At 45.1% G+C, this 72,089-nt stretch overlaps 1 protein-coding gene across 3 annotated transcripts; it reads right to left on the minus strand.

Annotated features, from left to right (window-relative positions):
• Positions 1-10,785: 10,785 nt before the first annotated feature.
• Positions 10,786-38,379, minus strand: LOC149310545 (homeobox protein SIX3-like). Of its 3 annotated transcripts, none has more exons than XM_089529157.1 (2): positions 37,282-38,379; positions 10,786-11,268 (listed from the first exon to the last, which is right to left on the minus strand). In XM_089529157.1, exons 1-2 carry the CDS (start codon positions 38,118-38,120, stop codon positions 11,220-11,222), a joined length of 888 nt encoding a protein of 295 aa, XP_089385283.1. In that variant the 5' UTR covers positions 38,121-38,379; the 3' UTR covers positions 10,786-11,219. The 3 variants fall into 3 exon arrangements, with proteins under 3 accessions (XP_089385283.1, XP_089385282.1, XP_089385281.1); XM_089529156.1 differs by lacking the exon at positions 10,786-11,268 and adding an exon at positions 29,753-30,427; XM_089529155.1 differs by lacking the exon at positions 10,786-11,268 and adding an exon at positions 30,335-31,955.
• Between the last annotated feature and the right edge of the window lie 33,710 nt (positions 38,380-72,089).

A 72,089-nucleotide genomic window follows, 5' to 3' on the forward strand; every position in this document is an offset into this window, starting at 1 on the left:
CTCAGCCTCAGAGGATGGCAATGACAAACCCCCTTCTGAAGAAACTGGGCAAGAAATCCCAAGAATAGGGTCAACTTAGGGTCGGGAGCGACTTGAGAAAGGCACCCTACAACAATAACAGAGGTAAAAGAGGCGAGCTGACCATTGGCTGGGGACTGGAAGGGGAACTGCGCTCTGCACGCGCTCAGAGGCACTGTCGTCTTCCTCCTTCCGGACCCTGATGGTGGTGGGGTCCTAGGTTGGAAAGATTCCTGCCCTCCATCCCCCCACCCTCTTCCTCCTCCTGCCCTCTCAGTGTCCCCCTCCCGATCTTGGAGGCAGAAACTCTCCTCTGGGAGGCATACAATGGAAAAGAGTGGGCTGGTTTTTCCTGCGCTCCCAGAAGACAATGAGCAATCCATTGAGAGAGGTGGAGGAGGAGGAGGTGTCGCCCAAGTGTCACAGGGAAGCCAAGCTGGCCTCTCCTTTGATGCCTCCTAGCGAACCTCAGCTCCCCTTGGAAGGGGCTGGAGGGGGGGGATGGGGATTGGAGCCCTCCAGAAGTTCTGGAGAAGGAGGCCAAGCCTGGATGCTTGGCTGATGGCCCCAGAGGCGGAGGGAAGGGGGTCATTTCCTCCCAGGAGTATGGGGCCAGCCTAGAGGGAAGGGGAGATGCATTGGTTGGGGCACAGGAGAGATGAATTATAGAATCCTAGAGATGGAAGGGACCACAAGGGCCATCCAGTCCAACCCCCTGCTATGCAGGAATTCACAATCAAAGCACCTCAATAGATGGCCATCCAGCCTCTGTTCAAAGACCTCCAAAGAAGGATACTCCATCACTCTCTGAGGTCTTGTGTTTTACTGTCCAACAGCCCTTACTGTCAGGAAGGTCTTCCTAATGTTGAGGTGGAATCTCTTTTCCTGTAGTTTGCATCCATTTCTTCACATTCTCTTCTCTGGAACAGCAGAAAACAAGCTTGGTCCTTCACTATAGTCACCCCTTGAAATATTTAAACAGGGCTATCATATCATGTCTTAATCTTCTTTTCTTCAGACTAAACATACCCAGCTCCTTAAGTTTCTCTTCATAAGGCATGATTTCCAGACCCTTCACCATTTTGATCACCCTCTTCTAGACATAATCCAGCTTGTCAACCTTTCTGAATGGTGATGCCCAGAACTGGACACAGTATTCAAGGTGAGGCCTGACCAAAGCAGAATAGAGTGGCACTATTACTTCGCTTGATCTAGACACTATACTTCTTCTGATACAGACTAGAATCACATTGGCTTTTTTAAGCTGCTGCATCACACTGTTAACTCACATTCAGACTGTGGCCCACTCAGAGTCCTGGATCCCTTTCACATGAACTGTTAAACTATTATCACCAATGCCAGATTTACACACCAGCTAAGAGACTTAGTTTTTGGACAGAGCTGGCCAACAGTTGGATCCTTCCAGGTTTTTTTGGACAGCACAACAGGCTATGGGTGCATCTATACTGTAAAAATATTGCAGTTTGACACCACTTTAAGTGTGGTAGCTCCATCTTAAGGGATCTAGGGATTTGTAGTTTTGCTGTTATTGTTGGGATTTTCTTGGCCAAATTTGTTCAGAGAAGGTTTGCCATTGCTTTCCCCTGAGGTTGAGAGCATGTGACTTGCCCAAGGTCATTCAGTGGGTTTCATGGCAGAGCTGGGAATCAAACTCTGGTCTCTGGAGTCATAGGCCAACACTCCAAACCACAACTATGTTGTCTAGGTTTGCAAGGTATTTAACCTTTTCTGCCAAAGAGTGCTCACCAAACAACAAATCCCAGGATTCTGTAGGATGGAGCCATGGCAGTTAAAGTGGTGTCAAACTCCATTTTTCTACAATGTAGATGCCTTCTATGTTGTCTGTTCTGGTTTCCCAGCTTTGGTTTGGGGCTTCAGATTAAAAAGGGATGGTATTTTGTAAACTCTGAATTGTTATTTGTAATTGTCTTTTTCTTCTGGAATAATACTAATTTTTGATGCCATGGCACAGATCCTGACACATCTTAAGACCTTGATATGGCTTAATCTTGACAGTAATACAAAGTAGATATGTTCCTGAGCCCCTCTTCTTTAACAGAAAATTTGGTAGTAGAGGGAGAAATAACATGGAAAAAATAGGAATAGGTTTCTGCACCGCAAAACAGAGAAGAGCAGATCAATCTCTGTCAGCAAATCTTTTATTCAAATCTAAACAACTTGGATGTGTGAAACAAACTTCCCAGCAGTCCTTTCACATCACACAGTTATAGCACTATGATTCCACTTTAAATGCTCTCACACCATCTTACAGTATCCTGTGGTTTTTAGTTTGATGGAGGGGAGTTATCTGGCCAAAAATTCTTAATGCCTCTCCCTAAACTTCAAATCCCAGGATTCCATAAGACAAAGCCATGGCAGTCAGTAGGATCATAGTACTATACTTATACAGTTCAAAAGGGCTCAAGGTCAGGTAACCCTTGCTTAAGTAAACAAAAACTTTTTTACACTTCTAGAGAGCACTAGAAGGCTTCTTCCAGAATGCAACAAGAGATGACTTTTTCTTTCATCAGCCTCTATTTTCCCATATTCCTATTTTGCCAAACTTATAGATCTATGGGTTTGTTTGTTTTTAACATGATGGCAGCTCTTTGCTATTCACACATGCTCAGTGAGGGATGCTTGAGTTTGCTGCAGTTTATCTTGCCTGTGGTAGGCTGGCACGCACAGCTGTAATATGAACTATTGGGATAGAATTTCATCGTTTCCCAACCCAATTTTCGCAATTTTTCCCCAGTCTCATACTTTCTCAACTTCTATTCCAGATTACAATAGAAACCATTCTTTCCCAACCAGCATAGACTTGTTTGCTGCAGTGCCATGGTTGCACTAAATAGGCCCCTTCTCCAGCTCTCCTTCACCATTCCCTGAGTGTTGATGCTGTTAAAAAAATTCCAGCTAGACAAGAGAAAAGAAAGGGATCAAGACAGGCATAAAACAGCTTTATAAAAAGGAGCCTCGTTGTCAGAGGCTTTGTTAACAGAGGTATTCCTGTATTTATACTATTGGGTAATTAGATGGGGGGGGGGCATTTACATTGAATTTATTGTTCATACATGAACATACATTTATTGTTCATACATACTGAGTATTCTTGGGCCTTTGCAACCTCTCAGCCTAACCTGCCTTGTAGGCTTGTTGTGAGAATCAAATGGTGAAGGCAGCACAAAACTCTCTGAACTCCTTGAAGGAAGCATGAGTAATGTTTTTTTAAAAATGTAATGGATATTAAATATAGCCTGCTTTGGAGTCACACACTGTCTTCTTCCTATCTAGAAACCCCTCTCGGGTCCACCAGAGGGGCTAGGAAAAGGTGCTGCTTATCAGGGGAAGTCAGGATAATGAACTCCATATATACACACAAATTATTCTATTTTGATTTTGCTTTGCTAATTATGCTCCAGGGCTGAGATATCGGTAGGGCTAATTAGGACTGATGGGGAGTCTAGTCCAACACATGACAGAAGCTAGGTTGGGAGTGATGGATAGTATAGCAAGACACATTGAAGTATCTGTTCTGCTTCAAGGCTGGGGAAGTGTATTCTCTGTTGTCTACCATCTACAGACTAGAGTTGGTGGAGCTTCCCAAATGAACAGGAATATTCTAAATGGAAACAATGCTGAATTTAAGACAGCCCAGGTGTCAAGAAATTTCTTTTTCAAGATGGGCATCCAGAGACATAACAAGAATACTGGCAGTGCATACATGCAGGGCTATTCAGATTTATGGGGCCCAGTATTATGTGATGTTGGGGCTCCCAGCTATGTATGTATGTATGTATGGAAGGAGGCTTGTGTGACCAGTATGACAGGAACTGGTGATAGATAAAGGCGCTGAGAAATAGGCCCCTTTATTTGTGGGAGCTCAATGCAAATTCCTTTCTCTGGGCAGCCCTGCACCTGTGTCATTGCACACTTTGCTCTGAGAGGAAGGCTTCTGGACTGAGTGGAGATGGGCAGAGAGACAGGCAGGAGGAAAAGCTTCACAAGGAAGGTTCCCAGAACAATGTCAGAGAAGTCAAGAAGTTTTTCTACAGACCTTATTCACTGGATGGTCAGTTATGCTGAAGAGATAATACTGACAGTCACAGACCAGACCAGAATTGCAGAACATGTGAGGTTGTGTTATGGGAGCAAAGGGGCTACCTCCAAACAGATATATGATAAGATTTTATTTCTGTCTCCTTACTCTCCCCAACTTGATTCCCACAATTCACTTCTGGGAAGGAGTTTTCATATCCATGACACTCCAAACCTTGAAAGAGGATTGACCTGATAATAAGGGTGTTGTGAATGCTGTTGCTACTGTTTCATAGTTAGTAGAATTAGAGATTGAAATGGGGGTGTTGTTTTTCTGGGATATCTCCAGAAGTGTACAGTTGATTTGTGCAGATTACCATTGCAGAAAGGAAAATGATGTACTGGTGCCCTTCACAATAGGAAATACATTTGAGGCTGACTAATCGCAGCATACTTTGGGGTGTTGCCTAAGTGTTCTCCTCCAAGGGTTGAGGTTTTTATTCTTAGCATCTTCTAAGAAGAGTGATTTACTGAATTATTGGAAGTGAGAGGTCCTGATACTTGGTGGGGAAGAAGATCTGATGAACCTTTTGGGGAGAACAAGGTTCAGCACCCTGGACTGCTCCTTTTTAAGAGTCTGGAATAACCCCCAGAATAGACAGGCCCCACTGCTGTCATAGAAACTACAGACCACTATTGGATAGAAGGGGGTGAGAGAAAGAGATTTCCTTAGGGAATGTGGCTCTAGACCAGTGGTCCCCAAACTGTGCCCTTTAAGAGATTTTGGACTTCAGCTCCCAGAAGCTTCAGTCGTGTTGGCCAATAGTCTAGGATTCTGGGAGCTGAAGTCCAAAATGCCTTAAAGAGCACAGTTTTAAGACCACTGCTCTAGACAATAGGAAGGAAGGAAGGAAGGAAGGAAGGAAGGAAGGAAGGAAGGAAAATGAGTTCATATCTTAAGCCTATTTTAGGGGGAGATGGGACGGGCTACATCAAAAACCATCTATATCAAAGATGGACAACTTCCAGCCAACCTGCAAAGGGTTCCTTGTCCCATTTTCTACTATCACCTCTTTAGGGGAAGGAAGAAGTTATTTCAATACCTTTCAGACACCCTTCATAGAACAGAAGTTTACGAGAAAGCTATTGCATTGAACTGTGGGTAGCAAGAAACAAAGCTCATCAACAGAATTGTGCTGTGCCTTGGAGGCAGAACACCCAGTGCATGCAACAAAACAGTGCTTTTCAAGAAAAAAGGGGGGCTATCCCATGGGAGTGAGGAGGAAGGAAAGCAGTTGCACTGGGAATTCCTCCTCAGTAAACATGTCTAGAACTGAGCCTTGTGGGTATGGCTGGAAAACTGCTAAGAGTTGCATCAGGTCCAGTCTGCTATGTTTTGGTTCCACCCCATCCCCTTGGAATGCACCCACAGATGGAATGCAACCCCAACAGTCTTCCCAACTTGGAATTCAGCCCTGGGCTGAACAAAATGTTTCCACCCTTGCTCTGTATCCAAATTAGGGATTCCTTAGGGCTGAGTTAATGCCCCTCCCATGATACATTAGCCCTGCCAAAACCTCATGCACTGCTGAAGTTGGTTCCTGCTTCTTAGCTCCTTGTTTGTGTGAGAATTCAAGACATAACTAAATAAGGATCTTAAATACAGCTTCTGTATTCCAAAATAAACTTTGGACTACCTCATATCATATATCTCAGTGCTTCTCTCCAATTAAAATGATTTTTGCCTAATCCACATAATGAGTGATGGCTGACATCACCATCACAGTTCGCCTTCTCTATATTGTTCTCCCTTGTTCATGTTGAAGGCTGCTGCAGTTAAGATCTTTAGATGTCAGCTGCTGCGCTTCTTTACCTCTTGGACCTAGATCTTCCAGAGCTTGAAAAAGTAACTTTTGGGGAGATTACAGCTCCCAGAATCCCTCAACCAGCATGGCCATTGGCAGTGCTGCCTAGTGTATTTTGGAAGTTGCAGTTCAAAAGAGTAAACTTTCCAGGCTTTGGCAATTTCTCAACCAGGTTCTTATTTTCTTTCTTTGCCGTTTTTTAAATACCCAGAGCTCATCTTTCCCTTTGGAAGATGGTATATATCTTCTGAATCAAAGTGCCATCTCAAGTGTACCCACTGATACCTTAAAGAGAAAAAAAATGGAGTGGGGAGTCTCAGACAAAACCATCTAAAATTTATTTTGAAATGTTTTTCTTAATACAATGCACAATCCATTAATATAATGTACCTTTGCTTTCTGCTGGGGTTTAGTTCCAGGAGCTCTATAGATGCCAAAATCTATGGATACTCAAGTCCTAATATATACAATGGCATAGTCAAATGGTGCCCTTCATATAAAATGGCAAAATTAAGGTTTGCTTTTTTTTGGGGGGGGGGGGGGATGTGGAATATTTTTCAAGCCATGAATGATTCAGAATTCATGGATACAGTGAACTGACTGTATTTTCTTAAAGTGGTTTGTCAAAAAATTCAACTCCTATGCAATAAACCAAGGAAGAGGAATATGTCATTTACCAGATGTTTCTGACTGTAACTCCCACAGTCCTCAGCAATGGCTACACTGACTAGGGATGGTGGGATCTTTGGGCAAAAACATAATATCTAAGGCTACTCAGGCCCCTCCTTGATGGAACCACCCAATTCTGTTGAATTAAATAGTTAATGTCAATTAGACATGAATTTTAATACTCTTCTTTGGGGAAGTTTATTTTGGTACCCTTGTTTTCTGCTAATGTGTAGCTTGAATAATGATCGGTTATTTGCCTCAGTCTCCCACCAGTACATCCATCAGAAAAAATTGTGCCCCAAAGAGCTTCTTCTCTGAGCTTTTATAAAATCCATTTATTTCTATGAATCAAAAGTAATACCTTTATCACAGCACCTTTACTGAGACAACCTAAAAGGTCAATAAACCAAAAAGGATTTGTTGGTCATAATGAAGTTGTTACTGTCCCCTTCTTTATAACTTAGCTATCTGGAATTGTAAGAAATGCTCTATTTAAACTGGGAAACCAAATAACAGGATCTTGGATTAATTAGAAATGCAACACTTATCTCCCCCCTTCCCCACACACACACTTTTAAAGGAATGAAATTGAAATTCAGTGTGTCATTTGTTTCAAGTGCAAGGTATGTTCATTCAGAGTGGCTTTTGGTAGCCCCGAAAAAGGAGAGATATTGTTATCTGAACCAGAGACCTTGGAACAGAGCTGAATATAATTTCAACACATTAATGAAAGTGTTCGTAGTATATATCTGCTAAAGCAATTGGTATTTTAAATTAAATTAACTTTTAAAGCCCTGGTTGTCAGTTTAAAAGAATGGCATGAAGAGGTTGATTTCTATGAACCTGCATCACAAAACAAGGTGTAGACATGTCTGTTCAAATTCTTACCCCATTTGTAAATTCTGGGTATGTCTTTCTTTGCTGCTTAAAATGCTGGGGTTACTGATAGTGAAATATCTTGCTGGGAGAGACAGATTTCATTAGCTTTTCTTTCCTTGTTGACAAAATCTGTGATTCTTGGAACTGAGTAGAGAGTTGTGCCCAAAATAGGCCTTGATCTCATCACACTTACAGATGTATTATGAGCATTACTAGAGAAGATCAGCAGTTGCATGAAATCTCTTGAGAAGTAAAGTGGTCATGCAGGACTAGGCAACCCAGTGCCTTCTGGATGAGTTGGGCTATAGTTTCCATAAGACTTAGATAGCATATTCAATGAGGTATTTCTAAGAACATCTGGAGAATGTCAAGCTTCCTCCCCTTTTTGGATGCAACTCTCACCTTAAGCATGAACTGGCTGGCCGGGTGGCCTTTGCCAGTCTACAGCTTATTAACCTCAATTTTTCATCTGTAAAATCTGAGGATGATATTGTTGCTATAGCTTTGTCGGGATGTGTGATAATTTCTTGCATGCTTACAGCAGGAATGGGAAGCATGTGGCCCTCCATATGTTGTTGAACTGCATGTCACAGCAGCCCTACGTAGTGGTGAGGAATGCTGGGAACTGCAGTTCAGTAACATCCGTAGGGCCTGAAATAGAGGAAGTTTACTATGAATGCATTGTAATTTGTTTGACTCTATCAGGGCTACTCGAATTGGTGCTCAATGGACTAATGCCAGTCCCTGAGCTATTGGCTGTTGGTCCATGGAGAGTTTCCAGAAAAGAAACAATACCCACTGGCACAAATATGATGCCAGTCTCTGGCATGTTATGAGGATCAGTGTCATATAGTGATCTAAGTGATGGACTAAGACTTTAGGAGTCTAGGGTTCCAATCTCCACTTAGCCACGGAAGCCAATGAATGACCTTGGGCAAGTCACACACTCTCTCAGCCTCAAAGGAAGACAATAGCAAGGAAGATGGATGTGGGTCTTTTCTGAACTGTTTTCTGGTTGCAGCAATTACACCAATCAAAACCCAAAAATTCTCAACCAAAATGCAGCCTCAGTTTTTATTACAATTGCAGGACAAGAAGAGACATTCTGACCACAGCTCTGAAATTTTACCTTTTTAGACTACAATTCCCAGAATCCCTCAAGCAGACTGGTATTAGCCATTCTAAATCAATAGTTCAGTGCCTTGTATTTTAAATAAGTATGTTTCTTAAACTTTGTGTGGTAGTAGAAGTAGAGTAGTTGTGGTGTGACTTCAAGTCCGATGTATGGTGACCCTAAGGTGACCCTATCATGAGGTTTTCTGTAGCTGAGTGTGTGACTTTCCCAAGATCAGCCAGTGGGTTTCCATGAGAGGGGGATTGAACCCTGATCTCCAGAGTTGTAGTCCAGTGTTGAAACCATTATACCATGCTGGCTATTAGAAACAAAGTAGGTATATAGGCTGTGGGTACAGGTTTCTATACTGCATTTAATATACTTGGAAGCAAATTATATTTATTTAAGTGGTATTTACCTCCAGGCAGTGTCTTTAGGGCAGGTATCTCTTCCTTCTACCAACATATTCTTCATTTTCTCCTGGAAAACCCATGGTTATTGAATTTAATAAATCATAGTGGAATTCTCTCCTTTTTCATCCCAGATTTATTCTCTTCTGATTTCCTCTTCTTTTCAGTAGGCCAGAGTAACAGAGATATAACTGTACAGAATCTTAAAATACTAGAACCAGATAGCCATCTAGTAGTCCAACCCATTGCCATAAGAGAATATACAACTCAAGCACTCCATTCTCTGCTTAAAAACCTCCAAAGAAGGGGAACCCACCACCCTGAGGCTATATTCCACTGCTGAACAGCTTTTACAACTTTTTGAAAAAGTTCTTCCTATGTTTAGGAGAAAGAGACAATGTGCTGAAGTGGTCTGACTGTTGAACTGGGGCAGGTGAAATGTGCAGTCAGCCCCACAGGGTACTTTCCTTGCTGGTTGAAAACCACATCCTTGAATGGTATGGATACACCAATATGAAGCTGCAGATGATCTCCCAAAAGCTCAGTGTGATATACTCCACTGTGAAGAAAGACTCTGAAGTGCTCCTAAGCATGTGCAGAGTGCTTTCCCTCAGGAACCCAATTGTCCCTCAACCAGTGCCTTTCTAAACTGAAGACAAAGGAGCAAAGCTTCCCTGTAGTACTGAGACCCAGCATTTTCCATTCTCATTTTGAAAATTAAGTAATTGATTAAAAACCAGTTTATATGATCAGGGTGAGGCAGAGGTTTAGCACCTGTTGTCTGGAAGCAGCATTGATCCAAAAGAAGGGGAACGGACAAACCTTTAATGGATGTGTCTGTTTCATCCCATTCCTTGTTAACACTTGGGAGGTTTGGAAAACCAAAGGCCCCTGATGAAAAGCAAAGCAAAACATACAGTGTTGTCCTAATGCACAAGTGCACACGCTATGCTAATAAGGAGTGAGCTCTCTCCCTCTGTTCACACTGCAAACAGATTGGAAGGAGAACACAATAGGCAAAGGTGAGGCACTTGCATGGCAGTTAAAGAGTGTGTGTGTGTGTGTGTGTGTGTGTGTGTGTGTGTGTGTGTGAAGGCTGTAGAAAAAAATAGGCCAGATTTCTTCCCTATGGCATTCTGTATTATTTAACAAAACAGCCCTGATGCAACACAGAAGTAGATACAAGGAATAGAATCCATAACTCAGCTGGGCCTTCTCAGGTCAAGAATATGCTCAGCTTGTTGTTGAGTTCACACTGGAAATTCCCAGAGGATCTTGCTTAGAGCAGTTGTATTTAGGTTTTGGAAAGGTTCTTTTTGGACTACAAATCACACAGTCCCCTAATTAGCATCATGCTAGTTTGGAGGATTCTGGAAGCTAATTCTTGTTGTGCCTTCAAGTCATTTTCTGACTTATGGTAACCCTAAAAGTGACCCTGTCACAAGGTGTTCATGGCAAGATGTCTTCAGAGGGAGTTTGCCTTTGCCTTCCTCTGAGGCTAGGAGAATGTGATTTGCCCAAGGTTACTCAGGGGGTTTCCAAGGCTGCACAGAGATTCAAACCCTGGTCTCCCAGTGTCCTAGTCTAATGCTTAAACTAAACCATGTAGTCTATAGACCCCAAAATAAAGTAACCTTTTCTATTTCTGGCTGTGTTTTGGAGGGCACTTCTACATGTCAAATTGTTGTGTTTTTTTTAAAAAAAAAAACATTGGTTCATCTCCTTTGCCAAGGGAGAGTGATATGGCATAACCTGATTTGCACTTCCCCAATTTGCCTTCACAACAACCCTGTGAGGTAAGATGAATGAATGTGGCTGAACCAAGGTGACCCAGCGAGCTTCACACAGCCTGTCCTATGACCTTAAAGACATCTGATGTCCTCTTATTTGGTGGAGGGCCTCACTCTATTGCCTCTGTTTCTTCTCACATTTTTAAAATAACTTTTATTTAGAATATAGAATAAACAAAGTGTACAGAAAAACACCAAATGTATGCACTACATAGGATAATTTCCATTCATTTCAAAAGCGATAAGCATTTTTGCTGTGTCCAAAAAGGAAGAGGAGGTGTCCTTCTTAAAATTCATCTGTCTGAATCAGTGGTTTCCACAAGGCATGTTCATTTCCAAAATTAGAAATAAAGGAATATCACATATTACAGCAATGTCTATCACATCTGAATTTGGTACTCTTCTTCAGCCAGGGCTATGATCCAAACTCTGGCCATCCAGTTTCTGAAGGTGATGGTTGTTGCCTTTTTAAAAAAAGTAAATCCAGTCAATTGTCAGTCCAGACAGCTATTGTACATGGGATGGAGGTGAAACCCACTTGCCTTTTGCCCTGGGTGCAAATTCACTTGGATTGACTCTGCCTCCAGATGTAAGCTCCCACAAACCTCAACCAGAAGGGCCAGTGGTAACAGATGGGAGTTGTAGTACAAAATAGCTGGAAGGCCAAGGTTTCCCATACCTGTTGCAAGACAGGGACACAGGCAAGTGCCCAGTGTGAGATCAAGACCATCCAGCTCCTAGGTGGTCAGTGGAAAGAACTGGTGGTTTTATTACCTGGAAAAGGTCTCTTAGGTTTCTGTCGCATGCAGGTTCATATGTATCCAAAACATACTGCAGAAATAATCCCTTGAACTGCCCTGGCTCAATGCTAGGGATTTCTGGCAACTGTAGTTTTGTGAGACATTGAGTCTTCTCTGTCAGAGAGTTCTGGGGACACAATAAACTACAACTCCCAGGATTCCCTAGCACTGAGCCAAGACATTTCAGGTGGTCTCAAACTGGATTGTTTCTGCAGTGTGTTTTGGAGCATGGACTTACACGTCCCTTGATTTCTCATCCCTTAGATGTTCAGAGAATATGGTGCATCCTTACCCGACTGTACAACTTCCAAAGGGGAGAATATCAGTTATGAATGGTTTCCCACTTGGACAAAGGATGTCATAAACATTGAGGAAGGAAAAGACCTATCCCAGACAGTGCTGTTTTGACTGTCTTTTGGCAGGGAGCTTTCAACCCAATAAAACATTTCCATGGTTCTTCTCTCCCCACACTTGACTCTGAAATGGTCCAGTCTGTGGTATGGCTTCATTCATGGATGCTTGCAAGAAATCCTCCCCTCTGTTGCATTTGGAAGGGCCCATCCGTTCTCTCATGGGAGGGTGAAATAAGATGGAAGGATGGACCAATTAAGATCCAGGAGGAGTATCCATATATCCTTTTGAAAATGCTCTTTCAACACTCCCCACACTGAGAAACTGAACATACCAAGGAGAAAGCTTTTGCACTGAGATTTGCTTCCTCCCTGAGGAACTAGATTTCAGCTTATAGGGAGTTGCTGCTTTGTTTTGTTTTATAACATAGGTGTTTTAGGTTGTTTGTTGTTTTTATTTACTCCTGGTCTCTGTTCTGATGTGCTTGCCTCCATTCCACATTCTGGGGCAGCCAGGGTGACCAGATGTCATAAACACAAGGAAAAAATGGAGGAGATTACCAAATAAAAGCTCATATAACCCTCATATAGATGTAACTTCGTGCTTCTTAGACCGGCTAAAAGTGGAGGACACTTCCGCTCTGGGCCCACAACAAACTCCAACCCCCAGAATTCCGTATCCTTGAGCTAGGGCAGTTAAAGTGGTGCCAAACCGAATTATCTCTCCAGTGTGGATGCAGCCTCTGAGCCTTGGCTGCACTGCCTTCCCTGGTAATCCGGTGTTTGCATGCAGAACGCAGCCCTTCCCTCGCTAATTAGCACGCGTTCCATCATTAAGGAGCCCTGCTGAGAATTCCTATTTAATAATGGCCTTAAATTAGTTATGACGGTAAATACTCATTGGAAAATCCAACATCGCAAACCGTCTCCGAGCTGGAAAGTCTCCAGGCCGCCTCTCAGCGCTCGCAAGCCACCAAAGCGGGGTGTGTGTGTGTATGTACACACACACACACACACACCCCGCTTTGGGGGTGGCTTGGTGGCTTGCGAGCGCTGAGAGTCCCTCTGTGTGTTTGTGTATGTGTGTGTACCCCCAAAGCGGAGCGTGTGTGTGTGTTAGTGTGTGTATATAGACACCACCAAACTCTCTCTCTCTCTCTCTGTGTGTGTGTGTGTGTGTGTGTGTGTGCGTGTGTACCCCCCAAAGCAGAGTCTCTCTCTCTCTCTGTGTATGTGTACGCCCCCCCCCCAGTGGAGTGTATGTATATATGTGTGTCTGTGTATACACACACACACACATCACCAAATTGAGTCTCTGTGTGTTCTCTCTCTCTCTCTCTCTATATATATATATATATATATACACACACACACACACACACACACATCGCTTTGGGGGTGGCTTGGTGGCTTGCGAGCGCTGAGAGTCCCTCTGTGTGTTTGTGTATGTGTGTGTACCCCCAAAGCGGAGCGTGTGTGTGTGTTAGTGTGTGTATATAGACACCACCAAACTCTCTCTCTCTCTCTCTCTCTCTCTCTCTGTGCGTGTGTACCCCCCCAAAGCAGAGTCTCTCTCTCTCTCTGTGTATGTGTACGCCCCCCCCAGTGGAGTGTATGTATATATGTGTGTCTGTGTATACACACACACACACATCACCAAATTGAGTCTCTGTGTGTTCTCTCTCTCTCTCTCTCTCTATATATATATATATATACACACACACACACACACACACACACACATCGCAAAATGTAGGACATGTCAGAAAAATGGAGCACATGAACCCCCCCCCTCAAAACACTCATAGAAATGTAAATGCCTGCTTCTTAGCCCTGCTCAAAATGGAGGACATTTTGGAATTCTACCTGGACAGAAGGTTGAAATGGAGGACATGTCCTGGGAAATGAGCACATCTGGTCATCCTGGCCTGTTCAGCCATGCCCTCTTCATGGATGCACCATTACACACACACACACACACACACACACACACACAACTGTGTGGCCACTGAACACACTCAGAAGTCAATGGAGTAGGAATTGTACTTTATCAGAATTGTATTTTGCAAAGGAGGGATTTAGGGCCCCTTGAAGAAGTTAGTTACTGCTGCCAACCTCAGGATATAGTTATTTACTTCGTTTGTATGCCACCTTTCTCCCAGAAGGGACCCAAGGAGGCTCACAGACCAAAGGACTCTCCTCCTGAGTCCTTTTCTTGCAGGGTGCTGTTCTGGCTGCCTAAGGAATTGGAACTCAGAGCCTTAAGACTGGAGACAGAAAGCATAGAAGATGGGAAACCAATGACATCTTACGAAGGGATATCGTCCTGCAAATCTTTGCCTGCATTTTGAAGTGGACATCCGCTGGTCACCTCAGTGGTCAACGATGCTATACATCTCCCCTTACAACGGTATCAACTTCCTTTAAGGAAACTTAAACAGATATTGGATGGCTAGTGCTTCAGTTGTATGTTTTCTGTATGGCAAAGAGTTGGATTAGATGACCCTTGTAAGTATTTTCCAGCTTTATGATCCCATGATTTACAAATGCCACAAAGGAAACTTAGGTCCAAAACACTGCAGAAATAACCCAGTCTCCAGACTGCTTTAACTGCCGTTGCTCAATGCTAAGGAATCCTAGGAAGTGCAGTTTTGTGAGACATTTAGCCTTCTCTGTCAGAGAGCTCTGGTGCCACAATCAACCACAATTCCTAGGATTCCCTAGCACTGAGCCAGGGCAATTAAAATGGTCTCAAACTGGATTATTTCTGCAATGTGTTTCATACTTTAGCCACCAGGCATAGGTTTCATTAAGAGGATAAAATACAAAGCAGACTCCTTATTGTTAGTAGTACTCAGGGTGCATTTGTCCTGTCGAAATAATGCAGTTTGGCACTACTTTAAGTGCTGTAGCTCCATCCTATGGAGTCCTGGGGTTTGTAATTGTACAAGATCTTTGGCCTTCTCTGCCAAAATGTGATGTGCCACGTTGTTGTTGTATGCCTTCAAATCATTTCTGATTTATGGCAAATTTAAGGTGAACCTATCCTGGGGTTTTCTTGGCAGTGTTTAGTCAGAGTTGATTTACTATTGCCTTCCTCTGAGGCTGAGAGCATGTGACTTGCCCAAGGTCCCCCAGTGGGTTTCATGACTGAGCTGGGACTCGAACCCTGGTCTCCAGAGATGTAGGCCAACACTCAAACCACTACACCATGCCAGGTCAAAACCACAAATCCCAGGATTCTCTAGGATGGAACCATGGTCAATAATGATGATGATATTTATTAATATCCTGCTTCCCCCTTGGGACTTAGAGCAGCTTACAATTCCAAAGAATAGCATAATTAAAACAAGTTAGAGCGGTGACAAACTGCATTACTGTATTTCTACAGTGTAGATGCACCCTATGTCTTCAATGTTCTGGATGACAACTCCCACAGTCCCTTACCACATGCTGACTAGGGCTTGTAGGAACTGTAGTCCAAAACATCTGGAGGGCCTAAGCTTTCCAAACTCTGCTGTAAGGAAGTCTGTCTTCAGACATAGGACTTCTCCTTCTCTGTCAGAGTCAGAGAGCTCTGGTGCCATAATCAAGTACAAATTAAAGGATTCCATAGCATGGAGCCACAGCAGTTAAACCGGTGTCGAGCTTAATTATTTCTGCAGTGCAGAAGATGTGCTTTGGGTGCTTCAGGTACTCCCACCATCTGAACGGAGAGGTGCCCCAACAAACTACCAATCCCAGAATTCCATAGCATTGAGCCGTGGCAGTTCAAGAGGGGTCCAACCAGTTTATTTTTGTAGTGTGGATGCAGCCTAAGAAAAAGTCGGGTCGATCGGAACCTGCGACTCGTGGTACTACTTTGGCCAAGAGATTAATACATGAGAAATTCAGGCTGTTTTTTTTTTTTTTTTTTAAAGAAGACTGGTCTCCTTGGAGGCCTCCACTGAGGTTTATTTAGAATAACAGCTACGAAGCAACGAGGGAGCCAGTTGGGAGGGAGGTGTCTGGTTCGAGGTTGTGGATGGGAAGAGAGACATCCCGACTTTTACCTAAACGTCTAAACGTTTCTCCTCTCCTGCGCTAACCTTTCATGTTTAATGAATGACTCTGCATTGCAGTCTCTCTTCCCTTCGCCCTCCTCCTAGTTTTAAATCTGCAAAAGCATCACATAAAGAGGCCGTGATCTCATCTGCCTATGATTCCAAATTAAAGTTCAAACGGCCGGCTTACAAGCTGCTGATCCGGTATCATAGCCTCTCGTGACCCTTCAATTACTGTTTAATAGAATTACAGTTTTAAATCCCTATAGTCTTAAAGAATTTTTCTTTTTCTTTTTCTTTTCTCTTTTTATCACACAGTCTGAAGAGGAAGAATATATATAGCCCGGCACCTCTTTCAGTGTTGTCTGAACGATTGCATTTGACCCAGTTTCGGCTTTGGTGTTCCTACAAGAGGTCAGGAGAGGTACGTTTAATCTTTGTAGGAGACAATGCGGAGAGCTGGCTAAGCCTCCCTGTGAAGAATTCAAAAACAGAGCCCTCTTAGTCTGGAGAATCATAGAATCATAAAGTTGGAAGAAACCTCAAGGACCATCCAATCTAACCATGCAGGAACTCACAATCAAAGCACTCCCAGCAGAAGGCCATCCAGCCTCTGTTTAAAAACCTCCAAAGGAGGAGATTCCACCACTCTCCAAAGCAGCTTAGCCCACTGTCCATCAGCCCTTACTGTCAGGAAGTTCTTCTTAATGTTGAGGTGGACTCTCTTTTCGAGTAGTTTGCATCCATTGCTTCGCGCTCTGTTCTCTGGAGTAGCAGAAAACAAGCTTGGTCCATCTTCTATACTTCAATTGAAGTATAGTGTCTAGACCAAGGGAAGTAATAGTGTCACTCTATTCTGCTTTGGTCAGGCCCCACCTGGAATACTGTGTCCAGTTCTGGGCACCACAATTTAAAAAGGATGTTGAGAAAATTGAGCATGTTCAAAGGAGAGTGACTAAAATATTGATGGATCTGGAAACCATGTCCTATGAGGAACAACTTAGGGAGCTGGGGATCTTTAGCCTGGAGAAGAGAAGGTTAAGGGGTAATATGATAGCCTTGCTTAAATATTTGAAGGGATGTCATAATGAGGAGGGAACAAGCTTGTTTTCTGCTGCTCCAGAGACTAGGACCCAGAGCAATGGATGCAACAGGAAAAGAGATTCCATCTCAACATTAGGAGGAACTTCCTGACAGTAAGGGCTGTTCGACAGTGGAACACACTTCCTTGGAGTGTAGTGGAGTTTCCTTCTCTGGAGGTCTTTAAACAGAGGCTGGATGGCCATCTGTCGGAGATGCTTTGACTGAGAGTTCCTGCATGGCAGAATGGGGTTGGACTGGATGTCCCTTGCAGTCTCTTCTAACTCTATTATTCCATGATTCTATGATTCTATGATTTTCAGTATGACATTGTTTCAAATATTTAAGCAAGGCTATCATATCATCTCTTAACCTTCTCTTCTCCAGGCTGAACATACCCAACTCCCTAAATCCCTCCTCATAAGGCAGGATTTCCAGACTCTTCACCATTTTGGTTGTCCTCCTCTGGACACACTCCAGCTTCTCAACATCCTTCTTGAATTGTGGTGCCCAGAACTGGACACAATATTCCAGATGAGGTTTGACCAAAGTAGGATAGAGTGGTACTATTACTTTCCCTTGATCTACTTCTATGCTTCTGTGCGCTTCCTTCAGATCTCACATCATCTGCAAGCTACAGCTTCCACTGCCTTTGTCCACCAACGACCATCCTTAAAACTGGACTTGCCACTTCATTTCCATACCCAAAGGGTTTTGAATTTGAATTGACATTCTCACACACTAATGGTAAATATGGATAGGTTTGTCCCTGGCTTTCCACTCCACCAAACGCATCTGAGAAACCAGACTGAAGTCTACCAAAGCTCTTGCTGCCAGCTGTTGGAAGATTTCAGCATTTTCTCTTTCCCTCCTCAGAAAGATAGGATCTTCCTGCATGCAAGCTCTGCTGTCTCCCCTCATTCAAACCATTTGCTCCTACTGAACCACAGGGCAATAAATACTTTTGTAAATTGGTCAACAAACCATTTGATTTAGACCACTTCCTTTAGGAAGTGTTCTCTCCCAGAGAGAGAGATCCTCCTGCTTTTATCCCATTCCCTCATCTTCCTCCTCTCTCAATTTTCTTCGGAAAGATGGTGAGAGAAAGATTTCTTCTTTTTCCTGAACTATTAGTTATCTAGGTTAGGATATCGCCTCTATGCATATGTAGATTCAAGCCATTAGTAAACTTTTCTTTAAACTGCAAGCCAATTCTGTTGTTTCTGAGAAAGTTCTTTGAGAAGCATCAACAGTTTTGCTACTCTGGCCCAAAACACACTGCAGAAATAATCCAGTTTGAGACTGCTTTAACTGCCCTGGTGGCTCAGTGCTAGTGAATCTTAGGAATTGCAATTTATTGAGACACCAGAGCTCTCTGACAGAGAAGGCTAAATGTCTCCCAAAACTACAGTTCCCAGAATTCCCTAGCACTGAGCCCAGGGCAGTTAAAAAGGTCTCAAACTGAATTGTCTCTGCAGGATGTTTTTGAACCTCTGCTGACTTAAAGCTAGACCATAACAGGCTTGGCTTTGATATACGGGGTGTTTGGATATTTTTGTTTCCCACATTTGCCTTCTTCCTTTCGGTTAGTCTCAGAAGTGCTACAAGATGTCTATCTCTCTCTCTCTCTTTGCTCATTGCGAGTCATCCTGGGCACTAGGAAAAGAGGAAATAGGTGACTGATTTCTCTCCCTTTTCCTCTCTCTCTCTCTCTCTCTCTGTTTGCAACAAACCCAACCAGGTAGCTATAGACAGACACACAGATTAGAGGCAGGCCCTTTAGATGGCAGCAAACCCTGCAAAACGAAGCAGCAAGCCGAAGCGCAACTCGATTGACCAGAAGAGACGATTTAAGGCTGCATCCACACTGGAGAAATAACCCAGTTTGGCACCGCTTTAACTCTTTCTGGCTCAAGGCTATGGAATTCTGGGAGTTAGAGTTTATTGTGAGGCCCAGAGCGGAGCTCAACAACCTTCCTTCCTTCCTTCCTTCCTTCCTTCATTCCTTCCTTCCTTCTTTCTTTCCTTCCTTCCTTCCTTCCTCTGCCTTTAGGCGCTGCTGGATTATTCCTCTCCCCATTTCACTGTTTGTCACCTTTTCCCCTAAAGGCAGCAGATCCCTTCTGATCTTGGAAGCTAAGCAGAGTCAGCCCTGTTGGCACTTGGATGGGAGGCCGCCAAAGAATCCCTAACAGGAACTGTTAGGCTCTGTTTGCAGAGGAAGAAACTAGAAAAAAAACACCTCTGCCTCAGAAAACCCTATGAAATTGGAGCGACATGTACAGACACCACCATTTCTTCCAAACGGGTCTCCCTGCAAAGAAAAAGAAGAAGCAAAGGGAGAGGAACCGAGTCTTCCTAAGTGGGACGCATTGCAGTGTGCTTGGGATTTTGAGGCCTCTGGGGTTCTGGCCGTGGATAATGGGACTGCCCCTGCTTTTCTGTGTCTAGAGAGATAAGGGTGGCTTTGGGGACAAGATCCCCAGAGCCAGTTTGGGGGATCTTTGAATTACTGTGACAGGTCGGGGGTGCTGGGAAGTGGGGCTGAGAGGATAGGATGGGACTCATGGGGCAGGAGGGGAAGGGAACGGGACCTAGGTGTGATGCTGGACGTGTGGAAAAGAAAGGGGTGATGCCTATGCTGGTGTGTTGGAGAGAGAGACAAAAAGACAAAGAGAAGAGTGGCACAAGATATATGAAAGAATGAGAGAGCACAACACATGTAGTGCTTAGGTATGTGAAAGAGTTGTGATGGAGTGTGTATAGTGTTTGTGTGTGTGTGTGTGTGAGAGAGAGAGAGAGAGAGTGACACAGGGTATGTGAAAGTGTGAAAGCAAAACATATGTAGCGCTTGGGTATGCGAAAAAGTTGTGATAGCGTGTGTATAGTGTTTGTGGGTGTGTGAGAGAGAAGAGATACTTCCGTGTGTGGAGATAAGAGACAGGGTGACCAGCCGTCCTCCTTTTCCAGGACATGCCCTACATTCCATCCTTCCGTCCAAGAGGAACCCCCAAACCTGGCTAAGAAGCACCAATTTACATCCATGTCAGTCTTCTTAGCTTTTATTTTGTTATTCTCCAATTTGGTGCCTTGTCCTCCTTCGCGTTGGGGACCTCTGGTCCCCCTGGGTTGAGAAGAGAAGGTGACTCAAAGGGAGATGAGGGTGTGTGTGTGTGATTATGGGTCTGGGAGTGAAAGAAGGATGCCTGGTGTGCGACAGAGAGAGAGAGAGAAAGAGAAAGGAGGGGAAAAGGAGGAAGAGAGGGCTTGTGAGAGTGATTCCCTGCGTATGCAAAGAGGAGGGCGGTTGTGTGCCAAAGGAAAAGGGTGTGTGTGTGTGTGTGTGTGTGTGTGTGTGTGTGTGTGTGTGTGTGTGTTGCCCTCTCTCCAGCCCTGGCCTCGTCCTTCCCCCTTCTGCTGAATCCAGGGCAGCGGAGAGCTCAATGAGGCCCTGCATGACTAAACACGAATAGAAAAGTTGTGCTCAGCTAAGCGAGGAGAAAGGAGAGCCAGGCCGGGGCACCAACGTCCCCGTTCCTTTTCTCTCCAGCAGGACCTTCGCCGGAGAGACTCCCCAAAAGCAAGCGGGGAGCTCTCGCCTCCAGACTGGCCAGAGAGAGGCTCCAGACACACTGCGGAGATAACCCGGTTTCACCCCGCTTTATCGGCTCTGGCTCATTGCTATGGAATTCAGCGTACATGTGTAGTTGTATCTCTCAAGATGGGTCTTTAAGGCCCTAAGTCACCTGCACACACGCGCGCACACACACACACACACAGGCATTTGTTGCACACACATTTCTTGGAGTTAGGTGCTTTCAAGACACTGCTAACTCTCGGCGTCCTATTCTAAGGTGTTCTCTTCGCCAGGTTTGCCCAGAGGAGGTTTGCCATTGCCTTCCTCTGAGGCTGAGAGGCTGTGACTTTCCCATGGCCCTGTGGGGATTTGAACCCTGATCTCCCGGAGTCCTAGTCCAACACTCAAACTCAGACCGTTGCCTCTCATATACGGATCTGTATTCATCCATACACACACACACCTATCTACAGGCAGTTTTGTACAGCTTATTTTGTGTATAGACGTGTACGCAAACACACTCCTGCATGGGCCCAGGCACAGAGACAGAGAGAGAGATGCAGGCAGATTTATACAGATGAGTGTAGTTTTGTGTACACTCTACACAGAGAGAGAGAGAGACACATGTGCATAGACATAGACAACATTGTTATGTCCCTTCAAGCCGTTTCAGACTTATGGCGACCCTAAGGCAAGCCTATCACGGGGCTTTCTTGGCAAGTTTCTTGGGGGGGGGGTGTGCCGTGGCCATCCTCTGAGGCTGAGAGAGTGTGACTTGCCCAAACTCACCCAACATGGCCAAGCCGGGATTCGAACCCTGGTCTACAGAATCATAGTCCAAACCTCAAACCACTACACCAGGCTGGCTCTCCCATATACATCCATGTTTGGGTGTATATGTGTGCCCCTGTGTGTGTGTGTGTGTGTGTGTGTGTGTGTGTCCGCAGGCAGATAGTTAGAGATGGGTGTCGTTTTGTGTGTGCACACACTTAACGACACAATTCCCTTTGCACAGGAGCAAAACAAAGAAGGCCCTGGCTCGCTGGAGTGTGTGGGGACTCCCATTGATTTTAATGATCTGGTTTACAATAAAATACACACACACACACACACACACACACACTGGAGAGAATGCAGTGGACCTGAAATAAATTCCTCTCTGGTAACTCAGACAGCGCTCCGGACTTGGATGCCAAAACCGACTGAGGAATGATGGCTATATTTATCCTCCAGCTTGGAAATCAGCCCGTTAGGATCCCTTTCCCTCTGCTATTGGATTTCAGGGTTTATATTATTATTATTATTATTATTATTATTATTATTATTATTATTATTATTATTTTGGTGGGGTAAGTGTGGTTGTTTCGTTGCGCATGTGGTGGGAAAAGGCACCAATTCCCGTCCATACAAGAGCCTGAGGTCCAAAACACACTGAGGGAATAATCCAGTTTGAGGCCGCTTCAACTGCCCTGGCTCAAGGCTAGGGAATCCTGAGAAGTTGTAGTTTTGTGAGCCTTCTCTGTCAGAGAGCTCTGGTGCCACAATAAACTCCAATTCCTAGGATTTCCTAGCCCTGAACCAGGGCAGTTAAAGCGGCCTCAAACTGGATTATTTCTGTAGTGGATTTTCGGGCTGAAGCTGAAAAAGAGGCCCAGCTGCCAAGCAACACTACCTGGGGGAAAATAATTTATAGCATGCAAAAGAAAAACAACAACTCTGGGATGACTCATGAACCAAGCTGGTCGACAATTGTTGCCCATAATCCCCTCCTTCGTGGTAAAAGGACCATGTTTCCTCAAAGCCCAACACTTCAGGTGGAGGAGGGCAGATGCCTACAACGCGGATTAGCCGAAGCAGCGAGATTTAAAGGTCAATGGGAGTACATCCATTGAAATCCCCAAATGCTCAGGCTTAACTAGCTCCTGGATAGGACTGGGAGGGGGATTGAAAAGACTGGGGAGAGCGCTGACAACAGACACACACCTTTAAAAGGCTGACAGCCCATCGGCCTCTACAGAGGAAGGAGTCCCTTTGGAATTCAAGGCAACAGGTCCAGGGAAAATAGGAATAGGACAACAAAGTGGACCATTAAACCAAATCCTTATATCGGGCCACCCCTTATAAGACCTGTTGTTGTTGTTTGCCTTCAAGTCCTTTCCGACTCATGGCGGCCCTCAGGCAAAGCTATAACGGGGTTTCCTTGGCAAGTCTTCTTCAGAGGCGGTTTGCCTCTGAGGTTGAGAGAGTGTGACTTGCCCAAACTCACCCAGTGGGTTTCATGGCCAAGATGGGAATCAAACCCTGGTCTCCCGAAGTCATAATCCAAACTGAAAGCACTAGGCCACTCTAGGTCTTTGGAACATTTCTTTCTTCCATGCGAACACTATCTAACCTCCATTATTTCCTCCATGCAAACACTATCATCTTCCACAGTGCAAACAATCCACATCCATTTTCTCATGACCGTGTCCAGAATGTAACTTGTCCGAGAGAGTGTGGCTTGTCCAAGGTTGGGTTTCCATGGCCGAGTCGGGATTCGAACCCTGGTCTCCCCTTGCCCCAGTCCAACTCTCAAACCACTACACCACGCTGGCCCTCTAAGGCCAAGGCCAAGGCCAAGGCTCCAAAGATAGAAAAAGAGCACTACAACCACTACAGACTGTGCCAGTCTGCCGCCTTTAAAAGGGCGATGTCGGCTTGTTTTTGAAAGCAAGAGGGTGGCATTCTAGCCGTCCAGAGGCTGCATCCACACTGCAGCGGGGGGGGGGGGGGGGGATCCAGTTGACACCGCTTTAACTGCCATGGCAAAACGCTGTTCAATTCTGGGAGTGCTCTGGTGCCACCACAAATTCCCCACTCACAGAATTGCATAGCGTTGAGTCATTTCTACCGTGCGGATGCAGAAAGAGAGAGACACAAACCCCACTTGGTATTGACCCCACCAATACAATCCCTCACCCCCCAACCTCTCAATTCCCCCCATCCTCGAGGTGACCAAGTGTCCTAATAGCAAAGGAGGAGGAGGCACTGCAAAATGTAAGAGATGGGGAGGGGGAGATGTAGGGCATTACAAAACAAAAACTAAACAACAACAACAGGCATATAAAAACAACTCTTCCCTCCATATTTGCAGCTTTGATATTTGCGAATTTGATTGTTCACGGATTTGATTAATATGCTCTCTCTAGGAATATCTAGGTCCTCCAGCGCAACTCTATGGTCAACTTTTAACTAAAAAGTTGCACTGAAAGACCTATAGATTCCTAGAGAGAATACTCTACTAGTCATTTGTAGCTCCCCCAGTGCAGTTCTATGGTCAGTGTCTGGGTTGCCCTGGAGGACCTAGAGATTCCTAGAGAGGTGTCCTCTCAGGTAACATTCCATATTCATATTCAGTCTTGTGCCCCTAACCCTAGCGAATATGGAGGGATGAGTGTATAAATTCCGGCTTCTGGGTCCTGCTCCAAATGGAGGACCTGGACCTGTCCACTTCTTCCTGGCCAGAAGGCTCACATGGAGGACGTGTCCAGGAAAAGGAGGACATGCCCCATGCTAGAGGAGCTTCCCTCTAGCTCCCTCTGGCGGCGCTCGGCGGGGCTGCCCCATCGGAGGCTCCCGGGAGGCTCTGTCGCCTTGTCTGCCATCTGGCCTCCTTCTCGAGTCCTGTGGTTTTTTTCTTTTTCCTATTGATCAAACGCACTTCAGCTTCCGAGTAATTTCATCTTAATCAACAGTCCAGCTTGTCCCGGATAATAAACTAATATAGGAGAAGGGGTTTGTCGATAACGATCGGCCAAAGCAAGGAGGAGAGGGGGAAGGTGGAAGGGAAGGAAAAGAAGGGAAGGGAAGGAAAAGAAGGGAAGGAAGGAGGAGGTAAGCCTCCCTAGTTTGGTGTCTTTCGATAGGCACTATCTTCCCAGGGCAGATGGCTCCAGTGGGGCGAAAGAGGGCGAGCAGCGAAGGCTTAAGTGCAGATTTTCATAGATTTACACCTCAATCGACCATTTAGGTCCCTCATGTAAATCCGACAGCAACTTCGGTTTATCTGCTTGGTGGAGGCGGGGGGGGGGGGGGAGATGCCGTTTTCCTTATGGCAAGAGAGAATGCTCCTCAGCTTAGGTTTAGGGGGCTTCCAAAAATAAAAATACCTTTTATCGTGTTACTCGGGAATAAAGGCCCTCAAAGAAAGAGAAAGAAGGGAAAGAAAGAAAGAAAGAAAGGGGGGGGGGGTTGGAAGAAAGAGCCAACCTAGTAACCCGAGCCTGAATTGTGCATTTACTTGGACGTAAGTCCTATAGATTTCAAGGGCACTGGTTTCCATACATCGCCGAGAAAGGACCCATTGAAGCCCTTTGCTTTGGGGAGAAGTCCCATTGAACAAAGTATGCCTTGCTTTCTTTCTCTCTCCCCCCCCCCCCCACCTTTTTATTTTTATTTTATTTTATTTGGTGAGCCGCCTTGGGTTCCTTTTTGGGAGAAAGGCGGCATAAATAAATAAATAAATAAATAAATAAATAAATAAATATAAATACTTCCGAGTAAACACGCCTAAAGGCTGGGTCGAGGTGGGAAGACTTACCAAAAAAACTCAGAAGGAAAAGATGCAGGGAAGAAGAATACCTGCCTGAAAGGCAAATGCAATTTAAGATGCAAATATTTCCAAGGAAAGGCTCGTGGTTTTTGCATTTCTAGCCCTATAATCCCGAAGTGGACTTTACAGTCTCTCTGCCAAGAAGAGAGAAACGGTGAGAGATAGAGAGAGTCTTTGAGAAAGCTTGAGAAACAGAGACGGAGAAGGGAAAGGGAAAGGGGAAAAGATATATTTTCCGCCTGGTTGTTTTTGCAAACCCACTGAGTTGTTTTTTTAAAGAGTTAAAAATTGAGAAACATCCACTCCGTGTTGCTAAGGCTTAAAAGTACCTTTCTGTTACTAAAACGTGCCCCATGCTTTCGAAAGGGGACAATATTCGCGATTTGATTCTCAAAGGCTCCTTAACAAAAAAATATTCTATAACAAGAGAAAAAATATTCTACAACAAGAGTAAACTCAAATTAAGACCGAACACCGGATAATCAGTCGCTTTCATCTCTAAAGGTTTTTAGACTCGTGCTGCATCCACACTTGAAATATAATCCGGGTTGACACCACTTTAACTGCCATGGTTCAATGCTATGCTATTCTGGGAAGTGTAATTTGTTGCAGCAACCCGGATTATAACGAATTTATTTATGTGGCCTGTAAAGGCAAAGCAGAATTTCACATCTTCTCTCTGTCCCGAAAAATAAATAAACCCTTTGGACAGATTGACCGAGCAATAAATCGAATTGATTCCCCCCAAAAAATCACTGAAAATCAACAGGGTAGAATGGGAGAGAGAAATCGAGTTACAGGCAAAAACAAAATTCCCTTTTAGTTGGGGGCTTCTTTGGCCCTAAACCTAGAATACTCTATGCTTCCCTATGAGGGATAAAGACTGGATCCTCACTGCAGAAATAATCCGGTTCGGCCCCCACTTTAACTGCCATGCTCTGGGATTCTGGGATCTGTAGTTTGTAGAGGCCTCACTGAAAGAGAAGGCTAAATGTCTCACAAAACTACAGCTCCCAGAATCCCAGAGCATTGCTCCATGGCTATTAAAGCGGTGTCAAACCGGGTTATTACTGCGGTCTGGACGCAGCCCTGGATCCCAAACGCTTTACACTACATTTACTCTGCCATTTCCCACCAAACACCCCCCCCGAAGAGCCCCCAAAAGGGGATCAAGAGATTTAGAGATCCTTCTGTTTTATAGGTCCAAATTCAGAGCCTAGTTCAATCCCAGCTGAATCCATTTCAGCCGATTCTGCGGACAATTCAAGTTCCCTAAAGCTTCAGCCATGGTTCAGGAAACCAAAATATTGAAATATCCAGTAAACACCAGAGCCAAGCCTGTTAGGGTCTATCTTGTAATCAGCAGAAAGATGTCCTCTTGTCTAAGGATGGTCCTCTAAGAACAGAGACTGACTCCGAAAGAACAAATGGCTAACCTGGAACAGGAATAAAAAGAAGCAGTGATGGAAGTTTCTTCCTGAACCAAAAATAGAAGAGAATGGATCTGCATTGAACATAATGGATCTAAGGCAACGGTTGTGGAGATGCTTATTTGGACCCATTGGACCTGCCTTTGACGCATAGTAGAATCTTGCTTCTCTCTTGCCGCATCTATCTGCACCTTAGTCCCATTGAACACTATGGGATTTAGTCAGCCATTGGACTGGGATGCGGTTTTTCTCCTCTCTGAAGTCGATGGTTGTGGGGTGGGAGAAAAAGGGGCTTTCTTTAGAGGTAAATGTATGCCCTCCCTTTGCAGCCTGGACTCCCAAAGTTTGGGGTCTGAGCCATCCAAAAACAAGCGGGAAAGAAACTCCTTCCAAGTTCAAGTATTTAGGATGAAGGGCAAAAATCCCTACTGGTTTAAGTCATTTGAAGCCCGGGCAAACTCTTGGCTAATTGTAGCTATTGGCTAGTTTGGGTTTGTTTTCCAAAACAAACCCAAACTGAAGACCTAAACCTCTGGATCTAAACGAGTATGGCAATAAGGGAGTGAAGCCGAATCAAGACATCAAGGGTTTGGGCGTGTGAAAAGGACACTTTAGTGTGTGTGTGTGTGTGCTGGAGGGTCCATTTAGCACCTGTCCTAGTGGTTTGAGCTTTGGATTACGACTCTGGAGACCAGGGTTCGAATCCCACTTGGCCATGTAAGGATGACCTTAAACAAGTCACACTCTCTCAGCCTCAGAGGATGGCAATCCTCTGAAGAAACATGCCAAGAAAAGCCGCACTATAGGGTCGCCATTAAGCGGGAAACGACTTGAAGACGCACAACAACAACAACAACAACAACAACAAGAAGGATCAAAGCTGCTAGAAACCTCTCCCCTTCTTGCTGGATCTTTGGCCTCGTTGCGACGTCGCAAAAGAAGTCCATCTGAAATCTAGGCTCCTCAATTACTTACTTCACATCCCAGACTCTGCTCTTGTCTTAGAGACCATTCCCATTCTTCCCTAAGCTGGAAATCCTCATATTCCCAACAAGCGGATAAATCAATCAAAGTAAGTGGATTTTCCTCTCCCTCTTTTTATTCTCTCTCTCTCTCTCTCTCTCTTTCTGTCTCTTTTCCCTGGGTCTCTCTCTCTATCTATCTATCTGTGGGATGCTCCAGTCCATGCCAAGCATCACACACACACACTGCACACACACACATATAAACAAAAGATCCCGATCCAGACAGATCCAGATTTCAGAAGCAACCAGGGCAATGTCTTAACATTTTCCTTCAAACTGGAAGGAAAAGATACCTGCAGAATCCAAAGCTTCACCTCTCTCCAAAAAACCATGGCACCACCACCACCATCCCTTCCACAAAAACACACACACAACATCACAACTGTTGCCCGTCCCGACAAACGACCGGAGGAAAGCAATTCGGAAATCCTAAAATGAGTTTGGCAATGGTCAAGGAAACAAAAATGCCAGGCACGTTGTTTGGCCTAATCCCCATGCAAAGTTTCCAAATGGTATTTTCAAGTGAAAACAAGTTCAGAAATCGCCTCTTCTGAATGCACGCTTGACTAACCTGCCCTCGGGTCTAAAAAAGGCGAGGGCGACGGGTGGAAGGAAGAAAGGGGTTTTATTTTATGCTATTGAGGGTGGCTGGGGGTCCAAAGTGACTCGGGACCGGCCAGGCAAAGAAAGGCCCTTTTCAACCCTACTTGGGAGTCGAGAAAAAGGAGCCCTAAACTGATGGAAGGTAGCAGGAGTTGGGTCGGTGGATTTTGGAGGGGTAGGTTGCCCTATTTATTTTAACAGACCCCCTCTGGAAAAAGAAAGGGTACAAAAATATACAAACACCCCAAATCTCTAAAGTCTCTTTGGAGTGGTTCTAAAGACAACCAAAACAAGCCAGAATTTAAGCGAAGGGGAAGGAGAAGAAAATAAAAAGTGATTATTATTATTATTATTATTATTATTATTATTATTATTTGTGGGGGAGAAGAATAATTTGGTCTGGAAAGGCACCCTTGAAAGAAGCGGCCCACCCATCACTCTCTTCCTGAGATTGGAGACGTTTTGCCTGGATGGCAAAGGGAGGTAAAAGGCAACCAGGTGGACCCCCGTCCTCCAGATTTCCCCAAAGATGACGGGCTTGCCAAGACCCCTTATTTGCAAGGAAGTGGAGTTCCTAGAAAGAAATCATCACGCGGTACCCCTGACTTCCCTGAGGTTCACACTCACAGCTAAATAGTAGATTCCCTTGCAATGGCAGTGGAGTAGTAAGGAGCAGACCCACAAACCCTTCAGCTCCAGAGGTCACACCGCCGGACCAGAAATGCGAGACCAGACCCAGGTTCAAAGTTTTCTTTCTGGTCCTTGACCGGGGAGCAAGCAACAAGGCATCAGAGAAAGAAGCTTCTTCAACCATAGGACACTCAAATGGAGATACCTCTTCTGCCTCCACCCCTAGAGACTTGGCCATATTGACTTCCATGGGACCTGGGAGCCATTAAAGAGCTAGCTCAGGTCATCCCGATCCTTAAGTGCCGGTTCAGTCGGAAGTCTTTCCCATGGAGTCGAATGGGATTGACCCCCAACTCGATGGCCCCTTCAGACAACCCAGCTCAGACCCGAAGCAGGTTTGCGTGTCAACTGAGCAAGGCTCTACTTGCTTGCCTTCTTGGCAGGTCAAAGAAAACCATTGAATTTTAAAGGTGGAAGGGACAACCGCAAGGGCCACCTCGTTCATTTCTAGCCTAGGGTCATCTAGTAGCTAAGGGGGACTTACTTCCGAGGAAGCAAGTTATGGAAGCCTCCAAAAAAAGTTTGTACATATGGATAAAGGAAACAGTGGCATAAGCGTCCTAGGCGGGGTTTAAGACCATGAATGCTTCTGGATCGAGAAGTTCTCCGTGGGTTGCAGGTACTGAGCCCCACCATAATAAAAACAATTAATTATATATATATATATATATATATATATATATATATACGACATAAGTATCGATTGCAAGGGGAAAGGGACTCGCAGTCAGAGGAAAAACACCAACGTCACTGAATAGATAAGAAAAAATGGAATACTGTATTTGATTGTTTGTTTTTTAAGAAAGTTTGTACATATAGATAAACACGCAGTAAAGGAAAACAGTGGCATAAGCGTCCTAGGCGGAGTTTAAGAAGAGATATTTTCCCCCCTTCCCCCCCAAAAAAGCTGCTATTTAAATATTCAAAAATGCTTTTTTGCATAAGAGAACTACAGTGGCACCTTTCGCCTGGTTTCGTCTATCGGTCCAAGGTCCCTTTTGAAAACTGAGTCCGTCACCTCTTGACGGCAAAGTTTGTGCAAGGAACCCGAGTTCAGGGGAAATGTTCTTTTTTAAAAGAAAAGAGAGAGAGGGAGGGAGGGAAAAGAGCAGAAGGAAAAAGAAAGAAAGGCAAGAGGGGAAGAGAGAAAAAGGAGGGGGCAGAGAGAGAGAGAGAAAAGGAAAAGAAGAGCAAAAAATCTCATATACAAGCATTTTTTTTCTACACATATATTACAAACTTGGAAGTAAAGGGGGGAAGGGGGGGAAGGACCGCATCGTTTTAAGATATACATAAATTCATATAAAATCTTGAAATAAAAAATAAAAATCTGTTACAGTCATAACTATTCTTTTTCCACATTTATAACCAGTACCCACAACAGGCAGTGACAGAAGTGTAGAAAAAAAGGTGCTTACGAAGAAAAATGATTGTCTGTTGAACGAAAGGAAATAAAAAATAAAACAAATTATTATTATTTTTTTAAAAAAACAATAATAATAATAATAATAACAGCAACTCAACGACGGAGGAGGAGGGGGGAAGAGGAGGAAGAAGTGGGGACAAAATTGCCTCTCTATAGTTTAAAACCATCGCATAGACTGGGGGCGGAGGGGGGGTTACAGACCCATAGAGACACAGATTGATTTAGAAAACAAATAAAAATTCAAACCAAAAGGAGATAAACATTTGTTATTTCCCTCTTCAAAGAGTTCCTTTAAATTTTTTTTGTTAAAAAATGCTTCCTCCCCTTTCTCTCTTTTGTTTTCTTTTGTACAAACTTGATCGGCGTTGTCCTTTCTTCTTTTCCCTTCCCCTTCCCAGTCTTTTCTTTTTTCCTCTTTCTGTTTCTGTGTTTTTAAAATTTGTCCATGTATTATAGAGAATATTATATTTCCCCCTCCCCTCCCCGGCTACAAAATTGAATCGTCGCCGTCATGCAAAATGGGTGAAATGCAGTCTTATGGGAAAGCGCGAACCAGGAAACCGAAAAGAACCGAAAAAACCGGGAGGGGGGGGGGAGAAAAGAGAGCTCGAACGTGCTTTTTTTGTGTGTGTTTTGTTTTGTTTTGTCCGACAAAGAATGCAAAGGTCGCCTTCCTTCCTTCCTTCCTTCCTTCCTTCCTTCCTTCCTTCCTTCCTTCTTTCCTTCTTTCCTTCTTTCTCTCCCTCCGTTCTCAATAATAATAATAATATGCATCGTAGCAAAGCACGGTCATCATTATCATTAATAAGAATAATAATAACAATAATAATAGCAATATTTTCCCCTGCTGCAGCATCGCCAACCGAGTCCAAGTTGTTTGAGATTTCTTTCCTTTGTGTTCTGGGTATCCCCCCACTCCTCAATTTCCTTCCCCCCAATGAATTGCTTCTTTCTTTTGTTTGCTAGGTAAAGGTTTGGGTTTTTCATTTGGTTCTTAACCCTTTTAAAACGTCTGTTTGCCTATTCTTTTGAATCCTCCCCCTCCCTCTCCGGCTTCGGTGCTCTGAATGGGGCACTGAATTATTATTATTTGAGGGGGGCAGTTTGAAGCTTGGGGTCGAGAACTGGGGGAGGCGTATTTTGCCTTTTTAATTTTTTTTCCTTATTTATTTATTTTACCCCCTTAATCCTTTTCTTTCTCGCTGGCTCTCTTTCTCCTTAAAGTTTGCAATGCGTTTTGATTTTTTTGTTTTTAAAATTTTTACGTGACTTTTGCTGTTGCTGTTGCTGTTGTTGTTGTTAAATTTTTTAAAATCATGATTATTTGGGTTCCTTTTCCGTTATCATACATCACATTCTGAGTCGCTGGAGGTTACCGAGAGGATGGAAGTGCCCGTCTCGGCTCTTTCTGTCAAACTGGAGACGCTGGTGGTCGGACTGGCGGCTGTGGACGGAGACTCGGCCGAACTGTGGGTCGGGCAGCCCGGTTCCGACAAGGACCGCATCCCGCTCTGCCCGATCGCCTGGTGCTGGAGCCTAAAAGAGGAGCCGGGGAGACAAACCGACAGCACAAAGCCTTGCTCAGAAGAGAGAAGAAAAAGCAGGAACCACAGAGAGAAGGAGCTGCTGCTGTTGTTTTTCATACAGGAGGACCAGCAACAGAAGGCCAGAAGGAGTAGCTGTGGGCAACCAAAGAGCAGGACTTTGGGATCCCCACCAGGGTTGAGGAGATCCCTTTTAGGTTCTGAGTGGCTTTAGATCTTTCGGAAAGGATCCCATGAAAGAACGTGGAACAAAAGCTTTATATGTCTATCCTATCCAGGGTTGGTAGAGTAAGACTTTGGGATCCCACCAGGGTTGAGGGGATCCCTTTAAGGTTCTGCGTAGCTTTAGATCCTTCGGAAAGGATCCCATGAAAATATGTGGAACAAAAGCTCATTTACGCCTTATTTTATATGCATATCTTATCCAAGGTCGGTTAAGGCAACCAAAGAGCAGGAATTTGGGGTCCCACCAGGGTTGAGAGGATCCCTTTAGGTTCGGACCCATGAAAGGATGTGGAACAAAAGCTCATTTACCCCCTTACCCCTGATTTTATATGCCTATCTTATCCAGGGTTGGTTGGGACAACCAAAGAGCAGAACTTTGGGATCCCACCAGGGTTGAGGGGATCCCTTTAGATTCAGCATAGCTTTAGATCCTTTGGAAAGGATCCCATGAAAGGATATGGAACAAAAGCTCATTTACCCCTTATTTAATAATAATAATGATGATGATGATGATATGCATATCTTTTCCAGGGTTGGTTGGGACAACCAAAGAGCAGGACTTTGGGGTCCCACCAGGGTTGAGAGGATCCTTTTAGGTTCAGCGTAGCTTTAGATCGTTCGGAAAGGATCCCATGAAAGGAAAGAACGTGGAACAAAAGCTGCGATCTCCCTTCCTTCCTTCCTTCCTTCCTTCCTTCCTTCCTTCCTTCCTTCCTTCCTCCCTCCCTCCCTCCCTCCCCTCCTCCAGCTGCCCCAAGTGGACTTTCTCAAGTCCATTTCAGGCATAGAGAGGGGTGAAATTTATTCTGATTTTGGAGGGAAGGAAATGTTGGGAGTATAGCAGCAATGCCTCTGCCTATAGAGTTAGGAGCAAAGGAGGGGGTATATGAATATCCAATTTTACCCACTATCATTTTAATATAATATCCAACAGAAAGAAGATGACAAAAGGAAATATTTTATGTGTAAATACTATCCAGGGTTGGGTGAGAATAGGGTGGACAAGCAAAGAGCAGGACTTTGGGGTCCTGCGAGGGTTGAGGATTTTTATTTTATTTTTATTTTATTTATGGCTCGGTGTAGCTTCAAATCATGAAAGCATGTGGAACAAAAGCCTTGTTTTATGTGTATATAATATCTAGGGTTGGGTGAGAATGGGGCAGGCAACCAAACAGCAGGGGTTTGGGGGTCCCACGAAGGTTAGGCGATCCCTCTAGTGGTTTTTTTTTAAGGCTCGGTGTAACTTCGGAGAAAATGGACCCCATGCAATAATATGCAACAAAAGCTACGATCTCCCTTCCTTCTATTCTTCCTCCAACTTCCCCAAGTAGACTCCCTAAAGCAAAGAGGCAGCTCTCTTTCGAGGGACTCTGAATCCTAGCAGGCTAGAAAGGCCAGTCTGGCCAAACTAGACACACCCCTTCTTGCTCCAACTGTGCTTTGCCTTAAACCCCCGTTAGAGAGAGAGAAATAAAAAATCCTTTCCTATCTAGAGAACAACCATCTCTGCTTTTCTTGAGACTTTCGCCTCTTCTCTTCCCTCTTTTTTCGGCCTTGTTTTAACCCAGACACCTTGCTCGTCGAGGTGGCTTCGAGCCGGTCTCTAACCTTCCCGATCTACCAATCGCCATACGCAAATACACAAATACACATACACACAAACACACAACCCGCCGGTATACACAATATGTCAAACCAAAGAAGAAACCAGCAGAAAAGACAAGGGAGGGCAGGGAGAATGGAGATCTTTCAGAAAGCCTCGGTACAGAAATGCCTTTCTTCCATTGCTGCTTTTTTTTTGGGGGGGGGGGTGGGCAGGGAGGAGGTGAAACACAAGAGGGGGGATTTCCATAGGAAAATAATCCAGTCTCCCACACACCTCGACTGCCACCTTTTTTTAGGGTGCGAAATATTAGTCCGCTCCCGGATCAGGGATGCCACATATTTAGTCATCCAGGCATCCATTCAGGGACTTCGAGTCGGTTTTTATGCGGGCAAAGAGGACAATGGTGGGCCGCAGTCTAACCCCCAGTTCATCCCAGTCTTGGCCACCAGTGACCCATCCAGTTGTATGGTGGAGAGTCACAAAGGGTCGCCTCGCTGTCCCTAAATAGAGAAGAGATGCGTTCCAGAAAGGAATATATATTGGTTTGTTTATTTTTAATATGGACAAAAAAAAACCTCAGACAAAGGCAGAGCATTGGGGGGGGGGGGGGGGCTTAAAAAGAAACTGAGAAGGAAAGCAACATTTCCCAAGTCCTTGAGGACACTCAGTTCCATGCACACAAACACACACACACACAGAGACATAGATACACGCTGCTATATTTTGTATTTTCCGACACACATTTTTTTAAAATATCCTTTTAGTTCCTCAGTTTTGTGGCGAGGACGATTTGGTTTCTCAGACTGAGCTTGGAAACACTCTCGGATAGACAGACAGACAAAGGACTCCTTGGGCTGCTGATCCTCAGAATTGTCAACAACTAAACCACAGATTTCTCCAAGGTTGGACTGAATGGGAGAGGGAGCCAGGGAAAATAATCGGTAACTTTAGCAGAATATGCTCCGTGTAAATGTGGGTGATGGAATATCCCTCCAGTCAAAGCAGAAGGGACCGCTTGAATCAGACAGATCAAGAGAAGTGAGTTGGGGGAGCAGAATCCACTTTTTCAAAGATGGAAGGCGGCGGGGGGGGGGGAGATTCCAGTTTTGAAAAGGGAAGGATAAATAAAATATGTAAAAACACTCTGCCGATTTCTTTTGCCTTTCTAAAATGCTTTGAAAGACAATCTTGGCTCAAGTGGATTTTAGGATCATTTCAATCTCGCTCCCCTTCCTACCTCAGTGTACTGATTTAAAAAAAAAGATGAGATAAAATAGACGCTCTTAATGTTCCCCGTGGCATCTGCCTTTTTTAGTTTCACAATAAAAGTTGGCGAATTGTATTGCGGCGGTGCAAATACATTCGCTCTGGGTTAGTCTACTCAAACCGCCGGCAACTGCCATGCTTCTTCGGCCCATTCATTCCCACCTCCAAAAACTGGAGGGATTGCGGCTGTGTATCGTTTCACTGTCGCCTTTTTCCTTCCCTCCAAAACCAGAATAAAAAAAATTCCCCATCTCTGCCTGAAATGGAATTGAGAAAAACCCACTTGGGACAGCCGGGTGGGTGAATCCCACTGTGGGAGGAAGGCGGGCTAGAAATCCTTGCAAATCCTTTTGTTTCACATTCTTTCCTGGGATCCTTTTCCAGTGATCTAAAGCTACACCGAACCATAAAAACAAGAAACGTAAAGGGATCTATCAACCCTCGTGGGACCACAAAGTCCTGCTCTTTGGTTGCCCACCCTGCTCTCACCCAGCCCTGGATATTATTTACACATAAAACAAGGCGTAAATCGAGGTATCACGACCCCCCACCTCTGGAAAAAAAAGGGAGACACAGGGGAACTTTTTGTAATGGTTTCTACCCTCTTCTCTTTCGTTTTGTCTTCCTTCGCCTGCCTTTTCTTTCCCTTTCTTTGCTTTCCAGCAAACGAATTTGTTTGTTTGTTTTATAATTAATAAGGACAATAGAGAAACAGCTGCCTCCTCGTCCAACCCCCCAATTCCTTCAGAAGGCTGCTTTGCATTACTGGCTGTTTGTTTATTTAGACACTTTACTGAGAAAAGCCGAGGAAGGAGGGAGAAAAAAGTTTAGGAGCTGCCAAGTCCAGCTTGCATTACACAGATCAAGAAATACACCCGCTCCTTCTCTCTCTCTGAAGCATTGAATGGCTTCTTGTTGTTGTTGTTGTACTTGTTGTGCTTGCTGGGATTCGTCCTTTGATTTAGCAGTCGACAAACCACAGCAAAGAGAGCCGAGGGTGCGAAAGGTATTTTGGAGGATTCGTTTTTTAAAAAAAGAAATAAATCGCTCCAATGCGGAGGGAGTATTTATTTACAAAGCGATCCCAGCAATAAATGGAGAAGAGAAGGGTTTCTGCTTAAGGCTTTTCCCTCTTCTCTCTTTTACCAAGGGGGGGGGGGTGTCCCTAGTTGGATCCCCTATGAAGGAGGGGAGTCCCTAGTTAGATCAATTTTTAAACAAATGGTGGCTTCTCAGGAAGCTCGACCCCCCAAACAGACTCACAGACACACGGGTTCAAAAAAATGGGGGAAAATATGGGTGAAAGGCGTCTTATTTTCCTAACAGATCTAAGGGCTGAAAGGAGTTTGGAAAGCAGGCAAAACTTTGCAACTGGCCCAAAGGACTGGGTTAGTATGGAGCAAGCCACTGGGCGAACCCTCCCCCCAGTTTGGAAAGATGGAGAAGGAGATCTATCTCAAGGGCAATAAAATCCCTTTGGGATATGAAAGGACCTGGCTCTTCCCAGGGAAAACAACAACTCCTTGCCACGCTCGGGTCCTTCCTTGCTTTCCAATAGGGCCTTCTCTTCCAACTCTGCTCCACCAGGACCCCCAGCCACGTTTCCTGATCCTCCCCATCCATTTCCAAAGGAAGGAAGGAAGGAAGGAAGGAAGGAAGGAAGGAAGGAAGGGGATCGCAGCCTGGGTGGGCAACCTCCTTGGAGTCCCAAGTAGCCAAGGCAAAAATAGGCAAGCTGGGGCTGCCTAGGGTTGTGTGGCTGTGTGTGAGAGAAAGTTGGGGTGCGGGTCCCCAACACCTCCTCCCTCTTGAGCTGACCCCTTTCTTTCTTGGAGGTCGATGGGGAGGATCGGAAAGGGTTGCTGGGGATGTGAAGTCGAAGGCTTTCGTAGCCAGCATCCATCGCTTTTTGTGGGTTATGTGGCCATAGAATCATAGAATCATAGAATCACAGAGTTGGAAGAGACTTCAAGGGCTATCCAGTCCAACCCCATTCTGCCACGCAGGAACTCTCAATCAAAGCATCTCAGGCAGATGGCCATACAGCCTCTGCTTAAAGACAAACTCTTCTAGACCATGGCCACATAACCCGACAAACCCACCCACACACAAAATAAATATTGCTGGGGACCTGGGTGGAGCAGTGGGTAGAAGAGAAGCCCCCGTGGGAAGCCCCTGCTTCTCGTGCCCCCCTCTCGCCCTGCCTCGGCCTGGGACTGACCTGTTCTTGGCGGCGGCGGCCCGATCCCTCTGGCGCCGGTTCTTGAACCAGTTGCCGACCTGGGTGGGGGTGAGGCCGGTGGCCTGGGCCAGTTCCCTTTTCTTGCTGGGGTTGGGGTAGGGGTCCTGGAGGTACCACTCCCGGAGGAGGCTCCGCGTCCGCTCCTTGAAGCAGTGGGTCTTCTGCTCGCCGTCCCAGATGGTGCGGGGCAAAGGGAACTTCTTGCGGACGCGGTACTTGTCGACGGGGCCCAGGGGCCTCCCGCGGAGCTTCTCGGCCTCCTGGTAGTGGGCCTCCAGCCACATGGCCTGGAGCTTGCCGTGGGACTCCTTGGTGAACTTGTGGTTCTCTAGGATGTGGTAGAGGTCGCGGAAGTTGCCCGTGTGGAAGGCCACCACCGCCCGCGCCCGCAGGATGGACTCGTGCTTGTTGATGGCCTCGCAGGCCCCCGGGGCCACCGGCAGCGACCACAGGAAGCGGCCCAGGCGCTCGATGTCGCCCGTCTCCTCCAGCGTCTCGCAGACACTGGCCACTTGCTCCGGCGAGAAGTTGAGCGTGGGCAGCTGGAACATGGACAGGTCTTCGGGGCCTCCGACGCGCGAGGAGCCGCCGCCTCCAGCAGCCGATCCGGGGCTACAGCCGGTGGGGGCACTGCTGTTGCTGCCGCCGCCACCTCCTCCTCCTCCAGCTCCAGTCCCGGCGGCGGTGGCGGCGGAGGCGGCGGTGGTGCCACCCCCGCTGGCCAGCAGGAGCGAGCGGTGATGGTGGTGCGGGTCGCTGGGGAAGTTTGGCAGGAAGAAATGGGTGGGATAGAGCTCTAGAGGGGATCGGAACACCATGGGACCCAGCCTGGCGGACGGGGGGCGCGGGCTAAGAAAGGAAGAAAGAGAGAGAGAAGGAGAAAGAGAGGAAGGAGGAGAAGAGAGAGAGAGAGAGAGAGCAAAGCTGGCTCAAGGCGCCCAGCAAGGCAGGCAGGAGGTCGGCGAGGCACCGGAGGAGGGAGAGGAGGGGAGGGAAAGGGGGCTCACGCACCCCACGCGCGTCCACACCCGCACCCACTCCCGCAGACACATAGGGACCCTCATCCAAGCCCCCCTCGCCCCCTCCGCCAGCCCCCACGAACCCCCACCCACCACCTCTCAGCCCCCACCCACCCCCTCACACACTCACACACAGACACAGACACGCGTGGAAAGGCTCCCACTCGCGCTCACACTTCCAGCCAGCCAGGCATCCGCGACTATCTCTCCCTCTCTTTTACAGACACACACACACAGCCCTTGGGTCTCTTGCACGCGCGCCCTTGCACACGCACACACACCTCCCGACCCAAGTCTTGCCGCCGCCGCCGCCGCCTCCGAGGGAAAAAAACAACAAAAAAAGGAGAAGAAGAAGAAGAGGAGGAGGAAGAAGAAGAAGAAAAGAAAAGAGAGATTCAGGGATTCGGCGGCGATCGCCCCAATGACAACAGCCTCATAATATCTCTCCGAAATCCACCGTGAGTGCAGCGCCGAAGCATTTTGTTTCGCTTTTCTATTGGCCTGCCGGGTGTCGTTGTGGCGTCGCCATGGCACCGCCCTGCCAATCACTGTCAGCCCTGCCAATCATCGGGGACTACGTAAGAGAAAGGGCCCTTGGAAGGCGGAGGGGAGGGGAGTGGGGAGGGGAGTGGGGAGAGGAGGGAGCCAGTCAGCCGGCAGAAGGAAGGAAGGAAGGAAGGAAGGGGAGGGCCGGCGGAGGAAAGCCTCGGTGGGGAGGGACTGATTTGTGTGTGTGTGTTTAATCTTTGCAGCTCCTCATCTTAGCATTGCCACTTTGCTCCCCAGGTCTTTCTCCCTCAACAACAACCCCACCAGCACACTCTTTCCTCCCGGTCTTGTCCCCACAACAATTATTTTAACAAATGCGCAAGACTAAGCGCAACCTCTGCTTTGGGGTGTATGTCTGTGTGGGTTGAATCTTTGCAACTCCCAATCTGCCACTTTGCTCCCTCCAAAAGCAGCAACTCACCCTCCAAACACACTCTTTTCTCCCGATCCGCCCCCCCCCCCATAACTATTTTGCTCAAGCCCATGCACAAGCTCGTTTGGTGTGCTTGTATATTTGTGTATTTAATCTTTGCAATTCTTAACCTTAGCTGTGCCACTTCTCTCGCCAGGTCTTTTTTCCCTCCAGCAACATCAGCCCTCCCCAACACACTCTTTCCTCCAGACCCCAACAAGTGCTTTAACAAACAGGCAAGGCCAGGCGAAACCTCTTGTTTGGTGTGTATGTACATGCATGTATGTTTAATCTTTGCAACTCCTGATCTGAACACTGCCACTTCACTCCTCAGGTCATTCTCCCTCAACAACAACAACAACAACAACAACACCCCAACACACTCTTTTCTCAACAATTATTTTAACAACGGCCCAAGTCTAGGTGCAACCTCTTGTTCGGTGTGTACTTCCATGTGTGTGTTTCGTCTTTGCAGCTCCTAATCGTATCACTTCTACTTCACTCCCTAGGTCTTTTCCTTCCAACCACAACAACGCCACCCACAAACACAATATTTCCTCCAGTCCCCTTTTCAACAAGTAATTTAAACCAGACCAAGTTTAAACCTGACCAGCAAGACCAGGCACAACCTCTTGTTCTGTGTGTATGTATATATGTGTATGTGTGTGTGTTTTTAATCTTTGCAACTCCTAATTTGAGCTCTGCCACTTCATTCATCAGGCCTTTCTCCCTCCATCAACACACTCTTTCCTCCCTTCACCCCGCCAAAAATTATTTTAGTGAATGCGCAAGACCAGGAGCAACCTCTTGTTCGGTGTGTATGCATATATGTGTGTATGTGTGTTTGATCTTTGCAACTCCTGATCTGACCACTGCCACTTCACTCCCTCAGTCTTTCTCCCTCCATCAACACACTCCTTCCTCCTTCCACCCCCACCTCCAAATTATGTATATGGGTCTCTGTGTGTTTCTCTATGGGTCTCTATGATGTATATGGGTCTCTGTGTGTTTAATCTTTGCAACTCCTAATCTTAGCACTGCCACTTCACTCCCCCAGATCTTTCTCCCTCCATAAACACACTCTTTCCTCCCGATCCCTCCCCCCTCCAACAATTATTTTAACAAATGCGCAGGATCATGCGCAACCTCTGGAACCTCCGACTCTATTGGCACCGAGATCGCCTTCTTGCAGGGGGTCTCCTTTCGCTGAAAGAGAAAGAGAGGGAAGGAGGAAGGAAGGAGGGGGGAAAAGGTGGGGAGGGGGGAGAAGAGAAGACCGTGGGCCAGCTTGGGATAAAAGGGCTCCGAAAGGAGAGCATTTACCCATGATTTGCACGTAGTTGCGCTTCATTCTGCCTATCTGAGCACTAATAGCGCCTAGGCAAAGAAAAGGGAGATGAGATCATTAGGCCCATCCTCAGGCCACTGACCCAGCCAAGAGAAGCCTGGAAAGGCAGGGGAGGATGGAGAATATGGCCAGGGAGGGAAGGGGAGGAAGAGGATGAGTTTCCTAGCCCTTTATCCTTAGTCTTATCCTTCCTATCCGCCCTCCAAAAAAGAAACAAGACCACCTCACACTTTCATAGAGACTCCATTCAACGTGGCAGAGAAACTTTGCCAAACTCTGGCATCTCCAGGATGCACAGGTCTGGATCCCTCCATGAGATCTGGGATGAATCCTCAAGGAGGCTCTCGGAAGTGCATTTGTTTCCTAGTTTTGAGGCACAAGAACATACACACATCATGGTACACATATATAGCACACATGGACAAGAACATCCACGGAGATCAGGATGGGCTGCAGTGTTCTCTGATGGTTTTTAAAAGGGTTTCCTCAGAAGTCCATCCGACTTAACTCCAACCAGGACCTGTCGGCGTGTTGTGTGTGTGTGTGTGTGTGTGTGTGTGTGTTTCTGTGTGTACCTGTCGGTCCTGCTTGGAATTAGTCGGACTGACTTCCGAGGAAACTCTTTCAAAACCCCCGGAGAATACTGCAGCCAGTCCTGATCTCTGTGTATGTTGCTGTGTCCCAGAATGAGGAAACAAATGGACTTTTGAGCGAATTCGATCTGATTAAAAATCAGGATAAGGAAGAATACACTTTATGACTTGCAGCAAATTATTTCCAGTTCCTCCTCAGATTCCTATTTATTTTATTTACAAGTCCTCCCGATTGCCTTTTCTGTGCAAGTGTGTTACCTGGAGGTACTGAATATTCCCTACAGTCGCTTGCGGGAGTCAGCGTGGTTTGAATGTTGGATGACAACTCTGGACATTAAGGTTCAAATCCCCACTTGGCCCACCTTGGGCAAGTCACACTCTCTCAGCCTCAAGAAGGCAAAGGCAAACCCCATTCTGAACAAATCTGGCCAAGAAAACCCTGTGATAGGGTCGCTTGGAGGTCGCCATAAGAGTCGGAAAGAACTTGGAAGGCACACAGCAACGACGATAGTCCCCTGCACCTCTGTTGGTTAATTTTCCTAGTTCCTTCTTCATGTTTATTTTTTTAAAAGAAATACAGTGAAAAAATAAACAAATAAAAATAAACAAAAATTACATATATGTATGTGTAAAACACACACACACACACATATATATACCTAAGGGTGGGATACACACACTCTCTGCGTATCTATCTATCTATCTATCTATCTATCTATCTATCTATCATCTATCTATCTATCTATCTCTATACATAAATATACACATGTGTGTTGTGTATATTTATGTGTGTGTTTGTGTGTATGCTATGGAAGTGTATACATATATATATATATATATATACACACACACACATATATGTATTTAGATTCTCTCTCTCCCTCTCTCTCACATATATATATATATATATATGTGTGTGTGTGTGTGTGTGTCTGTATAAAACACATACGCTATGGAAGTGTATACATATACACAGATATATGCATATATATCCTCTCTCTCCCTCTCTCACACAGACATATATGAATGTATGCACACACGTATATACTATGGAAGTGTATCCATACATATATACACATATATACTCATATATTCTCTCTCTCCCTCTCGGTCTCTCTCTCTCTCACACACACACACAAGCATGTTTGTGTATATAGGTACCCTTATATATTGTGAGTGCATATACAACATTCACGTGCGCGCACACCTCTATGTTTGTGTGTGTAAGAGTGTGAGAGAGAAAATTGAATATACATACATACATAGGAAAACCAATTGCTGAGCTGTTCTCCCTGCAGTAGCTTAGTCGGCCTTCTCTGCTGCCGCCCGCCCGCCTTTATCCTTTAGGTGCGTTGCTTTTAAGGCGATTTTAATCGGCATCTTGAGCTGGCAACTCCTTTGTTTCGTTGCTGCGGCTCTGGAAGTGTGATTTACAGAGATTTGTACGGGTCATGGCTGTCTTTCCAGCCTCACTGTGTATATTTAGACAGGACTTTGGTTGGTGTTAAAAAGTGTATATTTTGAATGGGTTCACACACAGTCGCAAACAATAGCGACATTGTCCAGGCATGTAGAACGCGTATTGAAACGCAGCATCCAGACTTCTCCTAATCTGCCCTCAATAAAGCTGAAATAATTATCCTAAGCCGCCTTTCTAGAAGTAGAGGGGAGGAAAGGGGAAGGGGAAAAAATCATTGAGGAATTCAAAACTTTAAATACAAAAAAGAGCCCCCCAAAATACACCCAACTCTGCTCTGCATTCCGATGGAGATCTAGAGGGTCGAGGGGAAGAGGAGAGAAAAGGGGGGTCGAGGGTGAGACACGGAGCCCCAAACTCCTTATAGACATCAATGGGAGGGGAGAGGGAAGAGATGGGGTAGAGAGAGACAATTAGAAGGGGGGAAGCATCGCGTGACTTGGCCTATTGGAGGGATAAGCATCACCATCATCATATTTCAACATGCTGCCAATGGTGTGTGTATGTCGGAGGGAAGAGAATCTTTAACCCGACTCCCCAACTAGTTGGGATCTTTTCACCGAGGAGTCCCCCTGAAATAAATGCCAACTGGCAGATGAATGGGTCCAGTTGGAAGAGCTACTGGACTGGAAGATCCTGGCTGGGTTAGGTATTCATCTCTTCTCAACCCAACTGTCAACGAGGGCTGCTTGCTACCTTGGTTCATATTCCCAGTGCAACAACTCACCCTCTAATTTTTTTTCCTGATGTCTTTAAACTCTTCTTTCTCTCTGGGGGGGGGGGGGGAGGGGAGGTTGGAAAGGCGGTGGAAGGAATTCTTTCCAACCCAGCCAGCTTCTCTCTCTATCCATTTCTTTGGTCCCAGCTCAAATTTCAAACCCAGGCCAAGCTAGGAATGAAAGACAGGAATGGTCCAGACACATGTTTGACCCAAGATTCCTCCTTGCTTTCCAAGAATTGCAGCAGAAGAGGGATGGGGGGGCTAAGGGTGTGTGTGTGTGTGTGTGTGTATGTGTGTGAGAAGAAACTTCAGGACCAAGGGGGAAAGGGTGAGAAGAGTTTTAAAAAATTCACTCCCTTTCTCTGAAGGATGTGATTCTTCCCTCCCTCCTTCCTGATTCACTCAGGGTTTCTTTCCACTTCTATGTAGTCCTCCAGGGTGACCTTTCTAAAGGCTTTGCAGGAGCCGAGTCCTGGCAACATTTGCTGGGAAGTCTTTCCCGTTGCCTTCCAGGTAAACGACTTTGCTGAATGGGGCGCGCCGGCTGGAACCACCCGGATTTTGGAAAGGCACTTTTGGATTGTGAGTTTAGGTTCCTGTTAAAACGTTTAGGAGGGAATACCCCCCCTCTCTCTCTCACACACACACAAGATACACACGCGATTAAATTATCTGAAGGATGTCAGATTCTGTGTGACAAAGTTGCATTTTCTTTTATTACGCGGCGCAGCAGAAGCGTCTCAAATTCTCACTCCTTCAGCTCGGCTCCAAAAGTCCCTTCTTCGCACTGGCTCCAGATCCGCACAGTTCTCGCTTCTCTCCTCGCTCTCAACGCGTTGTTGTTGTCGTCGTTATTGCTCCCCCCACCCTTATAAAAAATAACGGGACTCCTCTGAGGAAATGCCCCCACCGTCTCGGAAAGTTTATGCCCAAGAAAGCTTGAGAGTTTCGAAGATGTAGTTTGTAAGATGTTGATGTACCTTGAAAGGGTTTCGAAGATGTAATTTGGAAAATACGGATGTAGGTTTGGGGTTTCGAAGATGTAGATGTACCTTGAAGGGGTTTCGAAGTAGTAGTTTGGAAGATGTAGGTGTACCTTGAAGGGGTTTCGAAGACGTAGATATGGATGTAGCTTTGGGGTTTCAAAGATGTAGCAAGACTGGTAGTTCTTTTCCCAAAAAAGGAGAATGTCCTTTTCCCTTTGCCCCCCCCCCCCCCCCAATAATACACGCTTCTTAGGTCGAGCAGGGCTCTTCTCTGACTTTCTTCCAGAGCTTTTCAGAGGGTTACTTTCTCTCGGATGAGGCCCTAACTATCTCGGCCAGGCGGAGGTGGCCCCGTCCTGGGCATTTAGTAAACAACTCAACAACCGACCCACCGACCGACCACCCTCTGGGGCCTTGTTGTGAGGTGTGTGTGGGGGGGTGGGAGTGGAGGGGAGACGGGTGGGCAGGCCGGCTGGGGCTTTTGCCTGGCTCCCGCATCTCCCCCTTCTCCTAAGCCTGTTAGGGACACATTCTCATGTCCTTAAACGTACAAGCAGATAATTGTTGGCGCTCTATCTTTGTGCGAAGGAGGCCAGGGTGTAAATGCCTTTTAATGACTGCAGCTGCTGGCTGAAAACTGTCAATGGAATTGGCTAATGCAGAGAGCCCCCGGAAAAGAAAAAGAGAGAGAGAGAATGAGAGAGAGAGAGAGAGATTGAGAGAGAGAGAAAGAGAGAGAGGCTTTTGCAAGGAAGCTGCTGAGCCTGAGCTCTGCTGGAGCCGAAGAGGGAGAAAAAAGAGACCAACAGACAGACAGACAGACAGACAGACAGACAGACAGACAGACAGACAGACAGGAGGAGAAAAAGAAGGGGAAAAAAGATTGGAGGAAAGATCGCAGCCACCGAGCCCTCTTCCGCTCTTCCTCCTCTTCTTCGCCAGGGCTGAGAAAAAACACACAAATCTGTCTGCCTTTGGAAATCCTTTCCGGATCCTGTAAGTTGTCTTTTGTTTTGTTTTTTAAAAGCCCACACATTTGGGTCCCAAAGCAAACGAAGGGCCCCTTGGGTTTGTCGGGTTAAGGTTCTGCCTCCTCCTCTTCTTTCTTTCTCTTGCTTTTTTCTTCCCAAACATTTCTCCCCCCCCCCCCACCAAAGTCCATTCCTCGTGACCCCAAGGGCTTAAGGGTTCCTAGAAAGTCTGAAAGCGTCTGATTCCCCTTGTAGACCTTCTTGCCTAATAAGTCCTCGATGGGAGGGGAAGGGGAGGGAAAGAGAGAGAGAGAGAGAGACTGGGAAAGGGGGAGAGGTTCTGCCTTGCACCCGGATTGTCTGTTCTCCGACTGGCGGGCATTTCCTCGGGGCTCTTCCTTTGCCACCGAAGGCATCGCCCATCCTGATCCCTTTTGGTGGAAGTCTATTCCTAGGGAGATCCATTAGGGCTTTACTTCCAAAGAATACCTTTCGGACTTGATGGTGGCCGGGGAAGGGACCAAGGTCGGCTGCGGCGACAATCGGTCCACTTTTCCTCCGCATGGTGAAAAAAAACCTTTGCTTTTTGGATCTGGCCAGCCTTGGGGAAATTATCTGGGGAATGGGTTGGAAGCACTGAGAGACCCCCACGGTATGGGATGAGAAAGAAAGAAAGACTCCCGAATAAGTTTCATGTTGGAAGTTGGGTCATTTTTATTTTATTTTATGTTAAAGTTCTAGAGACATTGGGTAGGCCATACTTCCCGGTAAATACGTCCAGGGTCCCAGTAGGAGGCGACGGTCCTTTATGTTTCAAACTAAGGTTGGCTTTGGAAAGGAGAAATGGAGGAGAGAGTCAGAAACCGTCCACCTTTCCCTCTGAGGTCGCCTCCTGCAAGTCAGTTCCGTCTGTGTGAGTGTCATTTAGATATATATAATAGAGCCGGCGTGGCAGAGTGGTTTGAGTGCTGGACGATGATTTTGGAGGCCAGGGTTTGATTCCCAGCTCGGCCAAGAAACCCACTGGGTGACCCTAGGCAAGTCACACTCTCTCAGCCTCAGGGGAAAGCAATAGCAAAAACGCCTCTGAACAAATCTTGCCAAGAAAAGCCCATGATAAGGTTCGTCATAAATCGGGAACTACTTGAAGACGCGTGCACACACACACATTTTGACTGTCTGTGATCAACGGGGCTTTATTCCAGGGTCAGATCTCTGGGCCCCAAAGGGTCAATTTCCTTCCCATTCCCTCCTCGCCTTGTCTTGGGGCTACTACCCACGTTTTGGGGATCAAGTGTAAGCACCATCGGGGTTTAGACCTCTTTCTTTGCCTACTTGCTCTTTTATTGAGTTCCTCGTCCATCCCAAATCGCCTCGCAGGCTCACAAGTCCAAGAGTCCCAGTTCGGTTCCTCTCCTTCCAGCAACGCCTTTGTCCTTGTTGTTGCCCAGAGGGCATCTGTATAATGCTGGGCTTCTATTTCCGGGGGAAAGGGAAGGGGGTTAAAGGGCTATGGGAAGAAAGGCAGAGCTGGAAAGGGAAAGCCAAAGAAAAGAAAGAAAGACAACTCAGTTAAAAACATCAGCGATAGCCTTATTGGCCAACCGAAATGCACAATATACTTGTTGCAAGTTTTCGAAGCTCCATAGGCTTCTTCATCAGGCAAGTGCCAAGGCAGGAACGCCTTTTGGAAAAGTTGGGGTTTCATGGAGTTGTTTATTCATACCAGTGCCTAACGTGGTATAGTGGGTTGAGTGATTCTGGAGACCAGGGTCGAATCCTAGCTCGGCCATGCAAACCCACTGGGTGACCTTAGGCAAGTCGCACTCTCTCAGCCTCAGAGGAAGGCAAGGGCGAACCTCCTCTGAACAAACCTGGCCAAAAAAAGCCCAGGATAGGTTTGCCTTCGGGTCACCACAAGTCCTTCTCTTCTGACACCAGAAGCATTTACAAAGCCCCTGAAAACACGCAATTGGCGATGATGCCTTTTATTAGGCCAACCAGAAGGCTAGCAGGAAAAAAGAAAAGACAATTAGAGTGGAAATAAAAGCTCCTCGGTTTTATGGGCTTAACAGGCAGGCTTTCAAAGTAAAATAATCAGTTTAAAAGAAAAGAAAACTTCAATTTCATTATATAAATAAGTAATTTTTGGACAAATCCCCTTCTGTTTCTCCCCTTTCCTGAGTGTCTGTCTGCGTTTGGTTCCTTTTTTTTTTTTTTTTGCAGAAGGAATAGGGGTCTGGGCCACTGAGTCTGCATCCACAATGGAGGAATAACCCGGTTTGGCACCGCTTTAAATTGTCTGGCTCAAGGCTATGGAACTCTGGGATTTGGAGTTTGTTGTGGGCCCAGAGCAGAGCGGATTGTAGATGCAGCCTCAGTGACTAACAAGATGCTCCCATCATCCTCGCATTCCCCGAAAACACTGGCTTTCCAGGCCTGATGGTTTGTTGTTGTTGTTGTGTGCCTTCAACTTGTTCCCCTACTGAAAGGCGACCCTAAAGGCGACCCTATCACGGGGTTTTCTTGGCCACATTTGTTCAGAGGAGGTTTGCCATTGCCTTCCCCTGAGCCTGAGAGAGTGTGACTTTGCCCTGAGTCGTAGCCCAATACTCAAACCACTACGCCATGCTGGCTCATGGTTTACTCCTCCCCTCTTCCCTTCTCTGATTTCCACTCGGGATCGGAAACAAACACGCTCCCGTGTAGTTTTATGTCGAAAAGCTTTCTTTTTTTCAAAGATCTACATCCCGCCTTTCTTCCGCGATGGGATTCAAGGCGGCTTTCTGACATTTCGGAGGCCTGCCTCTCACATTAACAACACTAGCTTCTCCTTACCCCGATTAAACACTTAGAAAGGGGTCCCAAGTGATTTTACACAAGCCGATGCTATGCCGCTCAGTGCCTTTGGGGCTACTCTGTAAGAAGCGTGGATTGCAAGGGATGCTTTTCAGACCATGAGTTCCTGTGCATCTACTCGGAAGTAAGCTTCATTGAATTCGGGGGGGGGGGGCTTGATCTCATCTAAGCGGGCGTAAAATTGCAAGCATCTAGGCCTCATTTCACAGCGGAAAATAGCAAGGCCCAAGGATTTCCTCGGGGCTTAAGCTGCCTTAAAGCTACAATCCTGTGCCCACTTCCTCGAGAGCAAAACTCTGTGGCACTTATTTCCAAGCAAGGGATACTACTTGTTGGGTACTACTAGCTTCTAGCCCATAGGTGTATGTTCAAAAGATGGTGCTGTGGGCTTTACTTTAAAGCAGGCATGTCTCCTCTGAAGGAAAGCCCACTGCATTTCAGGCAAGCAGGGTGACCAGACACCTCCTCCTTTTCCAGGACACCTCCTGTCTTGAAGGAATTCCAAAATGTCCTCCATTTGGAGCATGAGTAAGAAGCAGGCAGTTATAGTGGGTTTTTGGGTTGGGTTTTTTTTTTTTTTAGCTTTTTGTTTGGACTTTTTTAGAAAAATGTCCTCCATTTGTCCTCCTTTGCGGTTAGGACAGTCTGCAAGCAACGTCTCCCGCAGTGAAAGTAGGTCCCGAGATCTTAGAGAACCTCAGCTTTGGAGATTCTTCCTGGAAGGAATTGAAATATGTTTTCTTTAAATCGCCCAATATAGATGGCCCGCGTGTGTCGGCTTGCATCGGGTTTGAACCCTTCGGGCAGCTGCAATGAGAGTAAACCCTTTGAATCCACGGTATTTTACGTGTCTTGACTCACCAATCAACTATTCTTTCAAATGGGTCTGCCCCGGATATATACATGTATGACATAATATATGGCTATGTATATGTATATATATTATGGCATACACGTGTGTGTGTGTGTGTGTGTGTGTGTGTGTGTGTGTGTGTGTGTATATATATATATATATATATATATAATGGCATTAATGTATGTATCTGGTGTATCTGGGACAGACCCATTTGAAAGAATAGTTGATATATATATATATATATATATATATATATATTGACATACGTGTGTGTGTGTTTATATATATAATATATATATAGGCATACGTGTGTGTGTGTACACACACAGTTATGCCTATATATATATATATATATATATATTATAGCATACATATATATTATGTATACATGTATGTATCTGGTACAGACCCAATACACACACACACACACACTCATATATGAACACATAAACATTACTTGTTATCATACAGACACCAATATATTCTTCAGGTCAATATTACGGGTATAAAATATTTTTTGTACCTATTTTAATCCTTTACTGGTTTAAAATATGTATGTGTATATGTGCTTTCAGGGCCATGCATTTCATAGGATTGTAGGAGGACTCAGAGGTGGTTTTGCCACTTCTTTCCTCTGAAAGGACCTTAGTGGCCTTCCATCCAGATATTAGCCAGGGCTGACTCTGCTCAGCTTCCAAGATCAGAATCAGGCTGAGCAGAATCAGCCTTTAATATACACGTGTATACAATATGCACACATAGGCTGGGGACCATAGCTGTATCTTTCTTATGTCGCAGCCTTGAATCTCTATATTGGGAGAAAGGCGGGGATATAAGTAAAATAATAATAATAATAATAATAATAATAATAATAATAATAATAATAATAATAGATGACATATACACTCTCTGAGACCCAGAAAAAAACCAGTGATAGAGTCGCCATAAGTCGGAACCAACTTGAAGGCCCACAACAGTAACGACGACATATATTACCGCATGCATTAATATATTCATCGATGTTAAAGGATAATAGTAGACCATATGGGAAAAGATTCTGGACTGCGAAAAAGCTGTATTTTAAGAGGACTTTTGCAAATATTCGGGTGGGTGTAAATGCCACGGAATACAGTTGGGTTTAGTTTGGAGTGAAGTGGGCTCAGGAGGCACCGATCGGTGTCATCGAGGTCTTTAATTTAATGTGGGGACCCTGACTTAGTCTTGGTGAGATGAATAGGTCCGAGAATAGATTTTTCCATGCTCTCCGGATGGCAAAGGGGTTGCTTCTTTCGAGGAAAAGAGTCCTAGGTCCCTGTGTAAGTGGAAGGAGGCCACGAAATGGAGGCCACGACCCATAGATACCCCTCTGCACCTTTTCTCTGTATGGCTTACCTCCACAATACAGGGAACACCTGCAAGACCATTTCTCTCCCGGTGGGTTTAGTGGTGCTTTGTTGTTTTTCTTGTGTACCTTCGAGTCGTTTCCGACTTATGGCGACCCTATGGCTATCCTATCCTGGGGTTTTCTTGGCAAGTGTCTCCAGAGGGGGGTTGCTGTGGCCTTCCCTTGAGGCTGAGAGAGTGTGACTTGCCCAAGGTCACACTCTCTCAGTGCCAGGATTTGAACCATGGTCCTCAGAGTCCAATGCTCAAACCACTAGGCCACACTGGCTTTCTTCGTGGCCCTTACTCCCGACCACCAGAACTGGACTTGGAATGGACACCTTCTGTTCATGTTTTAATTCTTCTTTACAACCCCTGAGAGAAAGCCTTGGGTGACTGCTTGGTCCCACCCGAAATTTGTTGAAAGGGAGTTGCCATTGCCCTCCTAGGAGGCTGAGAGAGTGTGACTTGCCCAAGGCCACCAAGTGGGTTTCCCTGGCTGAGCGGGGATTTGAACCCTGGTCCAACACTCAAGACACTCACTACACCAGGCTGGCTTGACCCCGAGTTGGTTTTGGTGTTGTTGTTGTTGTGTGCCTTCAAATCATTCTCGACTTATGTAAGGCAAGGCAAAAGAGAGTCCTCCTCTCTCCTTACTCCCCAAGGAAGAAAATACTCTTTCCGGATTGAAAAGCGAAACAACACAAAAATTCGCAAATAAATCTGTAATCTCCATCAACTTTTTTGTGTACAAATCGCGGGTGCGAGGGTGTTTTTATTTTTTATACCATCAGCCATTGATAAAATATTCTCCGCCTTCTCTCCTTTCCCCTCACTCCAATATATATATATATATATATATATATATATATATATGTGTTGGAGTGTGGGAGAAGAGAGAAGGGGAAGAATAACCTATCTATCTATCTATCTATCTATCTATCTATCTATCTATCTATCGGAGTGTGGGGAGAGGAGAGAAGGGGAGAGTATCGTGTGTGTGTGTGTGTGTGTGTGTGTGTGTGTGTGTGTGTGTATACATACATATATTGGAATGTGGGAAGAGGAGAGAAAGAGAGAATATCTATCTATACATATACTGGAGTGTGGGGAGTGGAGAGAAGGGGAAGAATATCATATATATATGTTTGAGGAGAGGAGAGAAAGGAAGAATATCATACAAACACACAGAGGAATGTGGAGAGAGGAGAGAAGGGGGAGAATATTTTATCTATCTATCTATCTATCTATCTATCTATCTATCTATCTATATTGGAGTGTGGGGAGAGGAGAGAAGGGGGAGAATATCTTATCAATGGGCTGCTGGTGATCCTCGTAAGGGGGAAACATCCTGCTCAAAATCCCCTCCGCTGGAAGGAAGAGGCCCAATCAGAGCCATTGCACGCCTTGTTAGGCATTCTTAATGAAGCCCCGGCCATAGCTCCGAAGAAAGCCCCTCGCAATCCCGATTTACCTTATGTCAACTCGTTACTTCTAATGAATTGCATCAAACCCCTGATCCTGAATGGGAAAGATGGGGTAGACCTAGACGTAGGGGCCTCATGAGCGACCCACCCGGAGCCCATCTGCATTGCAGACATAATCCTGTTTGACACCGCTTTAACTGCCCTGGCTCAATGCTGTGGAATTCTGGGAATTGTAGTTTGTTGTGGCCCCAGAGCAGAGCTCCCCCTCTGCTCTGGGGCCACAACAAACTACAATTCCCAGAATTCCACAGCATTGAGCCAGGGCAGTTAAAGTGGTGTCAAACAGGATTGTTTCTGCAGTGCCACTCTCTCACTGACCAGCACAACTCCTTATTTTTTATTCCCGCGAAACAGGGAAATTTATGGAACTCTGAGATCTCAGAGGATATAATCCATGGCTCCGATCCGGCTCAGGTTAAACCGCGACTGTGGCGTTTTCTCGGAAGAAAAGCCTCCTTCCTCCCCATCTGGTCAAGTGGGGCTTACTCCATTCGTTGCTGCCTGCCTCCAAGTCGTTTCCGACTTATGGCGACCCTATCCTGGGGTTTTCTTGACAAGTCTCTTCACAGCCTTCCTCTGAGGCCGAGAGAGTGTGACTTGTCACCCGGTGGCTTTCTATGGGCGAACTCTGATGTTCAAACCACAAAATCACGCTGGCTCTCTACCTTTTTACTCCCCTTAGTAGTGAGTAAACCCCACTGACCACAGGGAGGGCTTTGTCTTCTCGGAAAACTGAACTCCATAGTCCCGGCTTAACTTTATTAAGACTTCAGCTCGAGTTACCTTTCAAACCCAGGAGCGAGTTTGTCGCTGCTGCTGCCGTTGTTGCTGTGCTGCATCATCATCATCATCATCATCATCATCATCATCATCATCATCATCATCATCATCAGGGGTGCATCTATGGAGCGGCGGCAAAATAAGGGCACTGTTTTTTCCAGTTGGGAATTTGGCCTTTCCCCATAAAATTCTTCCTTCAGTCCCCAGATTTCTAGCATTGCAGATAGTGAGATATTTCAAAATCGCTCGCACCCAGAACCCGTCTTTGCTGTCCTCCTCAAAGAAATAGCTGTGTATCAGTATTCAATGCGGTCTGCGAAATCGTCTATAAACTTCGTTACAGTTACAAAGGAGCTACAACAGCCCTTCGTATGAGCTGTGCGCCCAGTCCCTTTGCCTGCCCGCTTTCAGCTAAATTAATGCAAAGCTAGCAATTTGGGGACTCAAGGAAAAATTAATTTGGGGGTATCATTAATATCATTACAAAAGGCCCCATTTTGTCCCCACCCCACTTAGCTGCACCTCTGATCACCTTCTGTCACCATCCCTATAACTGGAAGCTGCTTGAAGGGCATCTGCGTACTCTTCTCACAACAACCCTATGAGGTAGGACAAGACCTAAGCCCACGTCATCCGAGGGGCGAGGGTATGTGTATCTATACCTGAACCCGCACCTCTGGAGCCACAGTGGGAAATGTAACCCTTTTTCCTCTTTAATATACAGCAGGCCTTCCGTATCCATGGATTCTTTATCTGCGGATTCAACCATCCAGGGCTTGAAAATATATATATTGTATATACATAATCCCTCCTCTGAAGAAACTTGCCAAGAAGACCCAGTGCTAGGATTGCCTTAGGGTCGGCATAAATCAGAAAAGACTTGAAGGCCCACAACAACAACAACAACAACAATAACAACATATGTGTATGTATATGTATGTGTACATACACACACACCAAGGAAGAAGCAGCAAGTGCTGTATGTGTGTTGGGGGGAGAGGAGCAACAAACTACAATTCCCAGAATTCCATAGCATTAAGCCAGGGCATTTAGAGCGGTGTCAAACCGGATTATTTCTTCAGTTCTAATCTCTGCTACCTTCCTTTGTTCCCTCTCTTCCCCTTCCCCTTCTCTTTATGGTCCTTGCTTTGTTTGTTTGCTTTTTTACACACACACACACACAACAACAACAACAACAACAACAACAACACACTTATGTATATGTATGTGTGTATACATATGTATGTGTTGTTGTATATATATATATATATATATATATGTCAAAAAGGAGAATCATAGAATCGTAGAGTTGGAAGAGACCACAAGGGCCATCCAGTCCAACCCCATTCTGCCATGCAGGAACTCTCCATCAAAGCACACACACCCTCCACACACAGATGGCTATCCATCTTCTGTTTAAAGACTTCCAAGTAACCTTGATTTTGCCGTGTGTGTGTGTGTGTGTGTGTGTGTGTGTGTGTGAAACCCCAGAGGATGCCAAGGGGGCCCACAGTAGAAAGAAATGAGTTAGTGTAGAGGTATAACCAGAAAGCCAGCGTGCCAAATGGTCAAGAACTATGACTCTGGAGACCAGGGTTCAATTCCCAGCTCAGCCATAAAATCCACTGGGTGACCTTGGGCAAGTCACACTCTCTCAGCCTCAGGGGAAGGCAATGGCAAACTTCCTGTGAACAAATCTGGCCAAGAAAACCCCATGATAGGTTCGCCTTCGGATCGCTATTAAGGGTCGGAAACTACTTGAAAGCACACAACAACAGAGGCATAATACCGCCGTTTCTCAGCACGAGGTCCTTAGTCCAGATGGCCTCACCTTTTGGTCAAAGCAGAAGACAAGTTGGTTTTTCTTCTCCCCATTTCATCCGGATGAACTCCAGGGTCCACTTTGCACAGGACTGGAGCTACAGCCTTGTTCCTAACCTCTGTCTATGCAAGGGGGTCTTGCAGCACCTTTGAGACTAACTGAAAGAAGCTGGTGGTAGCAAGAGCTTTTTAGGCTCACCTCTGAAGAAGTGGGCTCAGGTCTAAGCAAGCTCATGCTACCAGCTTTTTTCTTTCAGTTAGACTCAAAGGTGCTACAAGATCCCTTTTGCAGACTGTTGTCCTATGTATCCTATGTCTAATCTAGTTTTCTAGTTGTAAATCCGTGGCGTGTTGGAAAGTAGTAGTCCAATTTAGTAGTTTGCTTATGAAGCACAGCAGTGCAGTCAGGTCTCCTTACCCACAGGTTCTTTATCCAGGGCTTGAACATATTAAAGAGAGAGAGAGAGAGAGAGAGAATGTGTAAATTCCAAAAGTAAACTTTTTTTCCTGCCATTTTATATAAGGGGCATTATATTACTCTGTAGAGAGCTATTGTGGCACTTTTGAGACTAACAGAAAGAAAAAAGTTGGCAGCATGAGCTTTCGTAGATTTTGGTCTACTTCCTCAGATGCATTTAAATGCATCTGAGTAAGCAGACTTAAGCCTACCGAAGCTCATGCTGCCAATTTCTTTCTTTCGGTTAGTTTCAAATGTGCTACAAGAGCTCTCTACGTACTGATTCTACAGACTAACACGGCTATATCTTTGAATTCTACCATTTTACTGTGTTACTGTATTTAAGGGGACTTGAGCATTTATGGATTTTGGTATCCAAGGGGGTCCTGGAACCAAGCTCCAGCATACCAAGGGCCCACTGTAAATGTGTGTGTATACATATATACATATATCTGAGCTTTTGGTAAAGAAACAGGATACATTGGATACATTACAGAGAATTCATCTAGCATTGATGCAAGTAAGCAGCCAGTCACACTGACCGAATGACCATAGGGATAATCAATAAGGAACTATAAGGAAGGAAATAATCAATAAGGGAATACAAGAAACCAATAAGAAACTATAAGGAAGGAAAGAGTCAATAATACAAGGAATCAATAAGGAACTCTAAGGAAGGAAAGGCTCAATAAGGGAATACAAGAAATCAATAAGGAACTTATAAGGAACTCAACCCCCACTTTTTTCTCCTAGTTCCATAAATACAAGCATTGATGCTGTTCTTGATTGCTTTTAAAAACATATTCTTACTCTTTCTATGGGAGACGATAAGATCAGATAACCTTGTGAGCCGCCTTGGGCCCCTTTTTATAAAAATGAAATAAATAAATAAATAACATAGATTATTACTGTCTGAGTGGATTGCGGCTGGATCGGGACCAGGGTGGAAGGCAGGGGGTCCGGCCCAGGAGGAGGGCAGCCAAAGATTAAAAAAAGGGACCGGTCCCTTTTAAACCAAGGAAACTGCGGCGGCTCCATTCTCTGCAACCTTTTCTCTCCGACTTCGGACGATCGGAGGAGCCATTTGGGATTTTCTACCCAAAGGACGCTCTGTTCCGACCAATGTGACCCCCACCCCAACTCCCTGGACCCTCTTTGCCTTCTGATTTCATCCCTTCCCCTCCCAATGGGCTGGCACTTTAAAATCTATTAGGATTTTTCTCTCTTTTTCGGGAGGGAAAGGATCCAAACCAATGTTTGGAAGGACCCCGAGGGAGAATTTGGGGAGGACAAAAGGTTTGATTAGCCTGATCACCTCCTCCTCTTCTCCCCCCAGACCCCCCAGTAGTACACACAGACCCACAACACTCTCATACACACAGACATACACACAGAGGGAGATTCCCCCCCCCCAAAAAAAAAAGTCCAAATGCCAATTAAAACGCAAGCCATTGGCTTCTTCGCCCTGAAGGACGCCCCTTTTTAATGGGGGGGGGGATCTTGTTGTCTGTTTATGGCCCTCAGGTTGCCAGAGAGCAAACAAACAAAGCAAGGGCCATAAAGAGAAGGGGAAAGGGAAGGGGAAGAGGAAGGGAGGGAACAGGGGAAGGAAGCAGCAGCAAGTGGTGCAGGTGTGTTGGAGGGAGAGGAACCACAGCCAACCCTAAATGCAGATTATATGACAGTCACCGATTCCAGCCCCCCATTATCTGCCCTCTCCACCGTCTCCGTCTATTGATTCCCATATCCACCATTTCCATGCCTTTTGTGGGGTTGATAGTGGGGAGAGAAAAGCAAGGTCCAGAAGCTGGACTCTATACCTCACCCAGGTTGGAAGCTGAGAAACACAGAGAGAAAGTGTGTGTGTGTGTGTGAGAGAGAGAGAGAGAGAGAGAGAGAGAGAGGGGGGGGGGGAGATCCGCTTTTGCTAATGCAACCAGGCAGTCGGGGTAGTTCATACTACACAGGAGTTATTGAGCTATTTTTAAATATATATAAATATATATATATATGGGGGGTGGAAATGACTCGGACTAGGCACACAACACAACAAGAAGTTATTAAAAAGGAAAGGCAAGCAAACATAACTGGCTCCTATTTGACTAAAATGACCTATAATATAGGTGTCTCTCTCTCTGTGTGTGCGCGTGAGTGCGTATACACAGACACAGACACATACATACACACCCCACACCTATATTCATGGTAATTTTAGCTAGGTAGAGCCAGCTGTGCTAATGTTACTGGCTCCTATCTGGCTAAAATTACCTATAATATAGGTGGTGTGTGTATGTATATATACACACATACACACATATACATACACACACAGACAGCCATACAACACTCTCACACCCCATACCCCACACCTATATCATAGGTAATTTTAGCCAGATCGAAGCCCACTATGTTTGCTTGTGTTTCCTATTTCTCCGCTTGCTTCCATACGTGGAAGTCGTGGTCTCATATAAATATATATGGGCCTACTAGTCCCATGTATGGATACAGGCTCAGCGATAGTGGACTTGGAAGGTCGGGGGTCCCCGAGCTTGTTCACCTACTTCGAGGGGTTTGTTTTCTCCCCTTTTTCTTCCCCTTCTGAGGGTTCATCTACATAGGAGAAACAATGCAGTGTGGCACCACTTGAAGTGCTGTCGCTCCGTCCTATGGAACCCCGGCAGTTGTGGTTTTACAAGGTCTTTAGCCTTCTCTGCCAAAGCGTGCTGGTGCCTCACAAAACTACAAATCCCAGGATTCGGTAGGATGGAACCAGTGGCAGTGAAAGCATTATTTCTGTAGTGTAGAAGCACCGTGAGAGTCAGCTCCAACGCCTGGGAATAATGCGGCGCGGGGAGATCCGTTCAGAAGCCAAGCCACTCTCGCCCACCTGGCATCCTCTAGACTATAGCTCCCATCATCCTAGCTGGGGCGGGCCACAGCAGGAGGAAGCGAACAGAAACCCACAAATCCCAGGCTACTGAGATGCTGACATATCAGATGAACTTTCCAAGTTCTCCTGGATGGAAATACCCCACAGGAGAACCAGGGGGGCATTTAGAAGCAAGAGTTTTACAATCAACATCTATGGGAAGGATACGATGTGGGCAATGGGGGGGGGGGGGAGCAGAATGGGCTAAAGCTAAGGTAAATCCTAAATGAAGTAGCCCTATTACGGATTTCCGTAAATAGTGAAGAACAAATCCCATTCATTTCAGTAGGTCTAATTCTAGTCTAGCTCTTCCCATGAGTTCAGTGGGAAGGACTTCCTAAAGGGGGGGTCAGGTGCTATTTGTAGATGGGAGACCTCTTTGCAGAAGAGGAGGACTTTATGTTTCAAAGGGATTGACTGAAGAGAGAGGCTAGTGTGAGCAGAGGTGAAGCGTACCAAATAGACCCACGCTTGGTGGCCCTTGGATCCCTGTCTAGGGCAGTAAGTGCCCACTCCATCCCCAGACAATCTCAGTTCCTGCTCCGTTCTAACAAGAGTCTTTACTCTGTTTCCAGTAGCCCCAGAATAACACGATGCGCACTAGGTCGGGTCGCCTTTCCCCACATCCTTGCTGCTTTTATGTGAAAAGTGTTGGAGTAGGACACTTAGAGAAGAGGGTTTGATTAGAGAAGAGGGTTTGAACCCCACTCCTCCACAGAAACCCACTGGGTGGCCTTGGGCAGCTCACACTGTCTCAGCCTCAAGAGAAGGCAACCGGTAAATCCTCTCTAAAACAAATATTGCCAAGAAAACCCTGTGATAGATTCCCTTCTGCTTGTTGTGTGCTTTCAACACGTTTCCGGCTTAGGGCGATCCTAAGCCCTCGAAGGTATCATGAGGTTTTCTTGGGAAGGTTTGTTCAGAGGAGGTTTGTCCTTGCCTTGTCCCTGAGGCTGAGAGAGTGTGACTCGCCCAAAGTCACCCACTGGGTTTCATGCCTGAGCTGGGACTAGAACCTTGGTCTCCAGATTCTCTTTAGGGTCTTTGTAAGTCAGAAATGACTGGGAGGCACACAACAAGAACAACATTAGGTACATGACACAAATACAACTAATACACAACAACAACTTTAGAAGCTCTACAAGTCCAACTTGGGTAGGATGGATCCGGTGGCAGTGAAAGCGGTGTCAACCTGCATTATTCCTGCAGTGTAGATGCACCTTGTTGCGGTACATCTCCTTGTTGCTTACTAGAGGGCAAGCAGATTATTATTATTATTATTATTATTATTATTATTAAAGTTTATTTATATAGCTCCGTAGGTTTTACACTTCAAAGATTCTCTTTCGGTTCTCTCTAAGTCAGAAACGGCTTGAAGGTACACAGCAGCAACAGGGTTAAAAAAACAACTAGTGCACAACGCAACAACCACAATTTTAGAAGGCTTGCAAGTCCAACTAAGGCTGTGGTCCATCTGCCTGTTGTGTTCTAGGGTTCAAGCCCCATTGAACACAATGGAGCTGCCTTCTGAGAACACTGCTAGTAGGGCCTCCGTTGGAGGCGAAACCAGACAACCCAAATTGAGGGAGACAAATTGACTTCGCATCGGCTGAAGTGAGTTATGGATCGCTTTGAGGTTTTGCCTGTCGTCCTCACCGAACCAGTGGAAACGTGGGAACTGCTAATGGTTTGAGTGTTGGGCTATGACTCTGGAGACCCGGGTTCGAATCCCAGCTCAGCTATGAAAGCCAGACCTTGGGCAAGTCACACTCTCTCAGCCTCAGAGGATGGCAATGCCAACCCCCCTCTGAAGAAACTTGCCAAGAAAGCCCTGTCATAAGATCGCCTTAGGGCCCGTCCCTCCTTACTGCTCCTTAGCATTCCTGTCATGCCCCAGGAATTGGGAGGGAAGGGGCTGAAAACCGATCAATAGTTTATTACTAGTGCCACTCTTTCCGGGAGTCAAATTCTGTCCAAGTGAAGTATAGTTTCATGTTCAGCCCGCTGTGAACGTGGAAACTGTCCTTCACTCAGACTTCTCCCCCCCCCCCCCCTCCAATAGTTAAAGGATTCGCCTCAATCCTGGATTACTGGGAAACTTTTCCTAAGATCCTTAAGGGAAAATAAAATTAATTGTATTGTTCTTTTAAACTGTAATCCTCCCTGAGTCCCATTTTTTTTTTGGGGGGGGGGGGGAAGCGGGATACAAACAAAGAGGATGATGATGGTGTTGGTGGTGAAGATGATGATGATGACGACATAATATTAGACAACTTTTCCCTAAAAAGAAATCAGCTCATCATCTAGGGCTGTTTCTGGAAACTAAGGAAACTGCAAGACGGAAGGTGCTGGCCTACTAAGGGCTTCCTACCAGGCTGAAATGGGTCCCATATTTCCAATTGCTTTATTGAAGTGAAATTTCCAGACACATCCATGTCATTCAGATGAAGAAAGACGTGAGGTCTGAATGTCCAGTTATATCCCTCAAACCTTCCTAGTAAACTTCCTTGGGGAGAAAAAGAATAAAGTTTCACTTTTAATCAATGGTACTTGCTTCTAATGGTGCAGATCCCACAATGCCATACCTTTGAGCCACGACAGTTAAAGCGGTATCAAACCACACTAATGTTGCAGTGCAGATGGAGCGTAGGTCCATGTGTTGAAAAGGTGGCATGGCTATGTGGAGAAGAGGGAGATATATAACGACGGATTGGTCGATGTGTTTTTATTTAGTTAATTAATTTCTATCCTGCCCTTTTCCCCCAAGAAGGGAGAGGCCCACAATAGACTAGATTGAACTAGATTGATATAGTATCGGGAATTAAACTCATACTATTGAGTTTCACCACCAACAGGGAAAAATCAAGGGAAGATTGTGTATGTGTGTGAGAGCTTGCATACGCAGGGAGACAGAGCATATGTGTACAACGCATGTTGCGTACCTATGGATTGTGTCTTGCGTACCAGATGTGTAGGTGAGTGAGTAATGATTTAGTAGATACGATATTATTAGTACGTGTGCCTAAGGTAGCCACACTCTAAGGAATAATGTCCATCTGATTTAAGACAGTATTGATTATTTTCGGTGAGGTTTCTTTCCAAGAAATGTGCTGGAGACCGGGGTGAGAGGGGGAGAGATTGGGCATTTGACTGTCTGTAGATCCGCAGATGATGATGATGATGATGATGATACTAAGCAATTATACCAGCGAAAGAAAAATATTGCATGCACAAACTTTGGATCTGCGGCGTGCCTCCAGCCCTAAAAATAAGGCTGAACGCCTGCTTTCACACTTTCAGTCGCGTTTCTGCCGGGTTTCTTTTCTGTATGCCAGAATCTCTCTTCTTTTGAAAAATACAGATATTTAGTTACTTTATTTTAAAATGTTGCCTGTAGCATCTCTGGCCAGAGAGGAAGATGAAAGGCTGACTGTAGATCATCCGGACTTTAAAAGGGAGTTAGGGGAAAGGACAAAAGAAAGAAAAGAGCGCCAGAAGAAGATGTGGGCATAGATCGGAAAGGACTTGAAGACACAACAACAACAACAACAACAACAAGGGTTCTTCTCCTTCTTTTTCTTTCTCTCTTTTTGCAAAGGGTCCCCGGCCCCAATCTCTCTGCCTGTCGAAGGCATCTGGGATTCATCTTTCAATTTCATAGATCACCCCCTACTAGCTAACCCGGCTCTTCGGACTACAACCCCCACCATCCCCAGGAAGCTGGATCGGGGGTGATGGGAGTTGTAGTCCGCAGGACCGGTGTGTGTGTGTGTGTGTGTGTGTGAGAGAGAGAGAGAGAGAGGAGGAAAAATTGGAGCAGATGGTCTCTGCTTTGAGACAGTGCTCTGAGTCGCAGGTGAGCAACAAAGGCGCAGCAGGAGAGGGCGCCTGGCTTACTCCGGGTTGTAAGTCCCACCGAGTTAAAGGGGACCTCCTTTCGACCCAGGCAGGAGACTTCGGAGGGCCCTGCAGGGAGGAAGATTTCGGAAGTCAACCCCGTGGGCTTTCTTGGGAGGAAAAGTTTTCGTGCGGTTTGACTGCTTGAGTGCTTTCAAGTCGTTCCCGACTTATGGCGACCCTAAGGCGAGCCTGTCCTGGGTTTGTTTTTTGTTTTTTTCCTTGGCAAGGTTTGTTCAGAGGAGGTTTGCCCTTAACTCCTCCTGAGGCTGAGAGAGTGTGACTTGGCCAAGGTCACCCAGTGGGTTTCCATGGCCAAGCTGGGAATTGAACCCTGGTCTCCAGGATTATGGTTCATCACTTAAACCGCTGGCTCTGCTAAGCGTGTGTGTGTGTGTGTGTGTGTGTGTGTGTCTATTTCCCTTCAATCCTCCTCTTACTCCAGAGTAAACCCCACTTCATGCAGCTCAGCCCAGGCCCCGCTTCATCCAAACTGAGAAGTCTTAAACAGGGGCAGTCCCATCCATTTAGTGTCGCGGTCCCCAAACTGTGCTCTTTAAGGGATTTTGGACTTCAGCTCCCAGAATCCCAGACTGTGGACCAACATGACTGAGGCTTCTGGGACCTGAAGTCCAAAATCTCTTAAAGGGCACAGCTTGGGGACCACTGATTTAGGGGACCAACTTTTCAACAACCGGCTGAGCTCCCTCGCTCCGATCTGAGAGAGGACTTCACTTTGGTGGGAACACCTGCTTTGACACTGAGGCTGCTCCCACACTGGGGAAATAATCCGGTCAGTGCTATGGAATTCTGGGAACTGTGGTCGCTTGTGGCAACCAGATCTTTATCTGGGAAGAGAAAGACAGATGTAGCTGTTTCTCTCTCCGTCACACAGTGGAGAGAAGGTTTAGACAGAGAGGCAAATTACTTTTGATGAACTTAGGTCCAAAACACACTGAACAAATAATCCAGTTGGAGACCGCTTTAGCTGCCCTGGCTCAGTGCAAGGGAATCCTGGGAACTGTAGTTTATTGTGGCACCAGCGCTCTTGACAGAGAACGCTAAATGTTTATTTCCTGAAACGTCCCTAAAATGATTTCCTATAGATATTTAAATCCGACGGGCGTTCATTGACTTTACTCAAGTCACAGGGCGATCCTATGGGCGGTTAATCAAAAGCCCCATTGAGTTCAGTGGAGTTTACTGCCAGCTATATATACATAGGCAGCATGGTGTAGTGGTTTGAGTGATCTGGACTGTGACCGGAGACCAGGGTTCGAATCCCAGCTGGCCCAAGAAAAACCACTAGGTGCCCTTGGCAAGTCACATTCTCTCAGCCTCAAAGGATGGCAATGGCAAGTTTCCTCTGAAGAAACTTGCCAAGAAAACCCCTCACAATAGGGTGGCCTTAGGGTCGCCATAAGTCGGGAGCGACCTGAAGACAAACAACAGCAACAATATATAGTATATAGGTTGCAGCTTTAGGTCCAAAACACACTGCAGAAACAATCAAGTTTGATATCACTTTAACTGCCCTGGCTCAATGCTAGGGGAATTCTGGGAACTGTAGTTTGGTGAGACATTTAGCATTCTCTGTCAGAGAGAGTTTTGGTGCCACAATAAACGGCAGTTCCCAAGATTCCCTAGTACTGAGCCAGGACAGTTAAAGCCGTCTCAAACCGGATTATTTCCGCAGTGTGTTTTGGACCAGAGTTGAATCGCTATCTACAAAACGGTCGAAGTGGTGCTCTTAGGGTCATGCTGACTAGTTGGACAGGTTTATGATATGCTCCCGCAGGCATACCCAACCTATTCCTTCTATCTATGCAGATAAATATGCCTGAAGATTGTGTGTGTGGCATATCTTTACAGATGCCTACTTCAATAAATGTAAAAATTGGATTCCGGCAACATAGCTGTGTCGATTTTGTCGAGAGAGAGAGAGAGAGAGAGAGAGAGAGAGAGAGAGAGAGAGAGAACCCGCATTATTTTTGGTATCACACAAGACTTAAGTATCAGAAATCGATAACTAGAGAAGCCAGCATACAATTGAATGCTTTTAATAGAGGAAGGCAGCGATCCCCCAAAGCCCTTTATTTCCAGCTCCCACTGCCTCCAAGGCTTGAAAATGCAGCTGCCAAGATAGTTAACAGCTAAGGGGCTTTCCCAGAAAAAGAAAAGCAAATTGAAGATACTTGCTAGAAGTTGCCTGCTCCCTGCACAGGACCCTCCTCCCTAGAGAGAGTGTGTTTTCTCCCCGAGAAGCCTGCAATACAAAATTGGTACAAGGGAAAAGAAACCGAAAAGAAGTAACAGGTGCAACCAATAGTTCACAGAGGAAGAATATAAGTTTATTTTATTTACATTGATGCAAGCTAGTTGTAGTGAGAGATGAAGGTTAAGAGGACGTATCACAGGCTTCTCTGGATGAGTGGGGTCTGGGGAGGAATTTGGGGATGGATCATATGATCAGAGAATCCTAGAGTTGGAAGAGAGCTCAAAGGCCATCCAGCCCAACCTCCTGCCCTCAGGAGCTCACAATCAAAGTACACCCACCCAATGATATATGGCCATCCAGCCTCTGCTTAAACACTTCCAAAGAAGGAGACTCCACCACAATCTGAAGGAGAGTGTTCCACTGTCAAACAGCTCTTAATGTCAGGAAGCTTCTCCGAATGTTGAGCTGGAATCTCTTCTCCTGTAGTTTGCATCCATTTTTCCATGTCCTATTATCTGGAGTTTCAGAAAACAAGCTTGCTCCCTCCTCAGTATGACACCTCTTCACATTCTTAAACAGGGCTATCATATTAGCACTTAACTTTCTCTTTTCCAGGCTAAACTTACCCAGCTCTCCTGATAGGGCATGGTTTCCAGACCCTTCACTATTTTTGTCACCATTTAGATGCTGATACTGTTGTTATTTGCCATGAAGTTGAATTTGACTTATAAACTCGCTATCAATGAGACACCTCCAAGAGTCCCTGGTCATCCAAAGCGTTGCTCAGGTCTTGCAAACCCAGGGCCCTGGCTTCCTTCCTTGTATCAATCCATCTGTAATGTGGCCTTCCTCTTCTCCTACTGCCTTCCACTTTACCAAACAGCACCTTCTTTTCCAATCTAATCTCATGATGTCTCCAAAATAGGATAGCCTCATTTTGACTTCAACCGATTGTTCAGGTTTGATTTGTTTTTGGACACACATGGTGCTCCTGATGGTCCATGGTTATCTGTAGACCTTTCCTCCAGGACCACAGGGAGATATGTTGTTGTTACTGTGTGCCTTGAAGTTGTTTCTGATTTAAGGTGAACCTATCATAGGGTATTCTTGGCAAGTCTTCAGAGGAGGTTTGGCTTTGCCTAAACCCACTGGGTGACTTGCCTAAGGTCACCCAGTGGGTTTATATGGTTGAACCAGGATTTGAACCCTGGTCTCTAGAGTCGTACTTATACCACTACACCACACTGGTTCTCACAGACACATTACTATTAGTAAAATTCTGGGAGGAGGTGCAATTTCACAACCAACCACCCCCCTGCCACTGGTCCTTTTTTTGAGAAGCTAGGACCTGGGTTGTGGAGGTTGAGACTTTAAGCTTAAAGTTTCTTACCCTTATTGCTTCTTGCCTCCTTTAGGTCAAGAACAAATGCTGCCAGACCCTTGCTATATAGCAATAGCAAGTACATCTCTATACCGCTTATCAGTGCACTTAAACAGTCCCTAAGCGGTTTACAAAATGTAAGCTAATTGCCCCCAACAATCTGGGTCCTCATTTTAGTGACCTCAAAAGGATGCAAGCCTGAGTCGAGCTTGAGCCCTATCGCTGGTATTGAACTCCCAACCTTATGGTTTGTGAGTGAGTGAGGCATTTAACCACTGTGTCACCTATGTTTATGTGTTATGTGCCTTGAAGACTCCTGTTGAATTATGGTGACTCCATGAATTTTGTGGGCTTTTCTTAGCCAAGGAATATTCAGAGGTGTTTTTGCCAGTTCCTTCCACTGAAATATGGCCTACAGTACCTGCTATTCATCAGGGGTCTCCTATCTAAGTACTAACCAGGGCTAACCCTGCCTAACTTCCAAGATCAAACGGGATTGGATGCCTTAAGGACATTTAGGCCCTTCCCTATACATAAATATATATATGAGAGCAAGTCAGTGACAGAGGCCATGTATAGTTCATTCGCACAATTATTCATTCATATCTAGTTCATTCTCACAACCATTGTTTGTGTCACCCCACTATTTCTTCCTATGCAATTCTCGTTCCTGATTTAAGATGATGAAGGAGGAATATTTCAGCTCCTTTCTATTCTCATTCTGCTCTTTCTCCCAGATGGAAGTTTAAGGCAAAGATGGCTGACACATTGGCCCTCCTGGGGTTATTGCATTACAACACTCAACACTCACCATTCTAGTGGGGGCCAATTGGAGCTGGAGATCAAGGATGTCCCTGGTACCCCATCTCTGGTTTAAGACCTCAGGATTTTCATGCTGTAGGTCCCAACAAGGTGGATCTTCTCTTAAATGTGTATCCCCCTCCTATTGACCTCAGCGACCAGCTCAATACTGTTCTTGAAAGTTTTACTGAAGTCAGTAATAGCTGGAGACCCCCAAATGGGGACTGTTTCTGAAATCCCAGTTAAACTTTTGTATCAACCTTCCTCAAGCAGGCATGTTGGACTACATCTCCCATCATCCCCACCTAGCACAGTCAATTACCATGTTGACTAGGCTGATGGCACTTCTTCTCCTAGAGGTCTATGGGGTGTCAGGTTGGGGTATACTTCCTTGGAGTAAGGGAATGCTTTCCCCAGAACAAACCAATTCATTTCAAAGGTGCCCCACAATGATATTGTGGTGGGGAAGGGGGAGTTAGGGCGTTGTCTGCTATGGATTAAATTCTCTTTTCTGGACTGATGCCAGTCACAATTACTTTAGCCTCTGGATTCACAAATCACTTAAATATAGGGAAATTCTAGTAGTTTCTGGCAGCACATCCCTGAGGGAGAAGAACTTCAAAAGTTCTTCTTCACACAATGGATAATGATTCATTGATATGGAATTCACTGTCACAAGGATGTGGCCACTGGCTTAAATTAGCTTTAAAAGAGATCAGCCACATTCATGGAGCATGGCTCTTTTAAAAGCTGTGAGCCAAGATAGTATAGCATAAGTATCTTGTAACAGATCCTTTTTGGACTTCATCTCCCAGAATCCCCCAGTCAGATTTTACTTGAATATCTCCTTCTTGAGGCAGAAGCAGATGGCAGTGGAAAGCCTGCTGTCTTCCGGTGGTCAAATTGCTTTTCCTGGACAAGTTACAGTTTGTACCACAAGTCCCAGTATCTTACAGCCATCAAGGCCACTGTCTCATGATCTGATTGGCTATTGATAACAGCAGATTGCTGAACTAGATAGGCACTTGGGCTGAGCCAAGACAGCTCTTCTTATATCATTGTTTTCAATTTCAATCTCAGCTTTCCTCAGATCTCAATTCAAGAGGATCAACTTGTTTGGTACAATGAGTAGTAGTTCTGTACTTTGAAAACAAAAAAGCAACATCAGTGCCATAATCGCAAGCTTCTCTGCAGCTTATTTAGAGTAATGGTTAAATGCATCCCAGATGAAAGTCTTGGTGTTGTTTCTCCTCCAATAATGTTTTCCTTCTTTGGATGGCAGCTGCATTAGGACATTTCCTTTTGGACTGGGTTACACCCTTCTGTGACATGTGAGCGTGGCTGCTTCCCACCTTCCTTAGCAATTTCTTCCCAAGCCTAGTTGTCACGCAAGAACCAAAAGCAGAGGCTGGGAAACCAATGTGTTGCCTTAGCTGACCTTTGGAACAGAGTCTCCATTTCATTGTCAGTTTGGCACTTCCCAGAAAATGGAAGCTGGGAGAGCAGCTGACTTTCTCTGGTGTCCAGGCTCGGTGTTCAACATGGTGGTCTGTGGGAGAGAGAAGATGACACCTACAAAATCAGAAAACAAAGCTAATTTAATTTGATCCTTTCAGATTGCCGTATATACTCAACTATAAGTCGACCTCATGTATAAGTTGAGGACAGGTTTTCGGGCCAAAATTATCGATTTTGATATGACCCATGGATAAGTCGAGGGCAAAACCTAGGGGCATGTGACAAAAGATCTAAAGGATGAAGCAAAGGAAAGCAATGCCAAAGAACTTGCAAAATTCCAGCAGACATATCTGTTTATGCTAATACTAAGGCTGGATGGATGAGAGAATAGAAGGGAATCAGTGCTTCCAGGACAGCTTATGCTCTTGCCTTTCACCATAGGATTGTTCCACTTTTCATACTAGTTAAAGTACAGGGCTTACATTGATCCATGGATAAGCTGACCCAGGGTTTTGGGGTCAATTTTTGGTTAAAATTTATAGACTTATACATGAGTACATACAATAATTATGGATTCAGATCTACCCAGAAGTCCACCATATTGGTCAAGGATTTCATAGGCTTTGGTCCTACACCTTCTGGGACTAAGCCCCTTTGAACTCAGTGGGACTGAATTCTGCTAGATCTGGATAATTCTCTTACTTCAGGAAGTCAGCCCACCTATTCCTTAACAAAAAGCAACAATTAAAACAACACAGATGTTTCTGAGGGCCAAGTAGGATTCACATAGTCACAACAGCTATCATAATGCCTAAAGATAAAGCCAGGGTATGGACCAATTACTTCTCTTCTAGTCCCTTGTCACTCCACCAGGAATGACTAGAAATATTCCTATCAGAACAAAATCTAGCCAGAAGTTCCTTCCACCAGTTCTATTTAGCATACTGCCAAGTATGATGTATAAAATAGATTTCAGGCTGCATGTGTTACTCCTGGGAAGGTCCATAACAGTGATTGTCTTCATCTTTTTTTTTTACTTCATCATTTAGGGCATTTATGAAAAGTGGTTACTTTTGCCTGGTTGTTTCAAGGAGTCAGTCCTACTCCCAGCCTAATCTTGGCTATGAGTTTAAGTTTGCCTTCCTTTTCAGAGTTCAGTAAAAGTTATACACTTTGAAAATCTTTTTAGAGTATAAATTTTTAATATGGTTAATAGCTTAATTCAGTTTTAACACTGTTTTTCGTATGTTTTTAATTGTAATCTTTTTAATGAGAATGTTGCACTGGGTCATAGTCAGGGGTGGAAGGCAGGATGTAAACAAAGTTAATAATAATAGCAATAATCAAAATCATAATAAAAATTGAGCTTAGAAAAAGTGGGGGCAGGCTGACAGAGATATGTGTAAAATTAAGGATGCTATAAAAAAGGGATAGGAAGAACTACTTCTTTTCTACTAATATTAGAATCATGAGCTTATTTACTAAAGTTGAATGGTAGAATATTCAGAGCAGATAAGTAATTTTTGAAAAAGATCTAGTATAATGTAATGGTTTGAGTGTTGGACCAGGAGTCTGGGAGACTAAGGCTTGAATTCTTGCTCAAGCCACTTGGGCAGGTCACACTGTCTCAGCCACAGAAAAAGGCAATGGCAACACCTCCTCTGGATAAATGTTACCAAGAAAAACCTATGATTAGGTAACTCAAAATCGACTTGAAGGTACATAAGAACAAAAACTTTTTCACACAGTGCATAGTTAAACTATAGGATTTGCTATCACGAGAAGTACTGGTAGCCACCACATTTAAAAGATGGCTGTAAAAGAGGGCTGGATGGATGCATGAAGGATAAAGAAATAAATAGTTTCCTGTCAATGTGGATATACATGGCTAGTTATCATGGATATGTGTGTGTGTGTGTCTATGAAATTCATGAGGTCAGCATAAGTCAACACACACACACACACACACACACACAGATGTGCCTTCATGTTATCTGTCAGTTCATGAATTTCATAGGGTTTTCTTGGGCAAGAAATACTCAAAGATGGTTTGCCATTGCCTTCCTCTGAAACATAGCCCACAGCACTTTGTATTCCCTGGCAGTATTACTTCTTGTATATCAAGAGGAGTATGGTGCTCAGTACAAGAGCAGTATTACATTGCTGCAGACGTAAGCTGCTTGTGGGCTTCATTTAGGCAGCTGGGGGCCACAAACTGCAGGACTAGATAGGCCTTTGGTTTTACTTATCAGAAGTCTTCTCATGCAAAATAGCTTCTGCTTCTTGTATCTCCCTAAAATCTGAAATGTCACCCCTCACATTATTCATTCTTCAGCATTTCAAAACTTTCAGATTCAATAACCCATAATATTTATCACACCAATCTCTTCTTCCCAGACTATAAAAACAACATGACTTCATGTTCCTATGATTAAAAATGTAGGTAAATGTAGATGAATTCTATTGAGAAACTGTTAAAAGGAAACAGTCTCAAAGATACAATAGAGTCATATTGTGAGCGTAAAAAGTCACTGAATGATTTAGTCTTCCTTTTGTGACCTTGATGATACTGTCCTACAACTCATGTAGGGAACTTGCATCCCATCAGAAGCAGTTGTTCTATAACTCCCATCATTCCTTACCAGGAGGGAGAAGGAAAGAAAAGGTAGATAAAACAAATTGTTAGAAAGAGCGGGAAGAAAGAGAAAGGCAGGGAGATTAGGGGGTTAATACATGCAAACTACATAATGAGATATTCAAAAATGAAACAATAGATAGTGCCAGAAGATAAGACTCCCAGGTTGGAAGTCACTCAATCAGCTACTGTGGAAGAGCATAGGACAAAGATGAGTAGCTCTATGTCTAATGACGTAACAGGAATCAAACTGAAATGATGTTCAATTGCGGACATGCAGAAAGTTGAAAGAAAAGTCTGAAGCTGTACAATACTTGTAGAAGGAATGTGCAGTGTGAGAAACATGTATCAGGGAAAACTGGAAACTGTAAAAAGAGAAACAGAACATATAGACATTGCCATGCTTGATATGAGTGAGCTAAAGTGGACAGAAATGAGATATTTTCCTTTAATACACGGTGTTGTACTCTGGAAATGGCTATCAAAGAAGAAACAGGGTGGCAAGAATAGTGAAGAGAGATGTAGCAAAAGCAGTGCAAAGTCTAATTGAATAATATCAGCAAGACTCCAGGGAAACATATCAATATAAATGTGAATCAAATTAATTACAGCAGCAGATGAGGAAGAAATAAAAATGATTATGCATGGAAGTCCAGGAGGAAATTTATGACACACTGTAACAGAACATATTGATAATTTGTAGACTATTGGAAAGCATGAGTAGGACACAGAGCAGAATCAAACATTGTAGGAGAATTTGGCCTAGTATCAAGAAATGAAGCATGAGAATGACTGATTGAATTTTGTGAGGACAACAGTTTGTTCATTGCAAAGACACCCTCCAGGCAGCCAAAGAGACAACTGTATATGAAGACACCATCAGATAGCCAATATAGAAATCAAATAGACTATATAATTGGAAGAAGAAGATGGAGAAGCTCTATTTTCTCTGCAAAAACAAGAGCTGGAACAGATTGTGGCACAGACCACAGATCAAAAATCAAAGTAAAGCTTAAAAAGTACACTAAGCCCTTCATTGTGCCAAAATACAACGTGAAGAATGCCCTAGTAGAATGTACAGACCATGTAAAGAATAGATTTGCACCACTAAGGCTAACTGACATGGAATTAAAAGTACTCTGGACTGATAGCAAGGACATTATCAAGGAAGAATGCAAAAAGACACTACCTGTAGCCAGAAACAAAGAAAAGCCTAATTTGATGATGATGAGACTCTTCAAGCAGATAAGGACAGAGAAGAAGCAAAAGTAAAAGATGCAAGAAACAGGGTCAGTATCCTAAATGGAACTGTTCAGTGAGATATGCTTAGGGACAAAGAGAACTATGATAATAACTAATAGAAGGCAAGAAAAAAGTTAAGAAGAGAAATCTTCCACAGGACCTTAGAAATTAAAGGGAAATTCAAACCAAGAATAGGAATGCCATATGACAAAGGAACATATGTGATTAGGACACAATGAAAAATTAATAGAAGCAATACTCTGCAGAGCCATATAAAAGAGACCACATTATTCTTTCAAATAAGAACACCTTAAAGATTAACCCACAAAGTGAAGTGGAAAATGTTTTCAAATCATTTAGGAAAAAAACTATATTACCAGGAACAAATGACATACTAGTAGAGTTGTTGCAAGTTATAGAGATGGAATCCATTCAAAAACACACACACACACTGCAGATCTTTTTGCCAACAAATATAGAAAGCAAGTAATGGTCCACCAACTGGAA

The sequence above is a fragment of the Sceloporus occidentalis genome, unplaced genomic scaffold (genome assembly GCF_023333645.1).
Source record: "Sceloporus occidentalis isolate IW3139 unplaced genomic scaffold, rSceOcc1.0.p SCAF_6, whole genome shotgun sequence".
Lineage (NCBI taxonomy): Eukaryota > Metazoa > Chordata > Lepidosauria > Squamata > Phrynosomatidae > Sceloporus > Sceloporus occidentalis.

Coding starts and splice junctions, on each gene's coding strand:
- LOC149310545 (XM_089529155.1), bottom strand. CDS start 38,120: ATGGTGTTCCGATCCCCTCTAGAGCTCTATCCCACCCATTTCTTCCTG. Junction 31,956..37,281: donor GCCGCCGCCGCCAAGAACAG/GTCAGTCCCAGG, acceptor CTCCTCTTTTAG/GCTCCAGCACCAGGCGATCG.